A 72,089-nucleotide genomic window follows, 5' to 3' on the forward strand; every position below is an offset into this window, starting at 1 on the left:
TACACCTCTTCCTCCAAATCTCCATGTAAAAACGCATTGTGCACATCCATCTGATGTACTTCCCAATTTTTAACAGCTGCAACAGCTAGAAAAGTGCGCACTGTTGTCATTTTTGCTACAGGTGCAAAGGTCTCTTTGTAATCTAAACCTTCCACCTGATGATTTCCAAAGATCACCAATCTTGCTTTTAAACGAACCAAATTCCCATTTTCATCATACTTTTCTGTATATATCCATTTACATCCTAGTGCTCTCTTACCCTCCGGTAATTCTTGCAAAACCCAGGTATCTTGTTCTTCTAGTGCTAGTATTTCTTCTTCCATGGATTTCCGCCATCGTGGATGTTTCATTGCTTCTTTAAAGTTGCGAGGTGCAGAACTCGCAGTTATAGCTGCAAGAAATTTCTTATACGGTGTAGAAAATTTATCACAACTAACATAATATGTCAAAGGATACGGTGTACCTGAGGAGGATGATTGTGATGAATGAAGATGAGATGGACTATTTTCTCGAGTGGTGTGCGTCACAAATCCCTTAAGCCTACTCGATGGAATTTTCGTACGCTTTCCTTTACCCATATCACCTTCTACTGCAACATCATGGACCAGACTCATAATCCCAGCAGATCTCTCTTGAACTACTACACGTTCTTCTTCCGTTGCAGTCATATCTTGAACTGCTACACCTTCTCCTTGTGTCACAGTCACATCTTGAACTGCTACACCTTCTCCTGTTGTCGCAGTTACACCCGGAAAGCCTACAGCGTCTCCTGCTATCGCAGTTACGCCTGGTACTTCCACAGTTTCTCCTGTTGTCGCTGTTACGTCTTCATCATCACTCCAGTCAAACACTGGATTCAACTGATCAGTCTCAGCTGATACACCAGTCACCTCGGTCTCAATAGAATGATCAGGCTGATCACTCTCTTTGCGAGTCGAAACTGTTGGTTGCTGCAACAGAGAAGTTTCATTCTTATATGGGAAACTATTCTCACAAAACTGGACGTCTCTTGACACAAGAAATTTTCTTTCATCCAAGTTATATACTTGCCATGCCTTTTTACCAAACGGATATCCAAGAAAAACACACCTCCTTCCTCTACTTGCAAATTTGTCCCCTTTATTACTTTGATCATGCACATAACACAGGCATCCAAACACTTTCAACTGATTATACGGAGTTTGCTTTCCAAACAATATTTCATACGGCGTTTTATTTTCAAGAATAGGTGTAGGAGTACGATTAATCAAATACGCAGCTGTCAATGCGCATTCTCCCCAAAACCGTATTGGCAAGTTGGCTTGAAATATCAAAGCCCTTGCCACATTCAATATATGTTGATGCTTTCTCTCCACTCTTCCATTTTGTTGCGGAGTGCCTACACACGATGTTTCAAAAACTATCCCATTAGTCTTAAAATATCCACGCAATGAATTAAACTCGGTACCATTATCACTTCTAACAATTTTGATATCTTTATCAAATTGTCGTTTCACAAGAGCAATGAAATCAAGAAACGTTCATTCAACTGCCGTTTTATTTGGAAGTAAATGAATCCACACACCTCTTGAAAAATCATCTTCTATTGTTAAAAAATACTGTGCTCCACAAGACGATGTAGCCCTATAAGGACCCCATAAATCTATATGAATCAACTCAAAAATACAACTGGATTTACTTAGACTACTAGTAAAGCTACTCCTATGTTGTTTCGCTCTTGGGAAAATGTCACAAACTTCATTATGCTTCTTCAATCTACTCACACCCGGCAACCTTTGCAATACTTTTTATGATGGATGTCCCATTCGTCGATGCCACAGCTCGTATGATTCTCCACTGACTGCCATAACTTCAACTCGAGGCACACCACAGAAAATATACAGTCCACCTTGTCGTTCACCCATTCCAATCACCTTCCTCGTCAACCGGTCCTGTATAAGACATAAACTGTTAGTACACTGTACCGTACACATTAATTCATCAATAAGTTGTGTGACTGAAATTAGGTTACAAGTTATTTGAGGCACATAAAGCACATTATTAAGTCTCAAACCGCCCTGCAGAATAATAGTCCCTATTTTCTCAGATTGTGCATATTTTCCATCTGGGAGTCCAACAGTACACTTCGCAATATCTTTCACATCAATCATGTCATCTCTTCTACACGTGACATGATTTGTAGCTCCCGTGTCAATAATCCAATTCGGTTTAGTTTGCTTACCTTGAAGTTGGGACGTATTTTTCTTTGCATTCAAAAACTCAAGCACCTGTCTGAGTTGTGTTGCGGTTACTCCCATCAAATCTGAGCCGTCTGAGAAATATGGACCATTTGACTGCTTTGTCTCCGATATATTTAGATTATGTGCTCGAACCTGATTGCCCGTTCCTTGTCCTCTACCTCCTCTTCCATTCTCAAATCCACCACGACCTCTACCACCGGTTCTTCCACCTCGACCATATCCTCTTCCACTTATAGGTTTATCTCCCCACCATTCAGGGTATCCAATAAGCTGAAAACAACCTTCATCCGAGTGTCCTTGTCTGCTACAGTGCTTGCAATATTTATTAGGATCATAAGTGTTATTGAGATTACGTTGATCAGATTGTACCTTGAACGCCATCACATTGTCATGAGGTTCCGGTGTGGCAGCTACATCTCCTCTTCTGAGACGTTCCGAGTTTATCATTGTTTGATATGCTACATCTATTGAAGGTAGTGGATCTCTTGTCAACAATTGTTCACGCAAGGAACCATAGACATCATCTAGTCCAATTAAGAAATAATGTAGTAAATCTTCTTCTCTCAAAGTACTAACCTGTGTTGCAATATCACACTCGCACTTGCCACACTTACACGTTGGTACCTTCATATATGTAATCATCTCATCCCATATCTTATTCAGTCTTCCAAAATAAGCAGCCACACTTTCTGTTTGCTTTTGTTTACAATCACTTAAAGATGTCTTTAGCTGGCATGTCCGTGTTCCACTTACAACACAAAACCTTCTCTTCAAGTGGTTCCATAACAAGTTGGCATCATCATAGTCTCCCAAACTCGATCTGAGTGATGGCTCCAATGTGTTGCTGATCCAAGAGACAAGCATTGACTGAATTGCCACCCATTCTTCCAACTGTTCACTATCTTTAGGTTCTTGGATTGTTCCATCAATGAAACCAAACTTCCTCTTAGCTATTAATGATCTTCTTATGGCTCTAGCCCATTCATCATAGTTATGTCCTTTTAGAACAACCGGTGTGATAATTATACCTGGACCATCACTGGATCCTAGGTGATATACTGGATTCTTCTTTTGCGTATCATAATCTATATTCTTGTCTTTGCTTGATTCTCCATCTCCACCCATTCTCAACGATTTTTTTTTTTTTTTTTCGATTTTTCAACTGGCTCGTGATGCCATGTTAAAACTTTGGTAAATTCCTTTCTTTTTTTCATTCATAGTAGTTCTATAGATATTTATACATGACCGATAACTTGGAGACTCAAAACTTTCCTAAGACACGGATTTGAGACTTTCCTTATAAGTCTCAAAATCATGACTTACATGGACAATCCTTTCCTAATATATCACTTACCTTATCAGTCTCACATTAGTGACTTATATGGACAATACTTTCCATAGACTGACCACTACGGTCTTGGAAAGTATTACACTTTCCTTAATAGTTTTGTATATTATTGCAGGCAAGTTTGTTTTTTTCATGTGACATATTGTGAATTGAATCGATAGTTAACAGTTTTATGCATAATTTTACAGCGGTGGTGATGCAACTGAGACGATACACCAATAGAAAATCATACATATTTATATTGAGTTCTAAACTCCCAAGCATCTTGGTGGGCGATTATGAATAAAGAAAAAAGGAACTAGTCGGGAAGAACACATAGGACGGTGGGGGCAATAAAAGAATTTTTGCTAAAATTGAGCCCTTAATCGAACTTTATTAAAAAAAAATCCGAACTTCTTTTTTTTTGGAAGTTACAGAAACAGTATAGTTCAGTTAGAATTTTTGTTGTGTTGCTGTGAGAAATTTATTCATCATTGTCATTGGGTTCTTAATTTTTACCGTCCGTCTGTCCATTTTCGTTCCCATGTTTGTTGTTTCTAGTAGTTCTACTTAATGTATGTATTCAACCAATTATTCCAGATAATCTGGCTAGTGTCTAAGAAGTCACTTGTAAACAATCATCGTCATACAGAACATGAACCATATACGTAAAGTGACGTGTACGCAGTCATGTTTTACAGTGTTTTGCGAAGTTCTACGAATCAAGAGCTTTTTCTTGGTGTACTAAAAAGCTTTACACTCGACCCTTCCCAATAAACAGAATTTATCACTCTTCTAGGTTGGATTATCTACAGACTGCAAACATACAAATTTGGCCACCAAGTATAAGTCTGTACTTTTGCATTAAAAAAAAAGTATAAGTCTGTACTACCTAGATTAGGACACCGACCTCAATGTGGAAACATACCACGGGAAATACAGTATGTATAAATACATGGTGGTACTAGGAAATACAGTATGTATAAATACATGCAGAGCGTTCTGTATCCCAAGAGCTCTTATTCCATCTATTTCACTAGGTATGAAGACTACCGCGATGATGAGAATCGAGAAAATCATGTCAGATCTTACCGCGATAATGAGGCTAAGAGAGATCATGCCGGATCTGCCAGGTGATATAGTTGTCGATATACTGTTGATGTTGTTGAATAGGTCGGTGTATAAGAGTTTGTAGAAACTAAAACTCTCCAAGTCGGTGAGACTAATTTGGGAATCCCTACCAAATTTTAGTCCGTCACCAAGTTAGATTAGGATTAAGAGTTAAGATAACTCTTAATTAGCTTTCTTGATCCTAAAGACTAGGAACTTATTAGCTAAGTTATGGAACCCTAATCCCTACCTATGTGTATATAAATAGCGTAGTAGAGAACCTAGAAAAACACATCAAAAAATTCTTCTTTCTCTCTTAGGGTTTATATGGTTTATATGTTTTCTCCCAAACGATAATATATAAATCTCTTGTTTTTCCGAGGATTCAACCTCGTTAAATTCTTGTCTCTTTTATCTTCTTTAGTTTGTGTTCTTTGCAATATTTGGAGTACCATTGGGTAGCTGTGCAAATCGTTTCCGCAGGGTTTTAGCACAACAATTGGCATCAAGAGCTCGGGTTAGGTTCTTGGAATTTTAGGTATTCATAATATTGCAGCGGGAGTATTTTTTCTGAAGTTGTTTGAGGTAATTCTGATCTCAAAGTTTAGTTTTTTTATCTATATTTGGTTGTTTGTGAACAATGGTTGACGGGAAAGATCCAGTTGATCCGAAAGATTCTTTAGGAGAACATTCGGAGTCCACAAGTAAAGATAAAGAAACAAAAGAAGAAATACTACATTCTCATAGATCACAACTGAAGGTTGAAAAGTTCAACGGAACCAATAACTTTGGTTTATGGAGAACAGACGTAATGGATGCTCTTGTTCATCTTGACCTAGAAGAAGCTCTAGAAGGTCGGCCAGCAGAGATGTCTGACAAGCATTGGAACAAGATGAATAAATTATGCATGGGTTCGATTCGTGGGTGTTTAGAAACATCAGTAAGAGTTAATTATCAGCACGAGACTTCAGCTAAGGATCTCTGGGAAAATCTAGAGAAGGAGTACCTTGTGAAGAACGTGGCTAATAGGATACATCTTAAGAGAAATTTGTATCGCTATAACATGAAGAAAGGTGCAACTCTAACAGAGCACCTGGATTCATATAATAAACTTTTTGCTGAGTTAGTTAACTATGATGAGAAGATCAACGACGAGGAACAAGCTTTGTGTCTGATAAACTCTCTTCCTGAAAGGTATGAACCCGTGATTAAGGCTTTAATGCATGGCAAGAATAAGATGACATACGCTGAGGTCACTACAGCATTGCGTAGTGAGGAGTTCAGGAAGATGGACCGTGAAGACCTGTCAAATGAAGCTAACAGTGACTTGCTTTTTGCAAGAGGTCGTTCAACAGACAGGAGAAAGAAGAATGGTGATCGTGGCAAAGTGAAAGGGCGTTCAAAGTCAGGAGCGCGTCTGCAGAAGGAAGAATGTGCATGGTATCATGACTTTGGCCATTGGGCTAAGAATTGTACCAAGCGTAAAGATAGAGAAGGATATAACAACAAGACCGAGGTGAACATTGCTAAGGCAAGTGATGATTCAGATGTAGCTTCGGATTTCTCACTGACTGTGACACCATCAGATTGTATCGTAACTGACGGTACATGGGTACTAGATTCTGGTGCTACTTATCACATATGTCCTCATCGGGACTGGTTCTCAAACTTCGAGAAGTTTGATGGAGAAGTACGTATGGGGAATAATCATACCTGCAGGGTGATCGGGATTGGTAGTGTTCGAATCAAGATGCATGATGGTATGGTTCAGGAACTGAAGGAAGTAAGGTTCGTACCTGCTGTGAAGAAGAATCTGATTTCGCTCGGAAATTTGGAATCTAAGGGCTACAAGTTAGTCGCTGAAAATGGCATTCTAAAGATAATCTCTGGATCGTTGGTAATCATGAAGGGCACAAGGCATCATAACTTGTACTAATTAACTGGGAGTACAATAACAGGAGATGTGTCAATTTCTGAACATATCGAGACTGCAGCGATGGAGACCACGAAGTTATGGCTATGCAACTTGCACATCCAGGTGATAAGTCGTTACACTCTTTAATTCGTCAAGATTTATTGAAAGGTGCTATTGCCTGCAAATTAGAGTTTTGTGAACATTGTGTGAAAGGCAAGAAAACAAGAACAAGCTTTGGCACAGCAATCCACAACACTAGTGGAGTTCTTGATTATGTTCCCTCAGATGTTTGGGGTCCCTCCAAGAATGCATTATTGGGAGGGAAACATTGATTCATGTCTTTCATTGATGACTATTCTAGTCGAGTATGGGTGTACACCATGAGGCATAAGGATGAAGTCATAGAAGTCTTTGTGAGGTGGAAAAAGGCAACTGAGACTCAAACTGGCAGAAAGATCAAGGTACTACGTTCGGACAATGGTGGAGAGTACAAAAGTGATCCATTCTTGCAAGTATGTCAGGATGAGGGAATACAGAGGCATTTCACAGTTAAGAAGATACAACAACAAAATGGGGTAGCTGAACGCATGAATCGTACTTTGATGGAGAAGGTACGATGTATGTTATCTAATGCTGGATTAGGTAAAGCGTTTTTGGTTGAGGCAGTTACATATGCGTGCTTCCTCATTAATAGGTTGCCATCAGCTTCATTAGAAGGTAAAACTCCGATGGAGAAGTGGTATGGTAAACCAGCTTATGACTATGACTCAATTCATATCTTTGGTTTCCCTGCTTGGTATCATGTTAGTGAAAACAAGTTTGATAGCCGTGTTGTTAAAGGAATCTTTATGGGTGTGAAGAAAGGAGTGAAAGGGTTCAAAATTTGGAATCCAGTAGAGAAGAAGATAGTCATGAGTAGAGATGTTACATTTGATGAAGCGTCTATGGTAAAGTTTTGGGGTTCTAAGCATGTGGAGAACAGAAGCACCAGTACTAGTGAGCTTTTACAGCAGGTGAAGATTGATGCAACTCCATTAATTCCATCTAAGTATGTATCTGTTACGAATACTTCCGAAGGCGTGACGTCTGCAAGGGAGGTAACTACTGAAGTTCCAAATGATAGTGACGATGTTTATGATGAGGAACATGAAGCATTGGAAGATACAGAAGCTACGGTCACTGAGACCATAGAAACCCGCAAACCGAGAAGATCAATCAGGAAACCTGGTTGGATGAATGATTTTATAGCTTATGCATTACCAGTTGTTGAAGAAGGTATTCCAGATACCTATTTTGAAGCTATACACAGTGTAGAGCATCAAGAATGGGAAACTTCTATGCAGGATGAGATGGAGTCTCTTTACAAGAATGGCACATGGATTCTTACGAAGCTTCCGAACGGTAAGAAGGCAATTGGGTGCAAATGGGTATATGCTAAGAAAGAAGGATCTCAGATGAATCAAGTACGCTACAAGGAAAGGTTAGTTGCAAAAGGTTATGCCCAAAAGGAAGGGATTGACTACAATGAGGTGTTCTCTCCAGTTGTGAAACACTCATCAATACGAATTCTGTTGGCCTTGGTAGCACAATATGATTTATACCTAGTTCAGCTAGATGTGAAGACGGAGTTCTTACATGGTGATCTAGAAGAGGAGATTTATATGACTCAGCCGAGTGGGTTCAAAGTTGCTGGAAGAGAAGATTGTGTATGCAAGCTGAAGAAATCGTTGTATGGGCTGAAACAGTCTCCAAGACAGTGGTATAAGCGATTTGATCAGTTTATGATTGGCCAGACATACACAAGAAGTCACTATGATCATTGGGTATACTTCAAGAAGCTACGTGACGGGTCTTTCATATATTTGCTCTTGTATGTCGATGATATGCTGATAGCATCGAATAACAAGAAAGAGATTGATAATTTGAAGCAAAAATTGTCAACTGAGTTCGAGATGAAAGATCTGGGAGAATCTAAGAAGATTCTTTGCATGGAGATTCAACGTGACAGAGAGAAGGGTAAATTTTGTTTGTCTCAAAGGCATACTTGAAGAAAGTGTTACAGAAATTTGGTATCTGCGAAGGAACTAAATCTGTAAGTACTCCCCTTGGTCCTCATTTTAAGTTGAGTTCTGATATGTCTCCCACTACTGAAGAAGAGCGTGAGTATATGGCCCAAGTCCCATATGCTAGTGCTGTTGGTAGCTTGATGTACGCGATGGTATGTACAAGGCCGAATATTTCACATGGAGTAAGTATGATCAGCCGTTATATGCATAATCCTGGTAAAGGACATTGGCAAGCTGTGAAATGGATTTTGAGGTATCTTTATGGTACTGTTGATGTTGGCTTGGAGTTTTTGAAGGAAGATGGGAACAATCAGATGTGTGTTGGTTATGTGAATTCTGACTATGCTGGTGATTTGGACAAGAGGCGTTCAATTACAGGGTATGTATTTACCTTGGCTGGAGCACCGGTTAGTTGGAGATCGATTTTACAGTCTACTGTGGCTCTCTCAACAACTGAAGCGGAGTATATGGCAGTGACTGAAGCATTTAAGGAGGCTATATGGTTACAGGGTTTGCTAGATGACTTGGGTGTTGTGCAGGAACAACTGCCTGTGCATTGTGATAGTCTTAGTCCAATTTACTTGGCTAAGAATCAAGTGCATCATGCCATAACCAAACATATAGATGTTCGATTTCACTTTGTTAGAGAAATTCTGGAAGAAGAAGACAGTCTACTTGTGAAGATCGATACCAAAGACAATCCAGCTGATATGTTAACGAAAGTAGTATCTGAGGTCAAGTTTCGTCACTGCTCGAAATTGATCCACATTCTTCCGGTTTGGTGATAACCTTTGGGGTAGAGGTTCTTAGGAACCTGGTGGAGGCCTTCTAGCAAGGCCATTAAGTGAACTACGGTCGGTTTGATTCCTTGCAGAGGATACGTAGGCAGCCTATGGCGCAATCGACGTTGGAAGACGAAGGTGATTTTGTTATTGATCATCTCATGCATGAATGCATGATCCGAGGTGGAGAATTGTTGAATAGGTCGGTGTATAAGAGTTTGGAGAAACTAAAACTCAAAAAGTCGGTGAGACTAATTTGGGAATCCCTACCAAATTTTAGTCCGTCACCAAGTTAGATTAGGATTAAGAGTTAAGATAACTCTTAATTAGCTTTCTTGATCCTAAAGACTAGGAACTTATTAGCTAAGTTATGGAACCCTAATGCCTACCTATGTGTATATAAATAGCGTAGTAGAGATCCTAGAAAAACACACCAAAAAAATTTTCTTTCTCTCTTAGGGTTTATATGTTTTCTCCCAAACGATAATATATAAATCTCTTGTTTTTCCCGAGGATTCAACCTCGTTAAATTCTTGTCTCTTTCATCTTCTTTAGTTTGTGTTCTTCGCAATATTTGGAGTACCATTGTGTAGCTGTGCAAATCGCTTCCGCAGGATTTTAGCGCAACAGATGTTACCTACGAAATCAATAGGTAGATTCAGGTGCGTTTGCAAACATTGGTACAAGTTATTGAATGACCATGGTTTTATGGAAACTCATCTTAAACGCAGCATTGAAACCGAAAAACTAATTTGTTTTTCGGCAAAAGATTTCCGTGCTCCCCATGAATTGTACACGCATATCACAAGATCGACATCATTATATATATACAGCATTTGAAAATAAACATTGTGAGTTTGTTCAGATGAATTCTCCATTACAAGATAGACATGTAGGTTTTGGAATTGTTGCTTCTTATAATGGTTTGATTTTGATGAGAAGCTGGATGGAAGAAGGTCATTGGCTCTGGAACCTAGAAACTAAAGAGTGCAAAGAAATAGTAATTCCAGAAATTAAAGCTGAACCAACTTTTTATCCAAGTAATATATTTGTTGCATACGGGGTTGGTTATAGTTGTGATACCAGTGATTACACGATTGTGGTAGCTACCAGTGCTCGTAGGATATCTACTTTTGATGATCGTTTTGGTAGCAAAATCCAGGTTTATACATCAAAATCGAATTCATGGGTACTCTTGCCTAACACCTTCCTATACGAAGGTTTAAGCATATACGAAATGTCTGAAGTAATATTCGTTGGTGGAGCTTTTCACTGGATAGCAAGACGACTTAGAGACGAAAGAAGATGTATTGTTTCTTATGATATCCACCGTAAGAACTTCAAGGAAGTTGCTGTCACCCATCTAGTCGATGAATCATTGAATTATCAGAGACATTGTAATGACAACAATTTGGGTGTTGTAGGAGGGTGCCTTTGCATAATAAGATCAACGTACTTCCGTTCTAATATTGAGGTATGGGTGAAGAAGGCTTACAATGTGACTAAACCATGGACGAGAGTTTTCGTTGTCCAGATCCCAGAAGTTGCGAAGTTCATAGGCCATGTGAAAATACTAAGGGAATTCAAAAACGGTGAAGTTTTATTCGTGACAACCAACAAATCATTTGATTGTTGTTTAGTTTTATATGACCCGGTGAGTAAAAAGTGTCAAATTATCGATAGCCAGCATAATGCTTCCTTCGGTTGGAACATAGAAGCTTATGCTGAGAGGAGTCTAGTCTCACTCAACCAACGGGGACTCCAAAAACATACTGCACATAGCAAGATCAAGAAAATTATCCGCAATTGTCCCTTTAGTAAGAAAGTTTGTGCAGTGATACATTAGCCAATCAACTTATGTGTAGTCGTAATTTTGTAAAGTTTGTTGCACTACTAGCTAACTTCAAATTTGCAGTTCTACTAATTTGTAGATACCTCAAAAGTTTTTTCTTAATTTCAATTTCTGACATTTCTACTTCTAGAATGTCGAAAAGTTAATCTATATTCCAAACACCACATGAATAAAAATCATAATAATAAAAGGCTTTGCTACATCCACCGAGAGGGATCTGACGATCTCGAATATCCTTTCTGTGCACCCTCGGTGCATTTCCTTCCGTCAATGTATCATTTTCGAATAATAAATTAATAATGTTATAATGTAGTTTGAGAAGAATTTGAGAATGAAAGATGAACATTGATTCAGTGAATGCACCCTCCTCACTGAACGAGGGCAACATCAATACATCAAGCCCATATACCCAATGCCAGAAATTTGTGCTTCAACAAAAAAAAAAAAGAAAAAAAAAGTCAAGCCCAATGCTTTGGTGTTCCCACTGTAAAATGCTGAAGTTACCAAATTTCCAATTTATGGACGGCATCGGACTTGCCATGACCACGGATAAGAAATTCCAATCGGCCGGAACAAAAGGTGTCCAACTGTTGAAGCCCCAAGTAATTAGGATAACTGACATTTAAAAGATATATCATTGGATCTAGTCCAAATTCAAAAATCATGGGAAAAGAGGTTCATTCACCATTCTTTTTGAAGAACCCCAGAAACTAAAATGTGGATTTTGTTTTGTGATGTGAAGTTATGAACCTAGTAAGTTGAGCATACCCTTTCTCGAAGGCCTTAAAACTTTCTCCATCTTTCAAAGAAGAAAACTAGAAATGATTACTCCCACACAAAGAAACGTTGACCTGAAAACTTAGATGTGGATCCAACACAAAAAGTAATAAGACTACTTTCACAGACTACACAAGCTCTGGCTCACCACGACCAGATCAAGTCGCCTCTCTTTGTTTGTCAATCAAAAATGATCATGGACCGATTCCAAATATTACCCAACCCAGATATTTTCAAATTCGAACCCCCAGTTGGTCTATGACATTCAGTTAGATTTAGACTCAGTTTTCCTTTTGGGAGTGATTATTCCGGGAAGTGTACTTCTCAGTCAGTTTAGATCCCACTTGCACTGCAGTGTCAGTACCCACTTGTACAGAGCTAGAAATACGAAGAAGAAATCTCTAACTAAACTTACTTTTCTATCAACTTGATCAATAACAAATCATATACTTAATCAACCAATTTAAGGAATCAATACTAGGCACTTTTTTAAGGTTAGAAGGAATGTAATGACTTTTCAATTTCAAAGTGCTCAAACACCAATTACCAAACCAGGGGCTGTATGTCTTTAGAAAAGAAGCCTAGCTAGTAATACATGTGAGAGCAAAATTATAACCATGATGATTCATTTCCAACATCTCTGACTAGATTCATGAACATAAACACAAAACTTCAACACTTGGCAACCAAAAAAAAGCAAAGTTTCAGACTATTCAGCAACAACACATGTTGGTAAGCAGTGTCTGATTATTCTGTCTCTCTACTTTTCTATCACAAACAGTAAACACAAATTCAAAAAGATGTTTTGAAAACACTAACAATTGCCCACAGAAAAATGAAGTTGGTTTCCTTACTCCTTCAAGCTCTGTCTGGACACTCTTTAGAAGCAACAAACTCTTACCAGTTCAGGTACAAATATGAAAGTAATAAGAGTATTGCAGTAGAAGATATCTAATTGGGGTAAAGTTCAAAGAGAGATAAGCGAACGTGGACTATAATACTTTACAAATTTTGCTCATCTCAAGGTTACCCAAACAGCCCTTCTCCCAAGGAGAGGTTTAATTTTCTATTGGCAACAAACCACTTTTCTATAATTCAGTGCCTTCCAATAGAATAATTGCTAGCAAAGAGATAAATCATAATTTTGTATCAAAATGCCTATAAATACGACCAATGAGAGCATGAGACACTACATTCAATTCAACAAAGTTTAAAGATAGTCATGGAGATTCCTGTAATAGATCTTGAAGGTCTCAGTGACAGCTTGAAGAGTGAAACAATGGAGCTCCTTCACCAAGCTTGTGAAAGTTGGGGTTTCTTTCAGGTTTGGATGAATTAAAATTTCTTTCAATAACATATCTCTAAATCTGAATAGATGATTTCGTATATCGTTTATAAATTAGTGGCATAACCTGCTACTGCTAGTATAAATTCTGAAAAGCTGCATCATACCCATGTGAAACTTTATATAACTTCAGATGTACATTTCAAAGGACAGCTATTATGGTTAATTAATGGATTACAAGCTCTGATCCCAAACAACTACATCAAGATCACAATGCTAGTATTTGGACTCTGTTATGCAGCTTTTTGAATCTTTTATGAAGCCCGCTCCTGATACGTACTTACTGTAAATCTACAATCTGGATTATAAATTGTAATACCACTAACAACCTGGATTCTGTGATATTGGCAGGTGACCAACCATGGAATCAATGTAGAGCTGATGGATAAAGTGAAAAAGTTGGTGAACTTGCACTATGAGGAATGCATGAAAAGAAGGTTCTATGAATCAGAAATGGCAAAAGGGTTAGAGAGTCGAGATGCCCCAGCTGTGGACTCCGACTGGGAAAGCAGTTATTTCATCTGGCATCGACCAAAAGCTAAGTTCGACGAGTCAATAAACCTGTCAGATGAACTCAGGTGATTTAACAGAATTCAACGCTATTTTCCAGTAAAGCACTCATTATCTGCAATTGTGTTTGTGTGTTTACTAATTAGTGGTGTAAATTTGCAGAAAGGTAATGGACGAGTACATTAATCAGATCATCAAGTTAGCCGAGAAGCTTTCAGAGCTCATCTGTGAAAACCTAAGTTTGGAGAAAGACTACATGAAGAAGGCATTTTCAGCAACTGCAGGTCCTTCAGTCGGAACAAAGGTTGCTAAGTACCCTCAGTGCGATCGGCCTGATCTAGTAACTGGACTCAGGGCACACACCGATGCAGGTGGAATCATTCTCTTGCTCCAAGATGAACAAGTCCCAGGTCTTGAATTCCTAAAGGATGGGAAATGGGTGGAAATACCACCTTCTAAGAACAACACCATCTTTGTGAACACAGGTGATCAGATCGAGGTGCTAAGTAATGGTAAATACAAAAGTACTCTGCATCGTGTTTTGGCTGATAAGAATGGGAGCAGGCTTTCTATAGCTACTTTCTATAATCCTGCTCCGGATGCCGTAATCTCTCCAGCTTCAGAGCTTCTATATCCTAATCAATACCGTTTCCAAGACTATCTCAAGGTTTATTCCACCACCAAGTTCTCAGAGAAAGGACCCAGATTTGAGACCATGAAGAAGATGACTTGCAGTCTTCCCGCCTAATGGGCTAATATGATCATTGATAATAATTTCCATTACTTACCATTTCTATTGTGTGCTAGTGAGGGATTATTATGAGGCCCTGCCTTAATTTCTTTCTACTGTTCTGTCAGTACGAAAGTATTAAAATGATATTATCTGGTCCGATCGTATTTGAATTATGTGTCACCGTTATTAGGAAATTGGCTAATTATCACAGCGACATGGTGATCTAAGCTTGTTACGTCTTATCATGTAATGATATGCACATAGTTAATATACAGTATTTATATGAAAGTGGGAGAATCTTAGGTGAACAATAAATAACACTCAATGTACCAAACGTTAATCTCAATAATATCATGTTTCTTGAAAGTGAAACTGTACAACTGGTCAGAACTTGTTTAGAGTAGACGAAGGCTAAAATAAAGTTATCAATCCCGAACAAACAGATTTTACATCATTGTCACAAACTATTCAATTTTGATAATATAGATTTAGTCATGAAAGTATTGGTCAGCTCAACCGTTGGAATCAATATAAGCTTATGATGCTTCAACGAAGAATGACATTTGGTAACTAAACATAACAAAAAGGTACTGAACTTCAGTGATTCTGAATACTTACCAGCTAATTCTCGAACAACAGAAACAAGATGCTCAATTGAATCCTGAGTTAATGAAACATTCTGATTCAAGATGTTTTGAAACAACATAAATAGTGGTTCAGTCCATACCAGTTTATCAGAAACCAGATGCTGATGGCAGGGAAGACAGATAAATTTCCTCGATTCTTCTTCTCCACAAAGTAACCTCTGGCAGAATGCAGAAACATGAGCTGGATGCAGACATTCCTTGATAATCCTTGACATGACATCACATAAATGAGTATTAAGCCCCTCCTTGCAGAGAACTAAAGGAAACAAAAGTGCATCCACAGCAGCCTTCTGCCGCGGTTTGCAAGACTCAATTGTTGTGGTTACTAACACTCTTGAAGCAGGTTCATTAAGAACCAGCAATTTCGGTAAGATAATTGAACACAGAACCTTGCTTGCCCATGATAATTCACTTTCATTAGCATTTACACCCAATAAATTCGTTATCAGTATCGAAGCAGTTTCATCATCAACTTCCCAAGGTTCAATCAGGCCCAAAACCCCAAAGGAATTTCTAACCTCTTTTCCATCTGCTTCGAAGCAAAGTTGGCGAATTTCATTAGCTAAATTCTCAGTTCTTTTTGCAGATTCACACTCTAAAAGTTTCATTTTCAAAGAACCCGCTTTTGTTCGAACTTCAGAATCAATAGAAACATCCACTTGATTCAACACTTCACCATTTTCTTCTACTTCACATAATTCTTCAACTTCCATTGCTTCATCTGAACCCTCATCTGCAATACAACTCACTGAAGCACTTTCTCTCAACTCATCAAATGTAAGAGGAAGCCATGGAAGAACAGAACTCTTACTATGACTACAACTCTGAAGACAACTGGGCAAAGCAAAAAACTCCTCCTCCTCTTCCAATCCATTCAAATTCAATGTAGAAAACTGACGAAAACCCGAGTCAGACATTTTATCAAGCAAGTTATGAGCAGATTTTTTAACCCAAAAATCAACCTCTTCACTACCATTCAAGACATTCTCAGCGAGTAAACACAATTCCCTCTTACAAAATCTCTTACTCTCAGTAGTCAGAAATGATAGTATCCGAGACTGTACTGCATCCGGAAGAGTCTGTATATACAAAAATCTGTCCAAAAAAACAAGAAAATTTTAGTAAAATAATCTGATAAACTGAAAATTAAGGAGAAATTAGAAATGGGGGTTCTTCAATTTTGTTACCTTTTCGATTGAATAGAAGAAGATGGGTTTGTGGAAATGGTGTCAATTGGTTTAGAGAGAAGCTTCAGAAAGGAATTAGTTGATGTAGTTGTGGTGGAATTGGTTAAAGAATTTGATGAAAACCAGAGGGATGCGTCAAATTCTGGTGATGGAGAGTTGAGAAAGATGTCAAACAGAGGAACCCAAGCTTCCATTTTTTTTCTTACAGTTTAAGGATTTGGTTCTTCAGTGTGTTTTGATTAGTTGTGGTGGGCGGTGGAGTGGTGGACCGATGGTGGAACAGTGCATTGGAGAAAAAAGCAGACGTCGTTTAAGATGGGAGGGTGTTAAGACTTTATGTACATGCAAGGCCGTTGGGGCACGCAGCAAAGTGATATCTAAGGTCTTAGCTTCGTAAGAATAATTATCCTAAGAAAGCTATTGATTTCAGACCTATATCACTATGTAATACTTCTTACAAAGTGATATCTAAGGTGCTTAACTTGTAGAATAAAGAATGTTCTTGAAAAAACTATAACTCCTTATCAAACTTTTTTTGTTTCTGGAAGATGTATAACTGAGTCTCTGGAAGATGTATAACTGATAATATTGTAGTAGCTCATGAACTTGTTGATTCCATGAAAAAAAAATTAAAAAAAAGAAAGGCTAGATGGCTATCAAATATAATGTCAAGGTGTTCCTAATCAGGTTAAAAATATAGTATCAAATATTCTTAATATGAAGAAACTGGCCCTAAATGATAAAAACCTAGGTGTACCTTTGCTTTTACAAAAAAACAAAACTCAATTTTTCCTACCTCTTTTAGAAAGATATGGTGATAGACTGGAATGTTGGCAAACAAAGTTTCTCAATTATTCAGGTAGAACAGTTCTAATCCAATATGTTCTTAGTAGTCTTCCATTTCATCATATGTCTGTATTTCCTATTCCTAAAACTGTTATAGATAAAATGGACTCTGTCCAAATGAGATTCTGGTGGGGAAAAAATGAAAAAATGGTGTTACTTCATAAAATGGTAAAAAGTTGCTCAACCAAGAGAATTAGGTGGTTTAAATATTAAACAATCTGAAATCATGAGACTGACTTTACTTGTTAACTTTCTTGGAGAATGCTCCATTCTCAAGATGCTTTGTGGTATAAAATCATGAAAGGTATGTACTTTCCCCTTACTTATCCTTTTAGTGATCCTCTTATTAATTATGGCTCTTGGATTTGGAATAGTATATGTAGGTGTCTGGATATTATCAAAAAATATGCTATCTGAGAAGTTGGTGATAGTATTCCATATGTATATGGAAAGATATATGGATTCCATCTATCCCCAATACTGTGAACATCTAATTTTATTCAAGTAATATGAACAGTGTTTCTAAGTTGATAGATGAAGACACCAAGTCTTGGAACCTTCAGTTGGTGAATGCTCTTTTTGATATTAATATTGTGAATGTTATTCTTAACATTAGGATTTCTTTTAGTGAGAAAGACTGTCTTAGATGGCAGCCAAGCCCAAATGGTGAATTCTCAGTCAAAACTGCTTATAAAACTATTCTTAACAGTAGAAATATGGAAAATGGTTTTAGTAAGACAGTTCCTATCTCTTGGAAACATTTTTGGAAAAACTAAGCTTCCCAAGGATATTCTTCACTTTCTATGGAGATGTCTTCAAAAATGTCTCCCATTGGGAGAGAACCTTGATAAATACTGTAACATCATTTATCCTGGTTGTCCCTTTTGTAATATGCACACAGAAAACATGCAACATATTTTAATGGATTGTACTTTTTCTAGAAATGTTTGGAATGTTGTTGACCCAACTCTCATCCCTGCTATTACTATTAATGTAAATTTCTATGAGCGGCTTTGCATCTACCTCAAGGTAAGCAATCAATTTGTTACTAATAACTTTGTGCATAAATGGTATGCTTTTATTATGTGGCATATTTGGAAATCCAGATGCAGGAAAGTCTTTGAAAGACAATTGGAAAATCTTGGTCAAGTAACTCACCTGATTAAAACAGATTATGCAGAATGAAATAGACTGTTTACTTCAAACAGTATAACTGTTGTGCCTAGTATCATGCAACCTACTAGGGAGTGGCATAAACCCAATAATCCTTTTATAAAAATAAACTGTGATGCTGCCTTCGATGATGTTACTAAATATGTAGGTATTGGACTAATAAGTAGACAATGTGTAGGTATCCCAGATGGAGCTAGATGTTGCAGAACAAAGGCATTAGACTCAGAACAGGCGGAAGCAAAGGCCATATTGGAAGCTCCAATATGGGAAAGAAGGAAAGGATATCGACATGTGCATCTGGAAGGCGACTGTTTGGATGTTATTAGTACTTTTGATGGCAAAATTGAAGCAATAAACTGGACAATTAGGAATTTGATAAATGGTTGTAGAAGTACTTTAAATTTTTTTAATAGCTGGAAATGCCCTCACGTGTTTGGGGATGTTAATCGTGTTGCACATATGATTGCAAAAGAAGGAATATATTTACTAGCTGAGGAAGAGAGGTCCAGTCAACTCCCTACTTGGATATTACAATGTATTCATAGGGATGTCTCCGTGTAACTTTCTTTCAAATCAATAAAATTCCTATCATTCGTATTTAAAAATAAAAATAAATAAACAACTAATCTCTAGAGTCAATCTCCTGACCAAGATAGACTTTAAATATACGTGTTCATTACAAACGATTTTTTGTAATAAACTTAAATTATAGTAAAAGTAAATGATTTTCTGTAATAAATTTAAAGCTCACATTATTAATTTTATTGTGTTTCTAGAATTCAACAACATAGAAAAATTATAATTTTCGATCTTTTTTTCATTAGTGAGAATCTGAAATTGTTATCACCTAAATGATCACCATCGATATCAACATCGAATAACATCGTTGTGTTGGCATCTTTACCCACCTTCTTCAAATATCCTATAAAAATGATCTTAGGGATTCCCAGATTCTTCCCTTTAAATAAGGGATAATTGTACTTCTTAATAACAATTTGAACCAAATGCTACACTTAAAAGAAATAATTCCTAATAGAAAATAGTCTCTTCTTTGATTGAATAGACTACCTTTCCAGTTTGCTCCAACACCTTAGAAACCCATTTAACTTTTTATATAACCACATTTTGTGTAAAACTCCAAATATCCATCACTAGCTGCCTTTATTTATACATATCCGATAAGGAGTCGCTCACTCAACTTTGGCCGTAAAAATGTACTCCCTCCGTCCATTTTTAAGAGTCCGCTTTGACTTTGTCAAGATATTAAGGATATCCTATAAAATGTCATGACTATCTCTTGATTAGCCTATTTAATATTATGTTATTACCAAAATTAAAATTATTAGTGTTAAATTTTTTAATTTGGATAGTATTATTGTTTTAGGAAATGTTGTAAAGAAATATTTTGTCATAATTTTTTTTGATTCTTTCTCATGTATATAGTCATATTAAATAGAAGAAGTATTAGGAATTTTGTAACTACCCATAAATGTTTTTGTTTAAAAAAGAAATGACAATTAATACTCCCTCCGTCCCACTATTAAGTGACCTATTTGATTTTACATTTTGTCCCACTAATAAATGAGCTATATCACTAAACAAGGAGGTATTTCTAAAGTTATCCTTTTAGTTAATTATAAAAAATATATGAAATATGCATAATTTGATAGGCATGTTTATATTCGTTACGTAGGTGTTATAAAATGCTTTTCAATGGTACGAAATTTGCGACCATCCGTGGAGTAGTTTGAGAGATAAATCATTTCTAAATTTCAGTAGTTATTATCCGTAAGGGTATAATTGTAAAAAATGCTTAAAAGTACTCTTTTCCTTACTTGTCTTAAAAATTGTGCAAACTTAAACTAGGTCACTTAATAGTGGGACGGAGGGAATATAAAAAAATATTGAATGGATTTTTTTCTTATATATGATGATGATATTTATGATTTCTAATTGAGTTTATATTAAAAAGAATTTTATAATTATAAAAAATAAAAGGTATATTTGATAGTTTAAGGGAAAAGTATGTTTATAAACAGAGCGGACTGATAAAAGTGGACAAACCAAAGTAGAAATTAGGACAGATAAAAATGGACAAAGGGAGTACAAAAGAATGTATTTCAAAAGTAAATACAAAAAATGTGATTATTGGTTCAATGATCATTTATTCATATTTTGTGTCAAGAGATTTCGCAACAGCCTAAGCTCCCATCGGTTTGTAGCTCCAGGATTGGAGCATGAGAATTACGGGCAGGGACGGAGTCAGAAATCTTTCAAAAGGGAGGTTAATGTATAAAACATATATTTTTTGGGGGGCTTATTGAAGGAATTTTTCTCCAAATAACAAAAACATCAAGGAATGTCTAATGAATTAACAAAATACAGGGGGACAGGGACCACCTCAGCATAACTCCGTCCCTGATTACGGGATGCGGACTTGACACGACATGGACATGTTATAAAATCAGTAGTATATGTTTCACTAAAACTTTATGATTGAGGCAATAATGCCACTGATGTGTCCTGACGGTACTTGCAAATCTAAACAAACAAGACATCCGAAACACGAAATACTAAACAAATTATTGAAAAACAAAAACAAACAAAAAGAACTCAAATTGTGAAGGCTATATGGTTGGTCGATTGGTGGAAGACTGGAAGGAGTAGATAACTACTTCTACTATAGCCTTTTCCACTATATGCGTCTTGGAGGTGAGAATCAACATTGTTACAGTTGGGATAACTGGGGCTGGGACCATTTTAGGACAAAAAATTGCACAATCGGAATGGTGGGAAGGGAATAACTCTAGTATTGGGTTGGAAAGGTAAAATGATTGAGAGTGGATTCATTGTTTCCTATTTGTCCCATGTTATTTGTCCCATGTTATTTGTCCCAGCTATTGCATTTTCTGGTGGAAATCTTAGAACTTCCTAGACAACCTAAGCACGTAACACTAAAAGAAAATATTGGGCAATTTTCATTGAGCAAACACTAACCTCCTTAAAATGTAATACCTCCATTACATTTGTGGCAATCGTTGTAATGTAATCAATGTCTGCAGCGTTACAAAGGTGGTGCAATCATATAGGGTTGGCATACCCCATTCACAACTAACAAACAAAGTCTCAACTATACTGATACGCATATCTCTTCCCCATCAAAATAACAGAAAGTACAGATACTTTAATCTCGATCAACAAACACAACTCCTTGTACGCAATTGTCTTCCTACATAAACCCTTCAAACCAAAAGAAGAAGAATCATTTCAATTTTTCACTATCAGACAGTCTTCGGTCAAAATTTGCATGTTTACTCCATGCTAACTACTGTGTACACGCCACTATACTAGGAGGCGCAGCAAAAATTTATAACCTCTCAGTGAGGGAACCATGAATCCATGCCCGGGGACTAAAAAAAATAATTCACACATTCCAACTGTGATAATGTACACAAAAATATATAAAGTGAAAGGACGCTGGATGCTGCTTTTAATTTCCTGTATAGTGACGGGATTAGGTATTTTAGATTGGAGTGACAATTTGGTACAGTAAAAGACGATATTATTAGACTAATGGCGAATTTTTCCGTATCACGAATCTTACCGTCTTATTCGCGTACGTTTGCAACTCCGAACCCAAGTCGCGTATTATGTGGCATTCCCGGATTATTCGCGAACCGTTCACGAATTTTACGTATTCCGAATGATACGTCCGCTTAATTCGCCATAAATTCTTTAGCTTTTATTTTTCAAAGACTCCACTTTTTGGGCTTTACTGCCTTCCGAGCATACACGACCGAATATTCGACGTGTTGTAATTTTTATGAAACAAAAACGACTGAAGAGATTTGAAGGTGAAGGTGAGAGAGATCTCAAACTCACTAACCAAGCATCTAAACCACCATACGACGTCCTCTTGGATAACTAATGTTGTATATATTATTAATATCATCATATTAAGTTTATTTTTTCTTTAAATAACTCACACATATGCATAAAAATTGGTCTATGACCTTATAAATACAAATTATTTGTTATATATAGATACCGAATTTTCAGATCCGAACTCACATTTATAAATCGAATTATACACGTACGTACGCCGTTCCGAATTACTGACGAATCACGTCCCGTTGACCGAATTTTGGACCGAATCTGGATTTTATAAAACCGTATAATACTCGTACGTTTGCCGTTCCGTACGTTTGCCGAATCCCGAATTGCTAACTAGGCACCAACCAGAGCAACAAAATATAAACCTTAAGGCCTATTCCTATGAACATGCCAAACATTGATATTTGGCATGTATGCACTCATGATGGGTATGCCAAACTCATATGCTTATATGCCAGTTATTAATATATAGGCATACACGAAAAAATTTCCTGCGAGCGATAGAGTGTCCATCGCTCGATGGTCAATACAGCGCTCACTGGTCTTTAAGTCGCCAGCGCTAGTCAAGCTACCGCTCGCCTCTCTGACCATCGGTTATCAGATCTTCATCCAACGACTACTATTTTTCCCCTCTATAAATACCTAATTTCAATCTCATTTCAACTCACACCATGATTTCTAAACCTCTCTAGAATTTCTCAGTCTCTAATTATTTTCATCACTCTTCCAATTCCTCGGAGAGTATGGATGATAATATGAACATTGCTGAGTTCGCTGAGTTCGTAGCAAACCAACGTGATGACGCAAATCAAACAGCTATTGATCGTGCCAATGTGGATAATGAAAATTGGAGAAGACAAATTAGATTGAGCAATCAAAATAGGAGAAGTCAAATTAGGCGAAAACCAAAATTCATTGTTGCCGAAGATGAATGTATTTGCAAGAATTATATTTAATTTCTTCTATTGAGGAGATTGTGTCCGGAAATGCATTACATCTCGAAACAATATGGCAAATGATTTATGGAAAATTTCAAGAAAAAACAGTGAATCTCAACAATCGTGATGTTTTAGAGTTGATTCAACGCTTCTGTATAATCAGTAAGGAAGTTATTAGGTTTGTTACTTTATTTCATCAAGAAGATCCAAATTTGAGGAATGGTGAATCGCTGATGGAATTTCAACAAAGGTGTCGCGCAGATGGTGCAACTATGATGGAAATTTGAGGTAGGTGTCGTGTGGAATATCATCGCATCTAGGAAAAAGACTTCATTAAACTTCGATATAATCACTAAATAGTCATTTTTTACAAGACATAAAACTAGACAATAATGATTTGAAATATAGACTTTAAAAATAAAAATTGGGACAATCTTCTTCATCTTGTTAATCTTCTTCATTTCACCAAATTTCCAATCAATACGCTCATGAACGGATTCTCCTTTGTTTTCCTTGCCTTCAAATTTGTTTTGCCTTGATTTTCCTTGCCTTGAACTTCTCTTTTCCTTTTCTTAGTTGCGGTTTTGACTTGGTTGATATCCAAAACTTGGAGATTTCTTTGCTTCTTACTTATTTCTTTGTAACTATCACATATCTTCTTAATGGCACCTTCAAGCACTATTCCCGAAAAATCAAGTTGTGTTGCCGAATCAAGTTGGGTTTGACATTGTGTCATTTGGGAAATTTCAAAAAAAAAAAATTAGATTGAGAAAGAGAGAAATAGAGAAATTTAGATTAAGAAAAGGAGCGATAAACAACTAGCCGTTGGCGCTAGAGTTAACCTCCAGCGATAAAAACTTTATCGCTGGTATTATTAAGAATATCGACCGCTAGAAACTCTGTCGCTCAGTGGTTTTCCCATAGCGGTGCAACTCGTTTGCCATGCCACCTGGTATGCCAAACAATATTTTTTTTCGATACCCATAAGAATGGGTCTATGTTTTAGATAATTTTAAATAGAGATAATTGACAAGGGGAGACAATAAGAAATATAATTTCCAGAGACTAGACAACTTGGCAGTTAAAGTTTGATAGATTATTAACTGCTCAAATCTGGAATCCCCTATTTTAACTCACTCCCAAACTAGAAGATGATAAAATAAGAACGAAATAAATGTTGCAAAGGAACTACTCATTCCGTTTCAAAATAATAAGCTGGTTTTATGGATAAATTGCACATGAACTTGGACTATTATTTTGAAACGGAATGAGCAAGTTGATTGATATAATATGGGTAGTCTATTATCCTAGGGAGGGCTGTTTTTTGTTACTCCCGCCGTTCTATTTTAGATGAATGGGAAGGTGTTTTCACGTAGATTGAAAAGATGGAAAGAGATTAATTTTTTTCCATATATATCCCTTAATAATAATTATTGAAATATTTAAATCTCCTGTTTTTTGTTCCTTGTTTTTTGTCATTGATTCGAATGCAGGGTCAAATTAGGAAGAAAGTGTGAAAATTATGGAAATCTTTATCTATTTTGATACTAAAAAAAATCCCTTCCCCTTCTAAAATAGGCTGAGAGCAACTGCAGTGGTGCGATCAAAACCAAAGATCAAAGATCAAAAAAAAGATCAAATTTTGGGTTTAGTCCGTGTTGTCACGTAACGGTCCCGATTAAAATTTGGTCGCGCGTAATTTAAATCTCCGCCCCAAAAAAATTTCATCGGGCGTATCTCAAATGTCCGCCCAATCAATCACCAGACACACTTTAAGTTTACGCCTATCAACAGGCGTACTTTAAGTTTACGCCTCATTTTTTATTTTATTTTTTTAATTTGAATTTTCATCGGGCGTAATTTAAATCTCCGCCCGTTAACAAGCGTACTTTAAATTTATGCCCAGCAACAAGCGTACTTTAAATTTACGCCCGACTATATTAGGATTTGGTATTTGGTCGCGACCAAATATGGTCTGGAATTTGATCTTTGGCTGGGATTTGATATTTACTCCGTCCCACTGCGTCACGATCTCATCCCAAATTTTTGGTTATACTCGTCCACTGTGGATGCTCTGAGGGAGTATATTTTTTTGTGGGCCTTTTACATTGCCGAACAAAACTTCCACAAATTCCAAGATGTGCTAACCTCCCTTTTCTTCAGTCGCATACTATAACTACGCCACTTTTTAGTTTTAACTTTCAAGCAACTGCTAGATTTTATTTATTCTCTTTTGACAAAATAAAAAAAAAAATAAAATAAAATACTTTTACAAGGATCAGTATGCTACTACGTTCCACTATTCCCTAGTGTTTTAAGCTCTATTGTTGTTGTACTAGTGATGTTTGAATTCTTCCATATACTCCACCGGACTGCAAATGGCAGCGAGAATTAGATTTAAAACATATAGTTATTAACAGAGAACCAACTCTTTCCTAGCTAATAAAATAGACAAACTTTGCAGTTTGCTCCAACACCTTAATTTATTTATTTTTTTTGTTAAACCTCATTTAGTATGGGCCTCAATTTCCAAATAGCTTTTAGACTTTATATGTATCGTGTGAGTAGTTGTTCACTCAATTTTGATGGTAGATCTGTTATATGGAAAATGTGATTGCTGGTTGAATGATTATTTTATGTCAAGCCTTTTTGCAACTGCCTAAGCTCACATTCTCAAACCCTCGATCTCTCTTGTCACGAGAATTTCCAAGAAAATGGATTTCTATTCACAATATAAGCCCTCTTATATACAAATCCTTGCTCCCCAAGTCTTAGAACTCCTAAAAATAGCCTCAAACCTTAATTAGGAAATCCTAAACTAGGAAACCACATAACTTGGGAAACACCCAAGTTATGTTCTAGTAAGTTCCGGAATCTTCACGGAACAAAACCCCAACAAAAAGAAACATGGGTCAAGTGTTCAAACGAATTACAACCCGAGACAAAGGGAAAATTAGTGACGCAGAATTACAAAAGACACGATCAACTCTTGGGTGGAACAGCACCGGCCCCTCCTCCTCTGAGCGACCTCGCGGCGCTTTTGCGCGATGTACTCGTTCACACCGTCCTTGATCGCCTCGGAAAGCTCGCTCTGATGAGCATTTCTCTCGTCCACAATCTGCTGAGAAAGCTGCTCGGACCTCGCCTCGGCAGCATGGAGCTTCACCTTCACCTCACCTTCGACCTTCTTCCACTGCTCCACCTCCTTCCCGAGATTTTTTACATCTCGCTCCAGATCCTTGGCACGACCTTGCTCGGCTGCAACAAAACATTACAAACATGTTAAAAATGGAACATGGCAGAATACGGAGAAAAAGCAACAAACTAGCTAAGTCCTAAGGCCGCCCCAACGTGCACTCTAGAGACCTGAAAGAATTGGCAAAACGGATTCTAACGACTCCACAGACTTGGCCAACTCGTCCTCGGCCTTGGAAAGCTTCAAGGTTAACTCATTACTGTTCATTGAATTCATCCGAGGGGCAATATTTCTTGTGATCACTCCACTCGTCCCTCTGACGATTATAAGACCCATGTAGCATCGATAACTGGGCTTGGGTCCACTCTAGGTCATTGGACAGCTTATCGAAACCCTTAGCCCTTTCAAGAAGATCTCGATTGGACTGCTCGGGCACATCTTTTTCCCTCAAAATTCGTCGTCGATCTTCGTGAAGATCTCGATTTTGAAGCTTCAGGCAGCCATTCTGACTTTCTAGATTATCGTCCAGTAATGTTTTCTCAGCAGCGAGTCTTTAAAAGATGCCCATGCGAGCTCGTAAATTATCTATCTCTTCGGGAACATACTCAAACAGGCGATATCTGTCCAACTCCTCTTGAAGTTGTTGGATCTCGGCCTCCTGTCGGTCTATCTTCCCATCCTTATTGGAAATTCATTGTCGAAGATTCTCCATAAGATCTTTCTCGATATCCCACTTTCTCTTCATAAGCCTATACTCCGAAGCAGCGCCTAGATGTATACTAGATATTTCGGCTAGAAGAATAGTACTTGACTCAGGATATTGGTACGAAGAACTCGATCAACACAACTATTGTAAACATTATACCTTGCACATCGGCGAGTTTGATCTCTAGATCACGGGATCGTTCCTTCTCCTGCTGAAGAGCAGCTTCCGACTCCCTAATCTCTCGTCGGCGAAGAGCATCTTCCAACCTCGACCGATTCAGCGACTACAGGTCCCATCCCAAGGCGAGTTTGTAGGGCCCGATAACACCAAAAAGAAAAAAATGCAAACAAATCACTTACCACATTATCAAAAACCGGCGCGATATCACGATACAGGGGCACGACAGCGATCATCTGCTCATCATTATAGGAGCAAAACTCCTCAGAGTTCAATGCGCCAAGAGAATCACAAATAGGGCCCGATATGGTAAAGGATGTCTGGGCACCCTACGGAGATCCAACAGGCTTCTGGGGCAGCCTTTGGAGTGATGTTTTAGTCGTCCCCTGAACACTTGACTGCACGCCAGGAGTCACAACAGCAGCCTCCTCATAAACCTCCGCTTCCTTGTGACCACCAGCATCCTCATCAAACAGCTGATTGTCCCCAAATATATCGTCCTCATCATCTTGATCGGGGATATCGATCACAACGTCTGAACTTTTCAGTACCACGCCCTTTGCCGCCACCTTCCCCTCGATGAGGATTACGCCTTGGGACCAAACCTTCACCACCACGAGTATCGGACCCCCCAACATCTTCATGCTCGCGCCTAGGGAACTTATGCATAAGGTTCAGCGTCAAAACACGTGAAGGAAAAAAACAGGGGCAAGTACATGTACTTAGAATAAAAAACTATATGTTTGTTACCTTCCCCATATCTTCGTCGACCCTTGTGCCATCACCCCTTTTCTTGTAAATAGCATCTGATTTGGTAGACTCGCCCTGAGGCTTAACCTACGACAAGAAAGTAATCAGTACCCCTAGACGATACAGTAGGAATCAAATAAAATGGGAAAAAACAACATACCTTATCATCATTAATCACCTAGAATGGATAAGGCTCTGCAGGAAATTGAGGAGGAGGAAAGCTAACATGCAAAATTTGGCCGCGAACAAGTACTGGAACTCGGTCCCAATATGGATCATTGGTGTGGCGAGCAAGCTTGTTGGAACCTTTACCAAGGGGATCTGCATCTAGCACCAATCTGTTAACACCCTCGGGCATGGATTTCTGACGATGAGGGCCAGCAATAAAACCAGCAATCGGCCGAAGTATAATCGGGAGCGTCCCCAGGCTTATAGGTCGACCAATAGGCCGTAGATCCATGACCCTCGCCTTGGTCTCTCCACTCATTCGTCAGACGGAAAGTGTTTCCATTCCACTGAGTCAAGGCCTGATATGGACGAAGCTGCGACAACACCTCATAGTAGAAAGGGCTGGCAGGGTTGTATAGAGGAAAGCGAAGGCCAAGTTCTAACTTCCCACGAGTAACGATGACCGCCTCGGACGATTTCTCATGCTTATCGACATCGGTCTTCTTAAACACACCCGCTTGGCCCGAGACTAGGGTCATTTCATAGCTTTGAAGATCGAACTCTTCCTTCAACTGGTCAATAAACTCATCATAAGACAAGTCTTTAGAGATTCTCTTATCATCCCTACATGAAAAAGAAGGAGAATCATCAGGGAAAAGGGAATTTATAGCACGATAATCGTGATGGGAAGGACTCTCAAGCCAAAATAAGGAATCAAGAGAAACAACATCGCTCTCGGAGAAGGTATCACTCACGCACATTTTTTCAGTCATTGACGGAGAAGAAGTAGCCATGACAAAGAGCAAACGAAGAAACATGAACTTTGATGAAGAGAGAAGTAAAAAGAGGAACCAACCACGACCGTCGCAAACCTCACCAATGGAAACAGCGAAGATGAAAACTGAGAAGATAAGAAGGTCACCGGAGTTAATGGCGTCAGCAAGGAAGGGAGGTGAAGAACAAGGAGGAGCAGCGCTTGGTTTCTCTGAAAATGGCGAACAGAGGAAAGAGAACATAAAGGGAGATATTTATAGGATGAAGCGCCTCGACCGACAGCAGCGGTTACAAGTCATAAAGGGACGTTTAGTGGGGAAATGCATGTCGGAATTCTCGGCATGCTCAAGGACGTGGGAAGATGGAACGATTTTCTTTCCCTCGTGTCGAGCACACGAGCGAAAGAAGGGGCATAAATGTAGGTGTAAATAATCCACATGGCTAGGTGGAGAGATCCTAAGCTATGACACACCGAAGAGGAAAGAGCGGCGAAGCACAGGATAGAACCAAATAACGCAAAGTGCGAGGTGTCACGTGGGTCGGACGTGACGGCCCAACAGTTATCGGATGTGACGTGTCCCTTATCCTCTGACAGGTCGGGCGGACGATCAGAAAGCACTCAGAAGACAAAGAAAAATGGTCAAACAAAGGAACGAGAAGAAAGAAGGGCGACATCGTGTTAACCAGACAATCAGGACTCGGCCTCGGGTGAAGAACTATCAAAGATCAAGACTCTATCGGCCATACCAGAAAGATGGGCAAGCACCAACATAGGTCTGATAGGGAACATCTAGACTGATGTAATGTGACCAACACTGTAATTCTGTTGTATTTCAATCTTGGCCTATAAATACAAAGGCTGGTCGAGGGAGAGAGGCATCATGACATTTGGAGAGTTTGAGAGTTATACCATTTGAGAAGGAGAGAACACCTTGTAACCAAAGAAGAGAAGTAATAACATTCATCCTTTCACCCCGTGGACGTAGGTAATCATACTGAACCACGTATATCTTTTTGTCTATGTTTGTTTGTGCACCTTTACAGGGACGGAGCTTAGTGGAAGCCAGGGGTTTCTCCCGCCTCCCCTGAAATGTTTATAATCTATTAAAAGCCCTAGGTAATTCTCATCATTTCTAAGAAAAAGCTCTTGTTATCCCCCCTAAAATGTTAATTCATCTGCTACCTCGTTGGATGTAGTCCACTACATGGCATATGGAATTACATCATCCCTTTGGGATATGTCGTCTTTTTCTAATAAAAGCAGGTATATATTTATCTTCGCACGTAACAGAATCCCTTGTGCATCATTGTCTTTCTACATAAACCTTCAGATCCAAATGAAGAACCATTTCACTTTTTATTTATCATTCACTCTCTGATCTCCAAAATCAAAACCCATTTCTCATTAGAAACCCTAAAAAAGTAAATTCTAATTCAATTTAATCCTCTCTAAACAAAGGGTTCCATTATGAGAAAGTTTAACAATCTGCCGGAAGAGATTATGTTAGAAATTCTAACTAGGTTACCAACTGAATCCGCTATAGAATGCAAATTGGTTTGCAAACCTTTGAGGGATGTTGTTCGTCATCAATCTTTCTCTCAAATGCACTCCAATCGTCTGAATTCTGCTGATGATTCTGGTAAGTTAAGTTTTATATTCTTGACTTATGTTCAAGGGGGTATATTTTTTTATTATACTGAGTATGATGAGAATTGTTATGAGACACCCTTTAGTAGAACAACAAGGATGAATTTAAACCTTCCATTTGGAGTTCTTATGTTGCTAGCTCATGTAATGGTTTAATTTGCTTCGATTCATGGTCCATGGCTACTACGTGTATCTGTAATCCAATCACCAGAGAGTATATTATTCTTCCAAAATCTGAAGGAAAATACTAGTTGACTGGATTTGGTTTCATTCTTTCGACCAATGGGTACAAGGTTGTCCGGATAAATGGGTTTGGGGGTACTCAAATGTTGGAATTGTTCAGATATATACTCTTGGCAGCGGTACTGGATGGCGAAATGTGGGAACAAGGGACGTCTATATGCACCGTTTTACAAATGTTGCTGGTGAGTTTGCAAATGGAGTTTTTCATTGGGTGGGAAAAAAAGGAACCACTATTCTTTCTTTCAATTTGGGTGATGAAAAATTTAGGGAACTCCCATTACCAGCACCTTGTTTGACACGACATTGTGTTTCAGATTTCGCTATCAAACTTGGGGTTTTTGGAGATTTTCTGGGTGTTATTTATTGTCCCGATCCCAGTTGTAGCGAAATATGGTTATTGAAGAATAAATATAAATATAATGACTTGAGCTGGAGTAAAGAGTTTAGTTTACGCAGTTCCATATCGCAGCCATCTGGTTTACGAAGACTGGTAGGCTTCTGTACTATAAAAACAGCAGAATTTGTATTTACGATCCAAAAGCTTCATCGGATGTGAGTTTTGGAAAGTCTAGTTTTCTAGTTCTAGCAAACCCTCACAAGAATACCTTAGTTTCCCTAAAAGTATTAGGAGAAAAATATGTAAAAACAATGGAATCAGGTGAAAGAGCAAGTTCAGGAGAGGAGACAAAAAACAGTGATAAACTGAAGAAGCCGCAGAACAAAGTAAGAAAATTTGTACGAAGCATTTTAAAATTCATCAATAAAAAGCAAGATATCTCTAAGTAAGTATATACTGACATCCTTCGTTAAAATTGTAAGCATTTTCTGATTAGATAACATGATGCAGTTTTAGAATTTCGTTCAATTGAAATTGTGTAGTGAATCTAGTGATAAACTTGTTAGCAAATTTGTTGTTTGATTAGGGAGACTATGGTAGGGAGGAAATTTGATGTGCATATATATATATATTATCTTTGCTTCTGTGTTAGCAAATTTTCTGTTTGATTGAAATTTGATGCTTATATTAGTAAACTTGTTACATCTATGAAAACAAAGTCTGAGAAAGTATATGTAGGAACAAACATGGAAAATGGATAGCTTTACTGATGGTCGTTACCTTACTTCTCAGCTTAATCTTGTATGGCTATCACTTTAATTAAGTTTTAATTAGTAATTTCAAAGTTCTGAACTGGTTTAATAAGAGAAATATAGTGCCTTAGTTCTGTGTTAGTAAGTTAGTAAATCTTATAAGAATAACGAATACTTTCGGGCAGAACCTTGTCATGGTACGCGAAAGAGAAACTATCATTTTTGATTTGCATTGACTGTCGCGATGAGAGTGGATATACAACAAGCCTAATTAGATTGTCCATTAATCATTTTAGCTTGTCAAGTCCTCATGTGGAAAACTAGTTAACGGGTCCAATATGAATCTCAAATTTTGTGTGACTTAAAATATGAATCTCTTGGATAATGGTGAAACTCCCATGAGAGCTTTCCCTTCTTTCCTTCGTTATTATATGTCAAAAGAATGTCAATGAGTATCTCACAATAATTGAGAATACTGCATAGTAAAGAGAGAATAATGCTAAGAAAGGAAATAAGATAATATCTAATCTATTACACCCCCTTAGTCGGAGCAGGAGAAGAGAAGACGCTCAGACTAGCACGAAAATGAGTAAATAGCTGTCGTGGAAGGCCCTTGGTAAAAATATCAGAATATTGATTTTCCGAGGGGATGTGCAGTACATGAATATCACCAATACGAACGCGATCACGAACAAAATGTATATCAATCTCCATATATTTGGTGCGTTGATGTTGCACAGGATCACCAGACATATAGACGACACTGACATTATCACATTATACAATGGTGGCAGGTCGTAGAGGTAGATGAAGCTCAAGAAGTAAGTTGCGAAGCCAAGTAGTCTCTCCAACAGCATTGGCCACTCCCCGATATTCAGCCTCACCACTTGAGCGAGAGAAAGTTTCCCGACGCTTAGAAGACCAGGAAACTAGGTTGTCACCTAGAAAGATGCAGTATCCGGAAGTGGATCGACGGGAATCCGGACACCCATCCCAATCAGCGTCAGAATAAGCAGTTAATCCAGTGAGTGTAGTAGCAGACAGGAACAAGCCATGATCAAGAGTACCCTGAAGATAACGAAGGATCCGCTTAAGGGACTGCATGTGAGGCTCCCTAGGGTCATGCATAAACAAACAAACCTGATGAACTGCATAAGAAATGTCTGGTCTAGTGAAGGTGAGATACTGAAGAGCCCCAGCCAGGCTTCGGTATAAAGTAGGATCCTCGATCACAGGACCGGATGTTGCACTTAGTTTCGAATTGGTATCAACTGGTGTGGCCACATGATTACAGTTTTTCATAGATGCACGAGCAATGATGTCCTTCCCGTAAACTGAATGAGACAAGTAGAGGCCTGAAGATGAGAGGTTAACAGAAATACCCAAAAAATGATGCAGCGGGCCAAAGTAAGTCATGGCAAACTCTCGTTTCATCAATGTAATAAATTTGCCAAGAAGATGATCAGTATTTGCTGTCAAAATGATGTCATCAACATATAAAACAAGGTATGCCATCTCGGATCCGGATTGTTAGACGAAGAGAGAGGGATCACATACACTACCCCGAAAACCACAATTGGTAATGAACTTGGCAAATCGCTGAAACCATGCACGAGGAGCCTGATTTAGACCATAAAGTGAACAACGAAGTCGACATACATAATCAGGGTGTTCAGGATCAACAAAACCCGGAGGCTGATGCATCTAAACTGTCTCAGTCAAATCCCCGTGGAGAAACGCATTCTTGACATCCAGTTGATGTATAGGCTAAGAACGTGACGTGGCAATAGTAAGCATTGTACGAATAGTCGCTGGTTTGATAATCGGACTAAACGTTTCAAAAAAATCAACTCCAATTTGTTGGGACTTACCATTTGCAACTAGGCGTGCCTTGTGACGCTGCAAGGAACCGTCGGCATGAAATTTGTGGCAAAAAAGCCACAAAGAACGAATAACATGCGCATCTCGTGGCCGAGGAACAAGTTCCCAAGTATTAGTTTTCAACATGGCAATGTATTCATCTAGTATGGCTGCATTCCAGTTAGGGTACCAAAGAGCATAAAGGTGGGAACGAGGCAACGGAGAGATCTTATATTTGGACTGAACATGAAGATTGAGTTTGTGATTGGGGCAAAAAATGCATCGGGAGGCCCGAGTGACCGGACGAGAGGGAGGAGGGATGGGTGGAGCCGTAACAGTGGGAGGATGTACAAGAGTGAGAACTGGAGAAACTGAACTAGGGGAGGCAGATGGAATAGAGATTGTAGGCTGTTCATTTGAAGTAGTAGGAGCTGGAATAGTAGATGTGGTAGCGGAAGAAGTGGGAGCTGGACTAGTAGATGTGGTAGTGGAAGAAGTGGGAGGCACTGTAGGTATGCGCCTATGAGGAGGAGTATATGGAATAGGGGAACTGAGGACAACAGACGAAGGGGATGAGAGAGGTGCTGACGGGTAGGCAAGGGTGTCATCAAAAGAGTGGTGGATAGGTGAGGGAGAGGGTTCTGAGTCTGTATGACCGATGGGAGTAGTTGTTGCGAAAGGGAAGACAGTTTCGTCAAAGGTTACATGACGAGAGATAATGATTTTATGTGTGGTAAGATCGAGACAACGATAACCACGATGATTGACAGGAAAACCAAGAAAGACACATTTGGTAGAGCGAGGAGCAAGTTTGTGAGGTGTGGTGAAGGAAAGGTTAGGATAGCAAAGACATCTAAAAATACGAAGATGATCATATGTAGGTTGTCGACCATAGAGAGCAAAGACAGAAGATCGAAAATGGAGAATTTTGGTAGGAAGAATGTTATGAATATAGACGGCCATGTTAAGAGATTCGGCCCAATATTTGGAGGGAATTTAGGCGTGAGACATAAGAGTACGAGTAATGTCGTTAACTCGACGAATCATACGCTCAGCCTTGCCATTCTGGGAGGAGGTTTGAGGACAAGAGAAACGGAATACAAATCCATTTGTATGAGCAAAATTATGAAAAGAAGGGTTATCAAACTCACGACCTAAATCACATTGAAAACTTTTTATGTCACACTCAAATTGAGTTTTAACGAAAGAGTGAAATTCCAAGAATTTGGTGTACACTTGAGATTTGAATTTTAAAGGATAAACCCATAGATAATTAGTGAAATCATCCAATAAAATAAGATAATATCGAAAACCGGTTTCAACATGTGATGGACAGGTCCATAAGTCACTATGAATAATATCAAAGGGTGCAAAAGTATTGGATTTGGACTCAAAAAATGGTAATCTAACATGTTTGCTAACTTGACAAGAATGACACAGTTGAGAACATGAATTTTTATTACACGAAATAAAACTTAAGGTGTGTAAGACATCTAATATAGTTTTTCCAGGATGACCAAGCCAGTTATGCCAAACATCTGGCGAACAAACAACAACAGAGATAGGTTGAGGCAAGAGCGGAGTAGGAGGAGATACGATGGACTTGGTGATAGGATAAAGCTCTCCAGAACTGTCACATCGTAGAATAGTCTTCTTCTAAATCAGATCCTTCACAGAGAAATCAGATGGGTCAAACTCAACAGGCACATGATTATCAGTAGTAAACTTGCGGACAGACACTAAGTTTTTGATAATGTCAGGGACAACAAGGGTATCTTTTAGATGAAGAAGATGAGAAGGAAGATGTATGAACTTGGTACCACTATCCGTAACTGGTATACTACTTCCATTTCCAACTAGAGTAGAACGAACATTGCTAGAGTTGAAAACGTTATGCAGCGTACCTGGATTTTAAGTAAGATGTGAGGTAGCGCCGGTGTCCATATAGAAATATTCATCAGAAGATTGAAGACTCATGGAGCTATATGCCTCTGCAATATCATTCGGTTGGAGAACTTCAGTGTCCGGAGTGAAGTAAGCTTGGCCACAACCTAATCCAGGTGATCGTGCGCGTTGGGAACGTTGTTGGTGTTGTTGTGGAGGGCGTGGTTGCCAAGCAGGGGTTGTAGGGTATGGGAAGGGAGGCACAGGCTAGTAGGGATACCAGTGAGGCTGGTAGTTGGGCTGACGGGAGTAGGCTGGAGTCAGTTGGGCCGTGTGATGCATGCTGGGAGTTGGAAGGAGAGGTGGTTGGGCCGTTGGGCTTTGGGTCCAGTTAACATTACCGCTGGAGGGTGGTCGTGGACCACGTTTGCTGTTGCTGGGACGATGTTGTCGCTGATTTTGGCGCTGCACAGGGGAGACAGCAGCAGCCAGTGCCATCGGTGTAGGATTTAGAGTTTGTTGAGAACGCCTTATCACTTCCGTTCTCAGTTGAGATCTAACAGAATCAAAACTAGGCATGCACTGTTGAATGAAAGATGCAACAGTGTTGTGTTCCTCCGGAAGGCCATTGACAAGTTGAATAACCAAACGCTTGTCATTCATCGGGAAGTCGAGATCACTTAATCGGTCAGAGAACGATTTAAGTTTATCACAGTAATCATCAGCACCATTACAGTCAGTAAATTTAAGGTTAACAAACTTACTTTCAAGGGTTGCTGCGTGGCTGCCTTTGTTGTCTTGAAAGAGCTTCTTGAGGTGATCCCATATTTCTTTAGAAGTTTTGCCTGATTTGAGAACGGTGAGCATCAAATATTTGGCCATGGTAGAGAACATCCACTGGCGACAGAGTGCATCTAGATGTTTTACGGTAGCGGCATCAAGATCTGTTGGAGTTGCTGACCCGTCAATGAGACAAACTAGATTATGATCTTGGAGATGGAGTTCTAAAAGAAAAACCCACGAAGAATATTTATCCTGTTTGATGTCCAGGAGAATGGGTATAAGAGTTTTGATGTTGGTGACAGCAAAGGCTGGATGTAACTTTTTCGTTTCACCGGCCATTCGATTTTTTTTGTGTAAGAAAAGAAGAGGGATTGATGGATCGGTTTTAGGATGATACCATCTTGGATAATGGTGAAACTCCCATGAGAGATTTCCATTCTTTCCTTCGTTATTATATGTCAAAAGAATGTCAATGAGTATCTCACGGTAATTGAGAATACTGCACAGTAAAGAGAGAATAATGCTAAGAAAGGAAATAAGATAATATCTAATCTATTAGAATCATATAAATGTTGAGAGCATCCACGGAGTTGGGTAAAAAAGGTACATTCAGAATAAAACCCCAAGCGTAGTACCAAGTCTGGCATCCAGTACAGTTTTAATTTTGCGCCTGGTAATGGAGTGCAGATATGAAATCCTCTTGTACTAAATGCGAATTAAAAGGCTGTTTCGTGAGAACCTGACTGTAGGCAGAACCTTGCTGATGTATGCAAAGGGAGTGATGCTGTTTAGATATAGAGGGAGAAAAAAAGACCCTGTGTTTTTTGTGCCTGGATAGTTCCTCACAAGGTTCTTGATTCCTTTCTATCTGATATAAGATCCTCTCTTATTGGCCATGTTTTCCTATCAGCATTCAATTTTGATTTGAGCAGGTGTTAGCATTAGACCCCATAATTATGCCTCTAGGTACGTCATTTTTGGTCGCGTGATCTATTGACATTAGGCACACTTGTTGATTTTTCTAGCTGTTTGAACCAAGTGCCCGAATAGTTTTCATGTTTAATATGGTCGTTGTTTCTTCCTTTCTGTTTATTATTTCTGGCCACTGATCCTTGCAGTGTCACTGTTTGTTTTTTCATTTTCTCTTTTGGGCTTTTTGTTGTGTTGGTTATTACAGAGTAAAAGTTTCTCAAAGTCGATTTTGTTCGGTATTGCAGCAATGCTATCCGAAACTGATGCTGCTTTGATGCAGAGGTCAACCCGCACATTCTATTCTGAATTTGTCATGTTTTCTGACGATCCAAGGAGACAAAATCTCCCCTCTTTTTAGGCAAACAAGGACGAATAGAATCCTTACCCAATTTTAAAACACGGAAGGAAATTCAGCCGTTAGATCTTCTCTATATGAAATTCATTGGTCAAGTCACCACTCTATTCTTGCTTTCCATTTGGCTAATGAAAAGTTTAGTCAACTTCCAGCACCACCACCTTGTTTGACACTTGCTACTGTTCCATATTATGGTATTCAACTAGGGTTTTTAGGTGATTTTCTAAGTGCTACATTTGGTTACGTTGCTGGTGATGGTGACACATAATTATTAAAGAAGAATAAAGATAATAATGACTGGAGCTGGAGTCAAAGGTTTTGTTTCAACGGTCGCTTCTAACGTCCATTTTCGTTTACATAGACTGGTAGGCTTTTGTGCTGTGGTATTAGCACAATTTATAGTTAGTTATGCTTCAAATGCTTCATTTGCCAAAATGGATGTCCGTTTTGGGAAGTCTATTTCTCAGGCATCCCCTCACAAGAGTACTTTAGTTTCATTAAAAGAACTAGGAGAAAAGGATACAAAAACTATGGAATCTGGTGAATGAGCACGTTCAAGTGAGGAGACAGGAAACACTGAAAAACTCAAGAAGCTGCAACACGAAGTAAGAGATCTCTAGGTAAACAGGGACGGAGCCAGAAATTCCATATAAAGGGGGCGAATTTGAAATAAAATTTATTTAGAAAGAGCTTATTAAGAGATTTTTTTAATTAGTAAGAATTATAAGGGATCACCAATGAATTAACCAAAAATAAAGGGGGCGGGGGCCATCCCTGAGCTCTACATAGCTCCGTCCCTGCTAGGTAAGTGTAATGGTACTTATTTTTATTAGTAAAATTTTCAGCATTTTGACAATATGTGATGATATTTTATTATGTACGAATTACTCTCGTTGCTTTTTATTGCTTTGTCTATTGCACACTATGTTATTTGCTTTACTTAGCCTTAATATAGGATTGGGAATGGCGCAGCTCTATGTTACCCTATCATTATGCAAGACTCTCTGTTGATGCAATATGGGATTAAATGGTTGTTGCAATACCTTAATGAACCAAATATATTGTAATTCTTAAATAAAAGAAAATAAAAATTAATTTACATTTTAATTAATAACATTAGTTACAAAATAATTTGATTACTAACTTTAATGTTTTATAAGTCACATTGGGTCTCTTACATAGTAACCAAGACCAGCAGACAACTGCTTCAGAAAAACAAGAAAAAAGGAGACAAGACAAAGAACCAAGAAAGTCCGAAAGAAAACATATTATGTTTTTGAACCTAATACTCCAATCCGGACATATAGATATCCGATCTCCAACTGTAGCTAACCTGTATGAGTGTTCAATGCAATCTAGAGCTGCAACCAGGTTCTCCTGCTAAACAAATCAAAAAAAAAAAAAAAAAATCTATCAAAAATTGAGACGTGAAATGCTTAAATACACATCATGTACAAAACTACAGTCATTATTCAGCAAATTTTCCCTCCCTAGCATACAATGCAGTTCATCATATTCAAGTCCGAGAACAACACTTATAGAATAATCAAATTCAATTGTCAGCATTCTTTACTCAAGTCTAATTCAAGGTTATAATCACTTCAGTTAATGATATTGACTTCTATCCTTTGTGGTATAAGTGCACTACTACTGTAACTCAAAACTCTCAGACAAAAGACCACATCTTGAACTGTTCGGAAATCTATCCATTTCATGATAGTTTCTTTTCCCTTGGTAATGTCATGCTATAAAACCTGGAACTGATCGCGTATACATAAATGCTACAGTGTTAACTCTAATGACGATGAGTCTAGGAAATTAGCTAAAATTAAGAAATTGGCAACTGATGGGTTCTGATCCACAACATGTAGAGTCCTGATATGAGTCCTAAGCTAAATTCCCCTTTTCCTTTAGTATCTAATTTGTATTCTTGTAAAATATTATTAACCAACAGAAATTTATGCATTTGAGTACAATAACACTTACAGCTAGATGTTGCAGCCCTGTAGAGTGGATCTGACGTTGCAGCCATATAGAGTGGATCTGACATTGCACCCCTATAGAGTGGATGTTGAGGCATGAATACTTGCTCTTGAGGTCTGAAAAACTGTTCTGGTCTGAACATGAGGGAGGCCACATTCTCCATCATTCTCTTCTCAAACTCCTTAAATCTTCTATCATTTTCCTTGCTCATTTCTCCAATGATTCTCTCTGTCTCTTTGTCTTTCTCAGATATTATGTCCTTCAGGTCAACCACTTGTTGCTCCAACTCTCCTATTCTAGAAGAGTAGCCAGAACTAGCACACGACGTGGCATCATTTTCTACAGCTCTTGCACGTTTACGATGTCTTGTAGCTGCGGGTACTGCTTCCTTATAGATATCATCAGGGATAGATTGTTGCAGACCATTCTCATCGAAGCCATTCTCGTCTAAGCCAGCTCGTTCTCTCATCTGGACCTGTAAAGGTAGATATTACTAATCAAAATAAGTAATGGTAGATATTGCCAACTAAAACATGTGCAAAGATCATAACAGTTTTAAGTAAATATTGCATCACGACTTACTATGAATCCCTCGGAAACTGGGTTCATATCCTTTTTGGACTTCTTACTTGTATGGTATTCGATGAAGACGTCACCTTCAGTTGGCGTAACCCCACTGTTTTTATCGGTCTATCACAGTTCCATGGTAAACAAGAACACCATTTACTTCTATTTGAGTATACGTAAACTCAATAAGACATAGTTCATGTATGAATATGTTTTTCAGTCAATAAAATTTACCATTTCAGCTACGCTTCTTGCGATGCTCTTTTTACCCCCTGTGTGTTTATTTACTTGTTGACTTCGGATAATAGTGTTACGCTCAGACAATACCTTATATATACAAAGATCAAAATCAACTAAATATAAATGTGAAAATAAATTAAACAACTAAGTAAATATACAAGACTAAGATGATTCACCCATACCTGGTGTCCTTCATCCGTGGACCAAAATGTCACCAGATCCTCCCATTCCCTTTCATTTAACATATCAGCTTATGTCTAATACGATCTTCATGTTTTTCGTACGGTGTAAAGCCAGCTGCTTCCATTTAGCCTTTCTGTTCCTGAATACACCAGAGCAGATAGTTTGCAAGGTAGGTTTCATACGGATTTCATCCAACTCGAATAAATCCTGAAACAGTTAACATAAGAAATTTGTCACATATTGAACTTAGATTAGTTTTTCTTTTTAGTAAATGCCCAAAAAAGTTAACATAATATTGACAATTTACCTTAAGTTCTCCTATTAGGAAATAATATAGGAGACTATAATTAGGAGATATAATTTAGGTTAGTTGGAGTTATACTTCAAGAGAGTTGTAGAAGAGTTCTATTTTAGAGTTTGGTTTATGTTAGGAAAGTGTCTATGTTTAGAGTTTGATCTTAGTTAGGAAAGTTCCTTGAGTGATCGTCAAGTTTGTGAACAATATAAATAGGCTGTTGAGCCATGAAAGTTGACACACCGAATTATTATCAATGTAGTCTTTTATGCTTCCGCGTTTATGCTCTCCTCTCTCTTGCTCGATCCTTAACATGGTATCAGAGCGAGGTGAGAGGAAGAGAGAGGAGAAGGAGAAAGAGTTAAAGAGAATTCATGGTACGTAGTTTTGTTTCAAGTTATGATATTTTTAGGGTTTTTAGATTAAAAAAAAAAAAAAAAAGTTGTTGTTGTTCGTAGTTGAGTTTTTCCTGAACGAGAAGGTTGCAAAAGAAGACTTGTTAAAGTCGTGCTGGTGTGCGAAATTGAGCCGAAGAGATGCATCTCAGATGGTGAAACAGGGACTGAAACTAGCTTGATGCCATTGAATTCCTTTGATGGAAGGTGGTGATTGCTGTTGATATAACAAGAAAACTGAGATGAGTTAGTTGTGTCGTGAAGGTTAGGGTTATCCCATGAACCATAAGACAAGAAGCAAGTCATGGAATCTGTTGCCGTTAATTGGAGTCTTCTTCCGTTGACGTGCTTAACTGATGTTGTGTGTTGCAGTCAACAAAGGTGACGAAACCGATCCTGCTGTTCTGGTTAGATGAATTGAAGTATGTTGCCATGGAAGAAGATGGTTTTGTTTCGTAACGATAAGAACAATGAAGAAGAGGTGATTCTTGTGTAGTTTGCTGCTGGTAATGATGAAGAACGATCAATGATCGATCATGCTGCCATTAATGGTGGTCTGTGGTTGTTGGATAGGAATATATCGAGTATGCCATGAGGTTGTTGCTGGTGGTGATTAATGAAGACTATCATCAGGGAAACCAGCAAGGAAGTTTTTGTGCTGTCGTTGGTGTTCTCATGATGAATGGTGGATGAACTATTTTTAGAAGTTGTATTGGATTAGGAAATATGGGTATGACGTGAGGAAGATAGCTGCAGTCAAGATATGGGAGGAACTCTTGCTCGACTTGGGTCTATTTTGTTGAACTCTTTGGTGTTTGGTTGTTTGTTTTGCTGCTGATGCGATTGGAAACAACAACGAAGGGGATTGCAGTGGATTAAAGAGAAGACATGAATGGATGTTGGATTTCGAATCTGATGGCAGAATACTTGAGGCTAGATATAGTGGGATTCAGGGAAGTGTTGTTGGTGCTAGCCTTTGAACGATGATGATGCTGTGTTCATGTGTGATGGGTTGCAGCCAAACGTTAAAACATAACCTGATGGGATTATAGAAAAGACGGAATTGAAGGTTACAGAAAAGACGGAGTTGAATTTGCGATTGATTGGGTTCGTTTGTGAAGTTTAAAACCGAGAAGATGCTGTAAAGAAGAAGGAAAAATTGATGCTGCTTTTGATATGAAAAGATTGATGAGTATCCAGAATTTTGAAGAAATTCAGGAAGAACGGAGAACAAGTCTTTCATGAAGGAAGATGGCAGTAGTGAGTCAGTTTGACGAAGAAGAAAAAAATTAATAAAAAAGAAAAAAAATTTCTTTTGTCCAAGATGGGCATTCGTGATCTACATGCTCCATCTTGAGGGAGGGTATTAGGAATAATATAGGAGACTATAATTAGGAGATATAATTTAGGTTAGTTTGAGGAGAGCATAAACGCGGAAGCATAAAAGACTACATTGATAATAATTCGGTGTGTCAACTTTCATGGCTCAACAGCCTATTTATATTGTTCACAAACTTGACGACCACTCAATGAACTTTCCTAACTAAGATCAAACTCTAAACATAGACACTTTCCTAACATAAACCAAACTCTAAAATAGAACTCTTCTAGAACTCTCTTGAAGTATAAATCCAACTAACCTAAATTATATCTCCTAATTATAGTCTCCCATATTATTTCCTAATACCCTCCCTCAAGATGGAGCATGTAGATCACGAATGCCCATCTTGGACAAAAGAAATTTTTCTTCTTTTTTTTTTCAACGCTTTTGCGAAAAAAAATAATCTTCAGATCGTAGTTTAAGGACGTTTTGGTCCTCTCCGTAGTTTAAGGACATCTTTCGGTCCTCTTCGGAAGTTTAAGGACATTACAGTCCTCTTCGTAGTTAAGGGACATATTTCGGTCCTCTTCGTAGTTTAAGGACGTTTCGGTCCCCTTCGTAAGTTTAGGGACATTACGGTCCTCTTCGTAGTTTAGGGACATTTCGGTCCTCTTCGTAGTTTAAGGACATTACGGTCCCCTTCATTTCTTCGGTAGAATACTTCTTGTACTCTTGGTTTCTTGGTTTCTTCGATAGAATACATTGTGTACTCTCTCGACAACTCATAGGATTTTAACCTACTATTGTTGTTCTTTTTCTCATCACTCTTGGTTTTTTTTTTTTTTTTTCTTCACAACATGAATGTTGTTTCTTCTTCTCTTGTTCCAGTCACGCTATTGTTGCGAAACCTTCACACTTCTTTGTTCTTAATGATTCTCTCACAATCTTTCTCTTGTTACGCTTCTGCCACAAGCAATAACTAACACAAAGTCTGTCACACTTTGTAATTTTTCCAAGTTTCTCTCACAAACTCTTCAACCACACTTCACTTCTTCCAACATGTTTAACAGCTTTCTGCAATACCTCTGCCACAAAACTGTCACAATTTTCTTCTGTTACGCTTCTGTAACACGTTTTTCAGTAACGCTTAATTGTAACATCCTTTAGTCACACTACTCTTCATCTGTAAAAGTTCTCATTTGTAACACCAAACTGTTACAACCTATCAATAACATTTTTTTTTATTATCCAAGATGGGCATTCCTGATCTACATGCTCCATCTTGAGGGAGGGTATTAGGAAATAATATAGGAGATATAATTAGGAGATATAATATAGGAGACCATAACCATTCCTTATCTTCCTTGTGTTGTTCGTCCCAATGCAGTCTCCAGTCAAAACGCCGAGAGGTTGTAAGCAAGACTCCAATGCATTCAGAATATTTTGATCCGTTTTTAGACTCGATTTGATTCACATAATTCCATCTGATTTTCTCCTTTTATTTCCCTGGATTAAATGCTGCAATCGCTTCCGTATCTGGAGCATCATATCCATCTTCTACAAATTCCCAAAGATCTTGTGGGATGAATAAGGTTTTGATTTGAAGACTCCATAAATCGTAACTTTCACCTTCAAAAACGAGCATAGGGTTTTGAGAGTAATTGAAAAGATTTGAATTAGAACTTGAAGCCATATCAGGAGGCTCTTGATACCAAATTTGTTGGCACAGCGGAAAACAGAAGTGAACACGGGTATGTTTTGGAGCAACTTTAATCTTTGTTATTGAAATTGTTGCTTGATTACAACACTAACAGCAAGCCAATTTATAGGCACTTACAAAGGAACTGAAAAGACTAGGTATTAAAACTTCACTATATTATTCCATTAACAGAAAGATTAAGAGTTTTGTAACTCTTGTGGAAGATCAATCTAGAATATAACCTAAGGATTAGATGATTCTAGATCAAACTCTTGGACTACCTAAAACAGTATATTCAAATTACTAATCTTTTTAACACTCCCCCTTAATTTGAAATCTTCATACAGCTTCTGAAAAAGTTGAAATTTTCAGTTGGAAGAGATTTAGTAAAGATGTCTGCAACTTGCAAATTTGTATTGCAAAACTCTAGATCCACTTCATTGCTTTTGACTAAGTCTCGAATGAAATGATGTCGCAACTCTATGTGTTTAGACCTGCTATGAAAAACTGGCTTTCTTGTCATTTAGATTGTTGACATGTTGTCGCAGTAGATGGTAGTTCCTGACTCTTGTTGTTGTTGGAGATCATCCAAAACTTTCCGTAGCCAAATTGCTTCACAAGCTGCACTTGTTGTAGCAATATACTCAGCTTTAGCGGATTATAATGCCACTGTATTCTTCTTCTTTGATGACCACGTAATCACTTTAGAACCAGGAGAAATATCATAGCCAGAAGTACTTATTCGATCATCAATTGAACCTGCCCAGTCACTATCGGTATATCCGACAAGACTATTATCTTCTTCCTTCGAGTAGTTGAGACAAAAATTCTTAGTACCTTTGACGTACCTTAGAACTCTTTTTGCATAAGTATAATGAGTTTTGCTGGAGTCATGAAAGAATCTAGATAACACTGCTACGGAATGAACAATATCAGGCCTTGTGTTTGTGAGATAAATGAGTGAACCGACCAGGCTTCGATAGAGAGATGCATCTGCCTTTTGCGCTCCATCATCTTTTGAGAACTTTTCATTCAAATCCATGGGTGTTGCAACTGGTTTGAAATCACTCATACTGAACTTCTTCAACAAATCGGTAGCATACTTCTCTTGAGATAGTGTAATACCATATTGTGACTGATTCACTTGAATGCTAAGGAAGTACTTCATTAGGCCCAAGTCAGTCATTTCAAAACTCTTGATCATGGATTTTTTGAACTCCTCCACCATTTCTAAATTGGTACTTGCACAGATTAAGTCATCCACATAAATGCAGACAATGAGAAGCTCATTATTACTTATTTTCTTGATGTAGAGAGATGGTTCACTGGGGCATTTTGAAAAACCATTTTACAGAAAATATTTATCAATCATGGTATACCAAGCACGTGGTGCCTGTTTAAGACCATAGAGTGCTTTTCGAAGTCGATAAACTTTTCCCTCCTTTCCTTTCTGAATATACCCCTGCGGCTGCTCTACGTACACTTCTTCTTCGATTTCACCATTTAGAAACGCTGATTTGACGTCGAGTTGGTGAACTGTCATGTCGAACTGAGCCGCTAAAGCGAGAATTCCTCGGAATGTTTCCATCCTTGCAACAGGTGCAAACGTCTCGTTGAAGTCGATTCCAGGCTTCTGAGAATAACCTTTCGCCACCAAACGAGGTTTGTGTTTTAGAACTGAACCATCTTCATTAAACTTGGTTTTGTAAACCCATTTTAACCCAACAACATCCTTACAATCAGGCTTGTCCACAAGATCCCAAGTTCTGTTCTTGGAAATCATTTTTATCTCTTCATCAATTGCACTTCGCCACTTTTCATCTTTACTAGCAACTTCAAAACTTTCAGGTTCAAATGCAGCAAATACAACATCACAAGCATCATAGATTTCTTGTAAAGGTCGCATCTTTTTAGGAACATTTGAATCAGGAGATGATTCAAATTCTTGAGATGGTTGTCTTACTGGACTTGCTAGTGGAGTATGAAGGGTATTTGGTATGGTGCCAGATTCACCATTTTCTTGTTCTTCTTCAAAAAATTGAGGAGAGCTGATGTCACTGCCACTTTCCCACTTCCAAGATGTTAGTTCATCAAAAATAACATCCCTTGAAGTAACCAATTCATTAGTCACCGAATGAAATAATCGATAAACTTTAGATTTTTCACTATAGCCAACAAAAATATATTTTTCACCTTTTGTATCAAACTTTTCTCTTTTTTTTGTGATGGAATGTGTGCATAGGAAACACATCTGAATACTTTTAAAGAGTTTACCTCCGGCTTTCTACGATGTCATGCTTCATAAGGAGTTTTGTTCAAAACGGATTTTGTTGGTGATCGATTAAGAATGTGAACAGCGATATTGACAGCTTCTGCCCAGAACTTGTTGGGAAGTCCCTTTGCTTTGAGCACACTTCGTGCCTTCTCTACAATTGTGCGATTCTTCCGCTCAGCTACTCCGTTTTGCTGTGGAGTATACCTTACCGCCAGCTTTCTTTTGATGCCGTTCTCGGTGCAGTACTTGTCAAATTCATTTGATGTGAACTCGCCTCCATTATCAGTACGAAAAACAGTCAAGTGATGATCACTTTGTTTCTCCACCAAAGCTTTGAACTGCTGGAACTTGGAAAATGCTTCGGATTTGTGTTCAAGAAAATATATCCACATCAACCTGCTAAAATCATCAACAAAAAGAAGAAAATATCTTTTTCCGTTAAATGATGGGATTTTAGTCGGACCACAAATATCTGCATGAAAAAGTTCAAGTGGCTTTCTTGCTCTCCATGAAGTCTTAACAAAAGGAAGTCGATGACTCTTCCCATACATGCAGCCTTCACAAACTTGCTTGTTGTTGTTAAAGAAGGAAAACCAATCACCATATTTTTCTTTTTGAGAAGATTGAGTGAGCCATAATTAAGATGACTATACCTCATGTGCAGAAGTACAGTTTCATCAACATTTTCAGCACTCAAAGAATAATTTTTATTTGGTACCATAATAAGAGGAAACACCTTGTTTGATGCCATTTTCACAGTAGCCACTAGCCTCCGTTGTTGCCTCCTTGCATCAAATATTTGACACTCTCCATTTTCAAAACTCACAACATAACCTCTTTGTATGAGTTTCCCCACACTTAGAAGGTTTTGAGAAAGACCATACAAGACATCATGAATTAATTTTTGTCCTACTTTAGATGATACAGAAATAACACCTTTTCCTTCGGCTTTGCGTAGTTTTCCATATCCTAATTTAACATGAGAGTTAATGTTTTCATCCAAACTAACAAAACAAGTTTTGTCTCCATTCATATGGTTACTACAGCCACTATCCAAATACCAAATTTCTGGTGATTCGGATGTTTCTTGTTTTTCTGGTATTTCTTGGTGTGAATTAAAGCATGAAAAGAATAAACTTTCAGAAGTATTATCCTTTTCATAGAAATTTGCTTCATTGTCTTGCTTAGACCAACAATTTTTGTCCATATGTTTTAATTTCTTACAATGGTGCACTTGTATCGACATTTTTCACTTTCATGGCCAGATTTCTTACATACATTACATTAAGGTTTTGAATTGTCGTACCTTGAGGTATTATGAAAAATACCTCTTCCCCGTCCACGGTATGATTTTCCTCCACAGTTGAAATTTTTCTTTCAATTAGAGTGAAAAATGCTTTTGTTGTGAGATCGATTTCCATTTTCACCATGGTTGTTGTTGTCTTTGATGTGCAGCTTGGACTGAAATGCTTGCTCTATCGGCTTTTCGACGTATCTACTTATCTGTTGTTCATGAGACTCATGGGAACCCATCATCTCATACATTGAAAGTGTGGAGATGTCCTTTGATTCCTCAATTGCAGCAACAACATGCTCAAACTTAGATGGTAAACTTCTTAAGAGTTTTTCAACAATTTTCTTCTCTGTTATTGTATCCCCAAAAGCTTGAATCTGAATTATAATGGTTGAATCTCTCGAGAAAAATACTTGAATCGTTTCGCTTTCTTTCATCAACAAAGTATCAAAATCTCTCCACAAGGATTGAAGTTTTATGGAGATAATTTTATTTGAGCCATGGAAATCTTTCTGTAGAATTTCCCATGCTTCTTTTGCATTTGTGGCGTTTGAAATTCTGGGCAAGATGTGTCTACTTAACCCTTTCTAAATGAAACGTAATGCTCTTAAATCTTTCTTTATGCTTTCCTTATGATCTTTTAGTTGTGCTGGATTAAGTGCTGCAATCTTTTTTGCAGCTGGAGCATCATATCCATCTTCTACAAACTCCCAAATATCTTATGAGATGAATAAGGTTTTCATTTGAAGACTCCATAAATCGTAACTTTCACCTTCAAAAAAGGGTATAGGGTTTTGAGAGTAATTGAAAAGATTTGAATTAGAACTTGAAGCCATATCAGGAGGCTCTTGATACCAAATTTGTTGGCACAACGGAAAACAGAAGTGAACACAGGTATGTTTTGGAGCAACTTTAATCTTAGTTATTTAAATTGTTGCTTGATTGCAACACTAACAACAAGCCAATTTATAGGCACTTACAAAGGAACTGAAAAGACTAGGTATTAAAACTTCACTACATTATTCCATTAACAGAAAGATTAAGTGTTTTGTAACTCTTGTGGAAGATCAATCTAGAATATAACCTAAGGATTAGATGATTCTAGATCAAACTCTTGGACTACCTAAAACCGTATATTCAAATTACTAATCTTTTTAACACTCCCCCTTAATTTGAAATCTTCATACAGCTTCTGAAAAAGTTGAAATTTTCAGTTGGAAGAGCTTTAGTAAAGATGTTTGCAACTTGCAAATTTGTATTGCAAAACTCTAGCTCCACTTCATTGCTTTTGACTAAGTATCGAATGAAATGATGTCGCAACTCTATGTGTTTAGACCTGCTATGAAAAACTGGCTTTCTTGTCATTGAGATTGTTGACATGTTGTCGCAGTAGATGGTAGTTGCTGACTCTTGTTGTTGTTGGAGATCATCCAAAACTTTCCGTAGCCAAATTGCTTCACAAGCTGCACTTGTTGCAGCAATATACTCATCTTCAGCGGATTATAATGCCACTGTATTCTTCTTCTTTGATGACCACGTAATCACTTTAGAACCAGGAGAAATATCATATCCAGAAGTACTTTTTCGATCATCAATTGAACCTGCCCAGTCACTATCGGTATATCCGACAAGACTATTATCTTCTTCCTTCGAGTAGTTGAGACAAAAATTCTTAGTACCTTTGACGTACCTTAGAACTCTTTTTGCAGCAGTATAATGAGTTTTGCTGGGGTCATGCATGAATCTAGATAACACTCCTACGGAATGAACAATATCAGGCCTTGTGTTTGTGAGATAAATGAGTGAACCGACCAGGCTTCGATAGAGAGATGCATCTTCCTTTTGCGCTCCATCATCTTTCGAGAACTTTTCATTCAAATCCATGGGTGTTGCAACTGGTTGCAATCACTCATACTGAACTTCTTCAACAAGTCGGTAGCATACTTCTCTTGAGATAGTGTTATACCATATTGTGACTGATTCACTTGAATGCCAAGGAAGTACTTCATTAGGCCCAAGTCAGTCATTTCAAACCTCTTGATCATGGATTTTTTGAACTCCTCCACCATTTCTAAATTGGTACTGGCACAGATTAAGTCATCCACATAAATGCTGACAATAAGAAGCTCATTATTACTTCTTTTCTTGATGTAGAGAGATGGTTCATTGGGCATTTTGAAAAACCATTTTCCAGAAAATATTTATCAATCATGGTATTCCAAGCACGTGGTGCCTGTTTAAGACCGTAGAGTGCTTTTCGAAGTCGATAAACTTTTCCCTCCTTTCCTTTCTAAATATACCCCTGCGGCTGCTCTACGTACACTTCTTCTTTGATTTCACCGTTGAGAAACGCTGATTTGACGTCGAGTTGGTGAACTGTCATGTCGAACTGAGCCGCTAAAGCGAGAATTACTCGGACTGTTTCCATCCTTGCAACAGGTGCAAACGTCTCGTTGAAGTCGATTCCAGGCTTCTGAGAATAACCATTCACCACCAAACGAGGTTTGTGTTTTAGAACTGAACCATCTTCATTAGACTTGGTTTTGTAAACCCATTTTAACCCAACAACATCCTTACAATCAGGATTGTCAACAAGATCCCAAGTTCTGTTCTTGGAAATCATTTTTATCTCTTCATACATTGCACTTCGCCACTTTTCATCTTTACTAGCAACTTCAAACCTTTCAGGTTCAAATGCAGCAAATACAACATCACAAGCATCATAGATTTCTTGTAAAGGTCGCATCTTTTTAGGAACACTTGAATCAGGAGATGATTCAAGTTCTTGAGATGGTTGTCTTACTGGACTTGCTGGTGGAGTATGCAGGGTATTTGGTATGGTACCAGATTCACCATTTTCTTGTTCTTCTTCAAAAAATTGAGGAGAGCTGATGTCACTTCCACTTTCCCCCTTCAAAGATGTTAGTTCATCAAAAATAACATCCCTTGAAGTAACCAATTCATTAGTCACCGGATGAAATAATCGATAAACTTTAGATTTTTCACTATAGCCAACGAAAATATATTTTTCACATTTTGTATCAAACTTTTCTCTTTTTTTGTGATGGAATGTGTGCATAGGAAACACATCCGAATACTTCGAAAGAGTTTACCTCCGGCTTTCTACGATGTCATGCTTCATAAGGAGTTTTGTTCAAAACGGATTTTGTTGGTGATCGATTAAGAATGTGAACATCGATATTGACAGCTTCTGCCCAGACCTTGTTGGGAAGTCCCTTTGCTTTGAGCATACTTCGTGCCATCTCTACAATTGTGCGATTCTTCCGCTCAGCTACTCAGTTTTGTTGTGGAGTATACCTTACCGCCAGCTCTCTTTTGATGTCATTCTCGGTGCAGTACTTGTCAAATTCATTTGATGTGAACTCGCATCCATTATTAGTACGAAAAACTTTCAAGTGATGATCACTTTTCTTCTCCACCAAAGCTTTGAACTGCTGGAACTTGGAAAATGCTTCGGATTTTTGTTCAAGAAAATATATCCACATCAACCTGCTAAAATCATCAACAAAAAGAAAAAATATCTTTTTCCGTTAAATGATGGGATTTTAATCGGACCACAAATATCTGCATGAACAAGTTCAAGTGGCTTTCTTGCTCTCCATGAAGTCTTAACAAAAGGAAGTCGATGACTCTTCCCATACATGCAGCCTTCACAAACTTGCTTGTTGTTGTTAAAAGAAGGAAGACAAATCACCATATTTTTCTTTTTGAGAAGATTGAGTGAGCCATAATTAAGATGACCATACCTCATGTGCCAAAGTACAGTTTCATCAACATTTTCAGCACTCCAGAAATAATTTTTATTTGGTGCCATAATAAGAGGAAACACCTTGTTTGATGCCATTTTCACAGTAGCCACTAGCCTCCGTTGTTGCCTCCTTGCATCAAAGATTTGACACTCTCCATTTTCAAAATTCAAAAAATAACCTCTTTGTATGAGTTACCCCACACTTAGAAGGTTTTGAGAAAGACCAGGAACATACAAGACATCATGAATTAATTTCTGTCCCACTTTAGATGATACAGAAATAACACCTTTTCCTTCGGCTTTGTGTAGTTTTCCATCTGCTAGTTTAACATGAGAGTTAATATTTTCATCCAAACTAACAAAACAAGTTTTGTCTCCAGTCATATGGTTACTACAGCCACTATCCAAGTACCAAATTTCTGGTGATTCGGATGTTTTTTGTTTTTCTGGTATTTCTTGGTGTGAATTAAAGCATGAAAAGAATAAACTTTCAGAAGTATTATCCTTTTCAGAGAAATTTGCTTCATTGTCTTGCTTAGACCAACAATCTTTCTCCATATGGTTTAATTTCTTACATATGGTGCACTTGTATCGACAATTTTCACTTTCATGGCCAGATTTCTTACATACATTATAATAAGGTTTTGAATTGTCGTACCTTGAGGTGTTATGAAAAATACCTCTTCCCCGTCCACGGTATGATTTTCCTCCACGGTTGAAATTTTTCTTTCCATTAGAGTGAAAAATGCTTTTGTTGTGAGATCGATTTCCATTTTCACCATGGTTGTTGTTGTCTTTGATGTGCAGCTTGGACTGAAATGCTTGCTCTATCGGCTTTTCGACGTATCTACTTATCCGTTGTTCATGAGCCTCAAGGGAACCCATCAGCTCATACATTGAAAGTGTGGAGATGTCCTTTGATTCCTCAATTGCTCAAACTTAGATGGTAAACTTCTTAAGAGTTTCTCAACAATTTTCTTCTCTGCTATTGTATCCCCAAAAGCTTGAATCTGATTTAAAATGGTTGAATCTCTCGAGAAAAATACTTGAATCGTTTCGATTTCTTTCATCAACAAAGTATCAAAATCTCTCCACAAGGATTGAAGTTTTATGGAGATAATTTTCTTTGAGCCATGGAAAGCTTTCTGTAGAATTTCCCATGCTTCTTTTGCATTTGTGGCGTTTGAAATTCTGGGCAAGATGTGTCTACTTAACCCTTGCTGAATGAAACGTAATGCTCTTGCATCTTTCTTTATGCTTTCCTTGTGATCTTTTAGTTGTGCTGGATTAAGTGCTGCAATCGCTTCCGCATCTGGAGATTCATATCCATCTTCTACAAATTCCCAAAGATCTTGTGAGATGAATAAGGTTTTCATTTGAAGACTCAATAAATCGTAACTTTCACCTTCAAAAACGGGTATAGGGTTTTGAGAGTAATTGAAAAGATTTGAATTAGAACTTGAAGCCATATCAGGAGGCTCTTTATACCAAATTTGTTGGCACAGCGGAAAACAGAAGTGAACACAGGTATGATTTGGAGCAACTTTAATCTTTGTTATTGAAATTGTTGCTTGATTACAACACTAACAGCAAGCCAATTTATAGGCACTTACAAAGGAACTGAAAAGACTAGGTATTAAAACTCCACTACATTATTCCATTAACAGAAAGATTAAGAGTTTTGTAACTCCTGTGGAAGATCAATCTAGAATATAACCTAAGGATTAGATGATTCTAGATCAAACTCTTGGACTACCTGAAACAGTAGATTCAAATTACTAATCTTTTTAACAGTTATACTAACAAAAATTATCTTATACTAAATCATCTTGTTCACAATCACTAAGATAATCACTAGGGTCACTGTTACTATCATCAGCGGAATCATCGTCATCATTAGCGGCAGTACTTCTGATCAATTCTTCTCCTTCAATTTCATTTCGGGTCCAATTGTCAACTTCAACAGTGTTGACTGTAGCAGTTTCATTTTTATTTGTAGTAGTTGCATTATCATTTGCGCGAGATGATTCTTCTTGGATGAGCTCAACTTCCTGTATACCCATATCATAGAAATCCCTTGGCTGCATATTAAGTACAATACGTCGGTTCTTGTCTCGGTTGTCTTTGACATAGAAAACCTGTAGCGCTTGCTTTGCAAGAATGAAAGATTCATCCTTGGCTATGGTTCTTGTGAAATCCAATGACGTAAACCCAAATTCATCTATCTTCTTTCCTGGGCTCTTCACAGACCACCAGTGACATTTATATAAAAATATTTGCCTCCATTCACGATATTGTAATGCCACAATGTCATCTAATACTTCATAATATTCAACATTCTTTATAGCGGGACTTGCGTTATTTCCAGTGTCAAAGCTAGAAGTCTCCGCACTCAAGAAAACTCCACTATTCTGTGTTTTTCTAAATTTCTCATGCTCTGCGGTGTGAAACCTAAACCCATTCACAATATATCCTTTAAAACAACTTACGAATCTTTTAGGCCCAAGTGATAAATTTTCAATATCCTTGCTGATCACCTCACCCTCTTGTTTCATCTTCTGAACCTAAAAAGAAACTATTCATCAGTGTCTCAAAGATAAAGTATGCGACATAAGTAGATACTAATAACACGAAAGAGAATCTACTCTTACACCATAGGTATAGAAATTTGAAGTTTATACTTACATGAGATTCAAACCATTTTACGAACTCTCTTGCATGAATTCGATCCAAGTCAATTGGAAGGATGTTTCCTCCATAAACATCAAGAATTTTTTTGCTCGTGTTTCCTGTTTAATAATTCCATCTAACGTAATTAGTATATAAATTAAGACAAATATTTCATCACCGTTATTAATCAATATATGTAAATGATACTCACGCAATAAATGGAGATACTTCATTACAATTTCTCAATACGTATGTACGAGCTTGCTCCCACTCTTCGTCAGTTAAAGTTTGATGGGTCTCTTTCCCTAAAGAACGTCCTGCTGCTTTAAAGATGCGCAATTGAGAAACTGGTGCTACTGTAAAATCACCATCACTGTTTCTCCATAGCTGGTTGAACTTCGTATTAACCTCAACACCAAAGTATCTCGAACAGAATGTCAAGCATTCATCAAGAAGGTACCCTTGAGCAATTGAACCCTCCGGGCGACTTTTATTTCGCACATACTGTTTTAAGGTGTACAAGTACCTGAACAAAACAACTGGACAGAGTAAGATTCATCTACATAAATATCAACTGAATTGTTTATACGTTAATAAAATATATCAAGTACTCACCGTTCGAATGGATACATCCACCGGTAATGAACTGGTCCCGCTATCATGGCTTCTCTTGCTAGATGTATCGGCAAGTGTGTCATAATATCAAAAAATGCAGGAGGGAATATCATTTCCATTTTGCATAATGTCAGAGAAATCTGCTTTTCAAGCTTTTGCAGATCCTTAATGTCTAATGTCTTTGAACATAACTGCTTATAAAAATTTGAATACTCGACCAACACTTTGGTTACATCTCTGTGTAGTATACCACGTGCTGCAACTGGTAGAAGCTGCTGCATAAGAACATGCCAGTGATGACTTTTTAGCCCTGGAATTTTACATTCTTGCACCTGAACATGACGTGAAATATTCGACGAGTATCCATCAGGAACCTTCAACTCACTGAGAAACTGACACAACTTCCTCCTCTCGTCCAAATCCAGGGTATGTGTTGCAGAGGGAAGGTAGTATTTGTTGTTCCCCAAAGGCTTAGCATGAAGTGGTGAAAGTATACCCATATCCTCCATATCCAGCCGAGCCTTCAAATTATCCTTCGTCTTACCCTCAATATTTAATAACGTCCCTAACCAACTCTCGCTATTGTTCTTTTCAGTATGCATTACATCAATATTATGTCGCAGGAGAAGATAATTCCAATATGGTAGTTGAAAGAAAATGCTAATCTTTCTCCAATTGGAAGGTATACATCAATATTATTCCCAGGACCTTTAGGCTCGGGAATAAGCAAACACATGATAAAATTAGGTTGCCTCATACACATCCACGGAGGAAGATTATAAGGAATAACAAAGACTGGCCACGTGCTATGACTAGTACTCATAGTGCCGAATGGATTAAACCCATCACTTGCTAACCCGAGTCTTACATTGCGACGTTCATACCCAAATTCTGGAAATTTCTCGTCTAAAGATTTCCAAGCTTCTGTCTCTGCTGGATGCCTTAAGATGCCATCTCTCGTACGACCCTCTGCATGCCATATCATCTCCTTGGACGTTCTGGAGCACATAAACAACCTCTGAAGTCTTGGTTTTAACGGAAAATATCTCAAAAACTTTGCAGGCTTTCTCTTAATTTTATGTGAACCATTCGCTACTTCTTCTGCAGACCCACCCGTACCTTTAATCCACCTAGATTCCCCACATACATCACATCTGTTCTTTTGACGATCCAATCCTTTCGAGTACAACATACAATCATTTGGGCATGCATCTATTTTGATGCACTCCATACCAAGATCACGAATTTGCTTCTTTGCTTCATAATAATTCTTGGGTATACTGCTCTACGGGTACGTATGGCTTAACAAAGAAAGGTGTTCGTCAAAAGCTTTGTTACTCATCTTGTTAGAACATTTTAGGTGTAACAGCGAGACAAGAAAAGATAAATTAGTAGCTGTTGTACATCCAGGGTACAACGGTGTTTCTGCCTCCTTTAACAACTTATAAAACTTTTGCGCCTCCACGTACGGCTCCTCTGCAACACTCTCATGCTGGATTTCTCCATCTGAATTGGGTTGTCCCGAAACATCATCATCCCTTGAAAGAAACCTTGATGCTGGGAATGAACCTCGTAACAAACCATGCATATCATGCCCCTCTGTAGCGTTTGGAACCTCATCATGAATAACATTTACTTATGCCTCCCCATGTTTCTTCCAACATGTGTAAGTTCGTGTTATTCCCCTCCACAATATGTGCCATCTCACCAATTTTCTAGACTTTGGGATACCATTGTTGCAGGAGATACACGGGCAGTATATATTCTCACCCAAATCAGCAGTACGATGAGCCCAAGCAAATGTCAAAAACTCATCACAACCACGAATGTAGTCATGATGACCCCTACCTTTTTGCATCCAACTCTTATCCATTTGTGCTAGATTATGAGAACATGACAATGAAACTTATAGTAAACAGAACAATCAAAAAGGTCATCCACAGATTACTCCTCGAATGCAAAACATATCTACAAGAATTAAGAACTTTTCACAATTAAGAACTTCAAACTATACAGATTTCAAACAATCAAAAAGGCAATTAATACAGCTCTTGAGGCTAATAACTAACATGCTCAAAATGATACTAACACACATCATCATGCACCACCATGATCAGATTCAAATTAAACACAATCAAAATGACCCAAAACACATACATAGACAATCAAATCAAACCAATTAATCTCACAACTCAAATAAATCCTCACTTGTTCTATTACATGTTAATCAATAATTACACTAAACTTGGAACACAGATCCACATCGTTGCCGAAAAAATCAACAATCCTTTTAATAATTATCTATTAGACAGAAGTAGCAAAAATTGAATAAAATCAACAATACTTTCAATAATAATCATGAAATCCCAGAATAAGCATATAAACTCTATTATACTTCACATTTTTAAACTAAATCCGCACCAAGAAGTAGAAAAAATTGAATAAAAAATAAAATAAAATCAGCGAATCTGAAGATTAGCTACTAAAAATGGAGTCTAATTGAAAGATAAGGAGAAGAAAATAACATCACGCTTACCTTCAAAAAGCTTCGATCTATAGAGGAAAAGGGCTTTTGCTCCACAGATTGAAACAAAGTATTTTAGGGTTTGTTTTTGTTCTAATTGGAAGAGTGAGGAAGAAAGGTTAGATTTCCCCTGAGAAGAAAGCTTAGATTTCTTCATGGAGGCTTGAAAAATTCTGATGTTAAAAGTATTTTGGAGAAGAAGAAGCTGAAAAAAAAATGAAGAAAGAGTCGATAAAACATAAGTTTTCTTCTTCAAGTCCAACACGTGTAATTTCGCTCCATTTTTAATTCCTGCTTTATACCTATAGCAGAACTCATGCGGCTAAATGAATAATAAAAATTAAAATATTTCATTTTTTTTGTTTTTTTTAATAATTATACTTTTAGCAGCACCTGTGTGGCTACAAGGGTATAATAAAAAATAATATATATCTGTTGCCGCATAGATGTGGCGAAAAGTCAACCTATTGCCGCACCAGCTGATTAGGTGTCGCAAGAAAGTCACGTTATGCATCACCGCTTCCCTGCTGTAGCAAAAGATGACCCTTTATGCCTCACCAACTAGGTACTGAGGCGAGAAACTACTTAAAGCCGCATCTACTTATAAGGTGCGGCAATATAGCATGGCAATATCTTAGCTTTCTTGTAGTGATCAGAATACTCTCTGAAACCTTAAACAAACCCTCTTTTGAATATTTCTACCCAATCTCAAAAAGTCTAAATTTCTAAAATTTAGTGGGGGGTGTTAGAGAAAATATTTTGTAGCAGAAATGAGAAAAATTTAGCATAAGTGAGAAAAATTTAGCAGAACCGGAGACCAAAATAATTTTTAACAGAAGTCATAAAAATTTAGCAGAAGTGAGAAACTTTTAACAGAAGTGAGAAAAATTTAGCAGAAGTGTTTATAACTCTACGACAACTCTTGTAAAGATTTTCAATAGTGATGACAATTTTTTTTTGCAGAAGTGAATAAAATTTAACCATGCATTACAAAAGTAATACAGAAGTGCATTCTCATTGTAGAATGTATGTGATTGTTTACAGAGAAGGCTTCGCGTTGTTTGCGGCTCAGTCACCTGAGCATTATTTTTTAACATTATATTTTGTTTTACAACTCTCTTAAAGGGTTGTCGCAAAGTTAGTATATTAAAGAACCACAAACTTGACAGAACTTGTGATAATGTAGGTTTGGTTAGTGGTGTAGACTTCCATGCAGGAGTCTGAGGATCAAATCCCCCTAGGGGTGTAAATTTGGGCAGGCTAGGCCACCCGACCCAAAAACTAAGACAGGCCGGGCAGGACAGGCTTAATATTTGTGAGCCCGTAAAAAAGTTCAGGCCGGACAAAAGTAGATAATTTGCTAACCAAAGCCCGTTTTTTATACGGGCAGGCCAGATCGGGCCGGACGTGCCACTATTTTGAAAATATTATTTTGTTAAAAAAGTTTAAATTTTCAAATGGATGGTATTAAATTTATTTATTTTTAATACAATATCCTTTTTCTTCTAACATCATTGCATATCATAAGTGATAATATTATTTTATATTTAAATTACAATGACAAATTTCTAATTTTAGCCTAATAAATAATTAATTAGAGTACGATAAACTTTCTAAATAAGAAAATATATTTCCATAAATGTTTTGAAAATGTTAATTATAAGTAAAAACAACTATATATTTTATTTTTCTAGATACACAATTTACAATTATAAAATTGTAACTCTTAAGCCTTTTTAAGAGTATACTGAATGATTGATGGCATAAAGAAGGCTTTCAGGCCAGGCACCAGGCCGGGTATCAGGTCGGGCATCATAATTAATTACAAAGCCCGAGCCCGCCCAATAAATTAACCCATGCCAGGCCAGGTGGCCCGCGACGGGCCATAACAGGATTTTGGGCTACTTCGGGTACAGGCGGGTACAGGAAGGCCGAGTATTTTTGTGTATTATTTACACCCCTAAATCCCCCCAACCTCATTTTTTTCCAATATTCTATATTTTTACTTCAACACTTATAAGGGTTGTTATACGTTTTTTATTAAAAAAATAAAAATAAATCAAAACTTGTGAACGGTAAGGATGGTTGATGAGCTAGACTTCTATGCAGTAGGTTCATGTTCGAATCTACCCTTGAATCTCATTTTTTCCAACATTTTATATTTTTACTTCAACAACACTTACAAGTGTTGTTATACATTTTAGTTTTTTTAAAAAACAAAAAACAAAACTTGTGAACTGTACGGATGGTTGATGAGCAATACTTCAATGCAGTAGGTTCATGTTCGAATATCCCCTCTAACACTATTTTTCATCATCACATTTTGGTGTTCTTCAACAACTCTTGTGAAAATTGTGATAGGCTTAGTCACTACATTTATGGAACAGAGTTGTTATAGCTAAATGTCGTCCCAACTCTTCCTTTGAAACCAGTTGTAAAACATAAGACTTTCTACGATGATTAGCAAAGAGTTGTAAAACCCCAGTTCTAGATGTATATTTTTTCTGTAGTGACAGAAGCAGGCATCAATTTTGCTGGGAGGTCGAATTACAGTATCTCTCATTTAGACTGATCTGTGTGTGCTGGGAGGTCGAATTACAGTAACCAGTGCTTTCTAGTGAGCATTAACCTATCCTAAAGGAGATTAGGAGACTGATCTATGTGTGCATTACCAGCTATTTTGGGTAACAACATCAAGTTGTTGCTTAAATGTGAGATCTTGAAGTTGAATACTTATGTGAGGTGTATCTAAGGATCTCTCATTTTAGACTAGTTGTCTTATTTAGAATTTCAAAAAGCATGACTAGTAAATTATATGCAATTCAATTTGCCATTGTCTTGTTTGGATAGCAGCATTGTCATAGAATTTTTTTAAGTGCAACTCATTTTGTCAATGATGGTCAAGTGGTCAACCATGCGTTCAGCAGGACGTTCATCACAGTTTGTCCCATCGAACAAAGATATTCAAAATTTCAAACCCATTTCCCCATAAGCTGTATCGTGTGTGGCTCATTCTTGCCCACGCATTGATTATTATACTGCGGTAGTATAATAATAGCTGACTATAGTAAATTTTCAACAGTATTGATTTCACACCTAAGAGCATCTCCAACGGGAGATCCCCTGCTTCCTATTTATTTGGCCACGTAGGTTTTATCCATTTCTCTACAAAAATTCTTTTTTAACGGGAATGTGGAGACTGAATGTGAGGATGATGTGTATGTCAGTTACTTAGACATTCTCTAAGCCATCTTCTGATTTTAAGAGCTTCTCCAATGGTGGTTGTGTGTGTTTTTTAGGTGGCAACACAAATAAGACATCCTCATACCATTTTTCCCTTGATTTTATAGGAGAAAAATAGCTCATCTCCAATGGTTTTATGGATTAAATGCATTTTTTTTATTTTTAGAAATCTTTAGATTTTATTAGAGTTATAAAGGGTTATTTGATATATTTGAATTAATTTTAGTAAACAAAACTTTACTAGGATAGCCTCACATTGTCAGAACTAGGGATGCACATGGGTCGGGTTGGGTCGGGTTTGGCTTCACCCACCACCCGACCCACTGCTGGTGGGTAATTGAACTTTTCACCCGCAACCGACCCACCATAACAATGGGTCGCTTTTCACCCGACCCACAATAAGGCGGGTTGGGTCGGGTCGGGTCGGGTGGTGGGTTATCCGTCATAACTTGCAAATTACTTGTATCATGATTCATGAAGAATTACAGAATTCAAGTGTAGAAAATTAAAGTTACTTAAAAATGAAGCAGACAAATATTTTCCATAAACTTCTTTGTTAACACCTAATTTACTACTAGGGGTGGATAAACCATTTCCGACGAGGCATGCTGATCAGCTGATGAAGCATCCATTAATCAATTTAGGGAAGAAGAGTCTCCGTGACTCTGTTTCTGAGAAGGAGAGAAGAAGAAGCCAAAGTGATAGGTGTGGGCTGCGAGTGCGATGCTTAGTTAGGGTTAGGTATTTTATTTTTTCAATCCAATGGCTGAGATTCATTCTAGGATAGAAAATATAAGGGCTAGCATGCTAGGGAATATTGGGCGGGTTGGTGGGTCGGTTCGGGTGAAGGAAGTTCCTACCCGCAACCGACCCAACATACGGTGGGTTTTCACGTGCCTCACCCATAGTCGACCCATACCTAGATGGGTCGGTTCGGGTACGGATATTTTTCGACGGGTGTGGGTCGGGTCGGCGGGTCGAGTCGGTTATGTGCAGCCCTAGTCAGAACATCTCCAATGCTAGGGGTGAAGGTAATTCTAGGTGGAGGTCCTATTAATACCTTTTTGTTGTGGATCATTACTGTGTGGCAAAAAAAAAATGAAAGTTATATTTTCAATCTATAATTCCATCTCCAATGTCAAGGTATTATTACCCTAAAACTTAGAGAAAAAATTAACTTTTTAATACAGAATTGATGATTTGTCAAAAGACCTTGGGTCATGGAGAAGGTAAAGATATGACTTTCTCCTTTACCCTTTCCTATGAGATGGCATCCATGTCATGCATTTATCTTTATTTTGACCTTGGCATTGGAGATAAATTCTTGGCGAGAAAGGTGTTAAATCATAGGTGTCATGTCTTTTTAAGACCTCCACCCCTAGCATTGGAGATGCTCTCAAGGTGAATGTCTAGAACTTGTCAATGTCAAGACATTGACATTCACCTTGACAATGTCTAAAAAAAATAAAGTCATGTCATCTTCACGTTGATTAAGAAATTGGGGTTGGAGAACAATTTTAGGAAAAATGAATGTTTATCCTATGTGGACTTAAACATTTACCTTCACATACATTCCATTGGAGAAGCTCTGAAGGTTGTTTTGAAGGATGTGAAGAGTCAATGTCATCCATTGATTTTCAAACTAAATCAAAAGATTAATTTTTGTCCAAGCCGTTCAGTTTTCCTAAGCCGACGTGTCACAATCTGGTGACTGGACACAGAGGTAATAAAAGAGAAAGGTTGGGAAGATATGAGATATCTTATTAACACATTTCTAGCCGTCCATAAAATTGTGGTGTCTGGGCACTGTGTGCCTATCATAGGTCATTCATAAAATTGGGAAGCCCTATTTGGTAATAATCTCCCCTATCTGATACCGACCATCATCAACTACCCCACCAGATGCGCCAATATCAGACTGAAAGGGTAATTTGGTCCTCTGACTCACTCGTATAACTCACTCGTGTGCCTTGTTTGACCCTTAACGGCAGTTGGATGGAAAAGTCACTGCAGGGCATTTTCCCATAACCTTTTTTCCATTGGTCATTTTCCCAACGGGACATCGAAAAATGGGGCAGTTTTCCAAGTTTCCGTACTTAGTCCTAATCCCGCATTTTCGTATCTCTCAAAAGCCACATCCAAATGGACTTTCTGTACATTAATTAAGGGAGGTTTCCAATATACATTCCGGAAAACAACAATGTTATTATTATTTTGATAAAGATCGGGACAAGAAGATTCCCAATCTGAGTTTTAATGGAACTACTTTGACTCAGGCAAGTAGGCTTGTACTCAATAAATCAGAACTAACTAGGTTGTTGGTGTACATTTACAAAGTCCGTAAATCAGGAGACATGCCACACTTAAGTGAACCACATATACCAACTAACGTAATTTGTAATTAAGTTCTTGCCTAAGGTTTTACATAAAATCAGCATTATACCAATCATCATTTTTTCTATACATTTTTTCATTCATTTTTTCTAGCACACAGACCCTCCCTATCAAAGAGACCAAAATCCTAAGCATAAGGATTTACCACCCTTCTAGGTTGGATTTCTACAAAACTACAATTCTAGTCATAGATATATAGAGAAACAAACTTGGTCCTTAAGAAGCCCTAACTTTGGGAACAAGTTCTCCTAACTTGGCTCTTAAGATTTCCTAAACTTTAGGAACAAGTTTAGACAAGATAGAGTTTGACCAAACCCAAACTCTTTCCACCGACCACACCCCACAAGTCTCCACCTCGGATCATGCTTTCAAGAATGAGACGATCACAGGAAATTACCTCCATCTTCCACCGAAGTTATTCACCATCTTTATTTACCCGTAGAATTACTTTTGAAGTTCAAATCCGAACTTCCATCTTCATCGAACCATCTCTTCGACCAAAACACCATGACATTGTTAAAAGTCTTTAAACCATCTTCTTTATGAAGAACACTTGTGAAACTGGCCACGCTTCACAAACACCATGAAAATCTTCAATCACCATCAATGAATCCTTGCACAGACTCCACCATTGATCACCAAGAGAACCATCCAGAAGAATCACCGCTAGTTCCACTTAATGAGTAAGCTAACAACATATTGAACACTAACCTAGAAAGGAAGAGTTAAATTCAATATCATACTCCAACACATGTCATGATTACCGTCTATCTGGAAGAAAAAACCATCAGACATCTCCACTGTGATTAACAGGATTAATCCTTTGAGAGATTCTCAGAGCCATCACCAATCAGACATAGTTTTACCACCATCACACCCAACATACTCGCTCAGAATATATACCGTGTGAATTCCCATATATATTACCATGGTACATGCTTCCGAGATCGGACACATTCTTGATATTACGTGCAAGCCATCAACAATACTTTAACATAGACTTAAGAACATGAATCTATAACATCTCGTGCATAACTTCGAAGTGTTGCTGGACTTTCTTCTACATAAGATCTCATGACCCTATTCTTTATAGTGTTTGATTACTAACACTCTTCTATAAGTAAATATGTATTCCACCTCATTCAGCCTTATTTTGTATCCCATACTACATAATAAAACCAAAATAAGAACATACACCTCTACCAAGTTGAACCTCTGATTTGTAAATCACATCACAAATCCATTTTTGTGTAAGAACCGGTTGAAACATTATCTTCAAAAAACGTATCTCTCCACCCGAACAATAAACCATCGTCCAACTCCAGGTTCAATCACACCAGCCCATCCTTAGCTCTGATACCAATTATTGGGAAAATTGGCACCCCGAGCACAGCGGAATCACAAGATCACAAAGGGCAATTGGTGATTTGTACCAAACATGAGAGAAATTATAAGAAAGAGACAGAGATAAAGAAACAGACAACCACAACAAAAGATATATGTGGTTCACCTTTACAGGCTACATCCACGGCCAACACCACCAGAAAAACTTCCATTAAATCAAAGACCATTACATGATCTTTCCGCAACCCAAGACAAGACAAAGAGTTAGCAAGACATACCCGAGAACGCCATCAGAGAAACCATAGAAATCAACTCTCTAACATTCGCCAAACCAGCCTCATGTCTTCTCTTTTACACCGTCTTCATAGTTGATAGTTATAGAGGAGAAACATGGAAACACTAGAAACTAGGTTTAGGGAAAATCCCTAAACTCTACACACTAGAACGCCAAAATCCTCTCTCTACATGTTTTTCTCTCACACCGATATTGACCTTCACAGTAGCACATGACCCTCCCTACCAAAGAGACCAAAATACTAAGCACAAGGATTTACCACTCTTCTAGGTTGGATTTCTACAAACCTACAATTCTAGTCATATATATATAAAGAAACAAACTTGGACCTTAAGAAGCCCTAACTTTGAGAACAAGTTCTCCTAACTTGGTGCTTAAGATTTCCTAAACTTTAGGAACAAGTTTAGACAAGATAGATTTTGACCAAACTCAAACTCTTTCCATCGACCACACCCCACATTTTTATGCTCCTCAAAAAGACGATAATGATATTTTCGACATAAAATTAATTATGGTTGTACCATGTGCCAAAAACTTTAAGGTATATATTCGACAATAATTATCTTTCATCGAATTAAGAGCTTGAGTAATTAACAAGATAACTTAAGTCTTAATATGAGGTACAAATGAGTTTTTATGTTCTTCAAAAAGACGATAATGATATTTTCGGCATAAAATTAAGTATGGCTGTATCATGTGACAAAAACTCTAAGGGATATATGTGACAATATTTATATTTCATCGTGTTAACTCATCATCCGGTAGGTGTGTCACTTGACACCCGATACCCTGTTGGTCACGGAAATTGTATTTTAGGAAACCTGTTTTAGTTAGGAAGTTCTCTTGCCTTGAAGTTCAAGGAACTCTATGTATAAATACTTTGTATTTCCTATTAAAGAGTATGTATGAATACAATTAATAGAAATTCATATTTTGTTAATCTATCTCTGTCTGTGTCTTTTTAAACTTAACCAAAACCCTAGTCAGTTCTAGATTGGTATCAACTAGGTTTAGGTCCTTTCACCTCTTTCGATTTTTCTTTCTTAACCTAAAACCATGTCTACTGAATCTTCCACAATCTCTGCAGTCATTCAATCATCTTCTCATTCTCTACTTTCAACCATGACCTCTGTACAATTCTCTCAACCTCATCATATAATCACCGTCAAGTTGGATGAAACCAATTATTCTTTGTGGCGTGCTCAATTTATGCCATATCTTCAAGGTTATGATCTAGATGGTCATATTACTGGTGAGAAACCTTGTCCAGCGTGTCCTGTTGATGATGCAGTCCCTACACTGGCGTTTCTCTCTTGGATAAAACAAGATAAAATCCTAGTAAGTTGGTTGTTCTCTTCTCTTACACCTGTTGTTTTTCGTCATGTTCATCGTCTTACGACTTCAAAATCAATCTGGGACTCTCTTGAAGTTTAATATGCCTCTAAATCTGATGCTCAGATTCACCATCTTCACTGTGAGCTCTGTACTCTTCAAAAAGGGTCTAAAACCATGAGAGAATATATCAATCATGCTCGAAATTTGGTGGATAATCTTGCTGCTACTAATACCAAAGTCACCGACAAGGAGTTTCGACACTGTCTTCTCGCTGGTCTTGACAGTTCGTATGATGCTATTGTTACTTCTTTGACCACAACGATGATTTCTCTAACTGTGGAAGATTTTATTACTTTTCTTCTAACTTTTGAACTCCTTATAGAGCATCAGACCAACAAACAATCTATTCAGCCAGTTGCTAATGTTGCTGCAAAATCACGTCCCAGTGCATCAAACTCGAACCGATATTCTGGTACTACCAACTCGTCTTCAGTCCCGTCTGGTGCTTCTCCAAACAGATTCGCTAATGCACCAACCCCGAACCGCTTCGATGCTGCATCACATCGTCCCTCAAGTAATCAATTTCAACGTGGACGCCATGTAGCTCTAGCTGAACTTCCTTGCCACCTTTGTGGTCGTCCAAACCATGAATCTCCAGACTGTTGGAATCGTTTTGATCGAAGCTTTCGTCCTCCTCGTCGTCAACCACCAGCTTCTGTACCTCGTGCATATGCTTCTCATGGAACCAACTTACTTCCATCACCCTCATGGACTCCTGATAGTGGCGCTACAGATCATATCACCAATGATTTCTCTCGTATTATATTCCCAACTGAATATACTGTTCCTGATCAAATACAGCTGGGTAATGGTTCTTCTATACCAATTTCTAATGTTGGTTCCTCTATTTTAGGAACTCCCAATCGTAAGTTGCAGCTTCGCAATGTTCTGTTTTCACCACAAATCTCTCATAAACTCTTATCTGTTTCTCGTCTTACCACTGATAATAATGTCTTACTTGAATTTCATCCAAATTTTTGTCTTGTGAAGGATCGATGTACCGGGAAGGTTCTTCTTCGCGGCAGTAGGAAGGGTGGTCTCTATCAACTTGATGCTTCGTCTCAATCTCCTCAAGTTTGCGCAGGTGAACGTGATAGTTTACAGGCCTGGCATGCTAGAACGGGACATCCTATGATGCGCATAGTTCGCAAAGTTATTTCTCAGTTTTCTCTTCCAGTTTCAAACCAAACTATTAGTTTTTTTTCATTATGTCATGAGCATAGGAGTCATAAGTTACCGTTTAAGTCCAGTACAACTATTTATTTGAATCCATTAGATTTAATTGTCTCGGATGTATGGGGACCATCTCATATTTTATTTAATGAAGGTTACAAATATTATGTCATATTTATTGATGCATATAGTCGTTTTACTTGGATGTTTCCTCTGTCTCAGAAATCTGATGTCTTTGCTATATTCTTTTTGTTTCAAAAGCATGTTGAAAATCATTTTAATCGGAAGATAAAGATATTTCAGTCTGACAATGCGCTTGAGTATCGCAAACTTACTCCGCATCTCCAGAAACTTGGGATTTTTCATCGTTTTTCATGTCCACATACTTCTGAGAAAAATGGTTTGGTTGAACATTGTCATCGTCATATTCTTGAAACTGGTCTTACAATCCTAAATATGGCTTATGTGCCGTCTTCGTATTGGTATGATTCGTTTTACACTGCTTGTTATTTAATGAATCGTGTGCCTTCGACCTCCGTTAATAATTCTTCCCCATGTGAAGCTATTTTTGGTCTCCCACCGGGTTACACTTCTCTTCGTGTTTTCGGTTGTCTGTGTTATCCTCACTTACGCCCGTATAGGTCTCACAAAATGGAGCCTATTTCTTCTCCTTGTGTTTTTATTGTCTATAGTCCATCTCACAAAGGTTATAAGTGTCTTCATATTCCTAAGGGTCGAGTATACGTAGCCTTCATGTTGTTTTTGATGAGACTACCTTTCCCTTTGCACCCGCGACTTCACCTTCACTGGCATCGACTTCTTCACAGGTAACTTCATCTTCCCCCCTATCTGTTTCTATGCCTTTGCTTTCTTCTCCTCGTCCTACTGTCTCTCCGATGCTGTCAGATCAAGCAACTTCTACTCGACAATATATAACTCCATCAACAGCCCGCCAACCTACACTTGTTCAGCATCCACTATCTCCTCGGTCTCCACAAAGTCCAACATCAGTTGAACAACAGCTGACATCACCACATTCACAACCGGTTCAAACTGCCAACGTTACTACTGAAGCAGAAAACGTTGCTACTTTTGTCCCGCCAGCACCTGTTTCACCCAATGGTCGGTCTCCAAAAACATATCCAGTATCTTCCTTTGATATGTCAGAGTCCACACAACTGGCAGCAGACTCCAGTGATCAAGCTTCCGCTGTACAACCCATTATTCCGGTGCATCCAATGGTGACAAGGGCTAAGGATGGCATTTTTAAACCTAACTCTAAATACGCACTGGTATGTGATTCGCTCAGTAAACCAACTTGTATTTCACAGGCTCTTAAGGATCCGGAATGGCGTACTTCATCCGATGACGAGATTAATGCATTATTTCGCAATGGTACATGGTCGCTAGTACCAGATGATCCTTCCATGAATGTTATTGGATGTAAATGGGTATTTTGTAACAAACGAAATCCTGATGGTACAATTGCACGTCGTAAATCTCGTTTTGTTGTGAAAGGCTACAATCAGCAAGAGGGAATTGATTTTTCTGAAACGTTTAGTCCGGTTGTTAAACCATGTACTATACGAATTATACTTACATTGTCTTTATCTTCAAACTGTCCAATTCATCAGCTAGATGTGCAGAATTCTTTCTTACATGGAGAACTTCAAGAAGAAGTGTATATGAAACAGCCTACGGGGTATGTGGATTCTCGTTTTCCTACACATGTTTGCAAATTACATCGTTCTCTCTACGGACTTAAACATGCTCCTCGTGCATGGTACCAAATACTTAGTACATTTTTGCTACCAATTGGGTTTATTACTTCAAAGTGTAACTCTTCTTTGTTTATCTACAATGGAACTTATGGTACTATTTATTTGTTGGTCTATGTGGATGACATTATCGTTACCGGTTCCGGTACCACAGGTATCGCTTCTATTCTCCCTCGCTTACAACAAGAATTTGCAATTAAAGATCTTGGTTCCTTGTCTTATTTTCTTGGAATTGAGGCGACTCGTACTTCTTCTGGTTTAGTTCTTTCTCAACAACGTTATGCTCATGATCTGCTTATTCGAGCAAAAATGGATGGAGTCAAACCAATTCACACTCCACTGAGTACATATGGTGATATTTCTTCTGATCGTAGTACTTTATTAACTGATGCTACTGAATATCGTAGTATTGTTGGAGCATTGCAACATTTAACGTTCACTCGACCGGATCTTGCATATGTTGTTAATAAATTCTGTCAATTTATGCATGCTCCTACCGAATTTCACTGGGGTTTGGTTAGGCGTATTCTTCGTTATCTCAAGAGTACAAGTACCTTTGGTATACTTCTTCGACCGTCACCTTCTTTGCAATTATCTTTCAGTGCATACACTGATTCTGATTGGGCTGGTTCTCTTGATGATCGTTGTTCTACTAGTGGATATTGTGTTTATTTGGGTGGAAATATTGTCTCCTGGAGTGCTCGTAAACAGAAAACTGTTTCTCGTTCTAGGACTGAAGCTGAATATCGAGGTCTTGCTATTGCTACTGCTGAAATTATGTGGATTCAGTCACTCATCTCGGAGCTTCGTATATCTACACGTTCTCCTCCTATATTATGGTGTGAAAATCTTGGTGCAACTTATCTCACAGTTAATCCTATATTTCATGTGAGGACAAAGCATATAGAAATCGACTATCATTTTGTTCGAGATCAGGTTTCTTCCAAACTTCTTGATGTTCGTTTTATATCGTCTAAAGATCAAATTGCGGATATCTTTACAAAACAACTTTCTAAAGATCAGTTTTCTTCTTTGCGATTCAATATAACGGTTCAGGAGAACCCGTTACGCTTGCGGGAGGGTGTTAACTCATCATCTAGTACGTGTGTCACTTGACACACGATAACCTGGTGGTCACGAAAATTGTATTTTAGGAAACCTGTTTTAGTTAGGAAGTTCTCTTGCCTTGAAGTTCAAGGAACTCTATGTATAAATACTTTGTATTTCCTATGAAAGTGTATGTACGAATACAATTAAAAGAAAGTCTTCTTCTGTTAATCTATCTCTGTCTGTGTCTTCTTAAACTTAACCAAAACCCTAGTCAGTTCTAGCTCATCTAATTAAGATCTGGAGTAATTAACAAGATAACTTAAGTCTGCCTCCATGAACTCAAGAAGATAACAGTTATTATTGGGTCTTGATCATAAATGTCATTTCTTCTTGCTTTCTCGGCCTCGGCTTCTCTCTGATTGGACTTCTCACTACTATTTTCTACCTCATCATTACTAACAGTATTCCAACAAGTAAAATTTGTAGCGATTTCATAGAAACCTTATTTGAATTTCCGGGCGATGGATATTTTCTTTGTAATCTCTTGAATCAAAACAGCTTCACTCCTAGCAGGCAAATGTGGAGATTTCATTTTTCTTTTGTGTTGAATACAAATGACTAAGATATATTCGGATTAAGTAAGACATTGGGTATGTATTTATAGAAGAGATGGAGAATCTTTAATAGACTATGCTAGCCAATCCCAATTACAATGGCCATTGTGGGAAAAGCTCAAAAGCAATACGTAAATTGAGTACGAATCAAGTACTTAGAGCAAATAACCAAATCGTATAGATGCTCATAAGATAATACATCATGATTATGTAATGGCCTGAACCAAAAGAGACAATGAGAATTTTGAACATATTTGGCTTGTACAAAGATAATCGATATGGAGACTATATACAGACAGAGAATACAGAGATGATAGTGAAAGGATAGTATTTGTAGACCATGGAAGAATATGGATTGAGCCCACTTGAGGATATGATATGACCATCTTCGCTTCTCTCCGCTCCTTTAAAACACCAAGTCATATGAGCTCCCACGTCACACGGTGAGTGTGACACCCCTCTCAAATTAAATTATATAAAAGCTTTGAACTAGAGCAATTTTGGAGAGGACAAGTGGCGGGACTCTATTGGTGAGAGCATTAAAATTTGAATAACACTTTGTTTACACCCTGTACTTAACCGGCCGTTAGTAACACCATTAAGATAAAGGTGGGTAGAAAATACTTTTGTCGGAGTTTGTGCCTGAATAATTCTTTACACTTCGTTTATACCGAATATTTAACTAGACGTTAATTAACATCGTTGGAGTGGACAATACTTACATCTGCCGACTCTCTATCTCCTCTAGATTTTCATACTCTTCGTTCTTTATTATTCTTCTCCTCCTTATCTCTTCTTCTTCTCTTCACCTGCAATTGATAATCGAAAGATAAATGGAGGATTTGAGATCATAGAAAGAGCAAATCGAGTGATAGTGATTATGTGAGTTTGTGTGCTTGATTCGAACGCAACATAAAAGGTAAATCTGGGTGTATAATCTGGATTACAAAGACGACGCAGAGGAAAGAAAGAACAAGGTTAACATGGGGAAACCCTAGATTGTTAAATCTGTAATTTTTTTAAAAA

The 72,089-nt window shown here is 37.9% G+C and overlaps 5 protein-coding genes across 9 annotated transcripts; 1 reads left to right on the forward strand and 4 right to left on the reverse strand.

The window, feature by feature from the left end:
* The first annotated feature begins 12,931 nt into the window (after window positions 1-12,931).
* Window positions 12,932-14,827, forward strand: LOC113315055 (1-aminocyclopropane-1-carboxylate oxidase 1-like). Its single transcript, XM_026563365.1, has 3 exons — window positions 12,932-13,393; window positions 13,766-13,992; window positions 14,087-14,827. The coding sequence occupies exons 1-3, from the start codon at window positions 13,292-13,294 to the stop codon at window positions 14,670-14,672; spliced, it is 915 nt and encodes a 304-aa protein (XP_026419150.1). The 5' UTR covers window positions 12,932-13,291; the 3' UTR covers window positions 14,673-14,827.
* Window positions 14,828-15,082: 255 nt separating this feature from the next.
* Window positions 15,083-16,778, reverse strand: LOC113315054. The gene is made up of 2 exons (XM_026563364.1): window positions 16,492-16,778; window positions 15,083-16,399 (listed from the first exon to the last, which is right to left on the reverse strand). Exons 1-2 carry the CDS (start codon window positions 16,683-16,685, stop codon window positions 15,115-15,117), a joined length of 1,479 nt encoding a protein of 492 aa, XP_026419149.1. The 5' UTR covers window positions 16,686-16,778; the 3' UTR covers window positions 15,083-15,114.
* A 16,092-nt stretch (window positions 16,779-32,870) lies between these two features.
* Window positions 32,871-33,608, reverse strand: LOC113316364 (uncharacterized mitochondrial protein AtMg00810-like). The gene has a single exon (XM_026564562.1). It carries the CDS (start codon window positions 33,606-33,608, stop codon window positions 32,871-32,873), a length of 738 nt encoding a protein of 245 aa, XP_026420347.1.
* Window positions 33,609-44,892: 11,284 nt separating this feature from the next.
* On the reverse strand, window positions 44,893-58,060 carry LOC113318645. Of its 5 annotated transcripts, none has more exons than XR_003344738.1 (6): window positions 57,790-58,060; window positions 55,254-57,221; window positions 54,850-55,164; window positions 54,654-54,757; window positions 53,725-54,532; window positions 44,893-44,911 (listed from the first exon to the last, which is right to left on the reverse strand). XR_003344738.1 is itself a non-coding variant. In XM_026566839.1 (5 exons), the coding sequence occupies exons 3-5, from the start codon at window positions 54,869-54,871 to the stop codon at window positions 53,783-53,785; spliced, it is 876 nt and encodes a 291-aa protein (XP_026422624.1). In that variant the 5' UTR covers window positions 54,872-55,164; window positions 55,254-57,221; window positions 57,790-58,060; the 3' UTR covers window positions 53,722-53,782. The 5 variants fall into 5 exon arrangements, 1 of the variants encoding a protein (XP_026422624.1); XR_003344737.1 differs by lacking the exon at window positions 44,893-44,911 and adding an exon at window positions 49,261-49,322; XR_003344739.1 differs by lacking the exon at window positions 44,893-44,911 and having other exon boundaries at window positions 53,722-54,526.
* Window positions 49,700-50,373, reverse strand: LOC113316365 (uncharacterized mitochondrial protein AtMg00810-like). The gene is made up of 2 exons (XM_026564563.1): window positions 50,115-50,373; window positions 49,700-49,956 (listed from the first exon to the last, which is right to left on the reverse strand). Exons 1-2 carry the CDS (start codon window positions 50,371-50,373, stop codon window positions 49,700-49,702), a joined length of 516 nt encoding a protein of 171 aa, XP_026420348.1.
* Window positions 58,061-72,089: the final 14,029 nt, after the last annotated feature.

The sequence above is a fragment of the Papaver somniferum genome, chromosome 10 (assembly GCF_003573695.1).
Source record: "Papaver somniferum cultivar HN1 chromosome 10, ASM357369v1, whole genome shotgun sequence".
Lineage (NCBI taxonomy): Eukaryota > Viridiplantae > Streptophyta > Magnoliopsida > Ranunculales > Papaveraceae > Papaver > Papaver somniferum.

Coding starts and splice junctions, on each gene's coding strand:
- LOC113315055 (XM_026563365.1), top strand. CDS start 13,292: ATGGAGATTCCTGTAATAGATCTTGAAGGTCTCAGTGACAGCTTGAAG. Junction 13,394..13,765: donor AAAGTTGGGGTTTCTTTCAG/GTTTGGATGAAT, acceptor TGATATTGGCAG/GTGACCAACCATGGAATCAA. Junction 13,993..14,086: donor AACCTGTCAGATGAACTCAG/GTGATTTAACAG, acceptor GTAAATTTGCAG/AAAGGTAATGGACGAGTACA.
- LOC113315054 (XM_026563364.1), bottom strand. CDS start 16,685: ATGGAAGCTTGGGTTCCTCTGTTTGACATCTTTCTCAACTCTCCATCA. Junction 16,400..16,491: donor TCTTCTATTCAATCGAAAAG/GTAACAAAATTG, acceptor TTTTTTGGACAG/ATTTTTGTATATACAGACTC.
- LOC113316364 (XM_026564562.1), bottom strand. CDS start 33,608: ATGGCATACCTTGTTTTATATGTTGATGACATCATTTTGACAGCAAAT.
- LOC113316365 (XM_026564563.1), bottom strand. CDS start 50,373: ATGCCCAATGAACCATCTCTCTACATCAAGAAAAGAAGTAATAATGAG. Junction 49,957..50,114: donor CGACTTGTTGAAGAAGTTCA/GTATGAGTGATT, acceptor TTCATTCCGTAG/GAGTGTTATCTAGATTCATG.
- LOC113318645 (XM_026566839.1), bottom strand. CDS start 54,871: ATGAAGTATCTCCATTTATTGC. Junction 54,758..54,849: donor GAAGTATCTCCATTTATTGC/GTGAGTATCATT, acceptor ATTATTAAACAG/GAAACACGAGCAAAAAAATT. Junction 54,533..54,653: donor TAAAATGGTTTGAATCTCAT/GTAAGTATAAAC, acceptor GTTTCTTTTTAG/GTTCAGAAGATGAAACAAGA.